Source organism: Pelophylax lessonae, assembly GCF_965119305.1.
Source record: "Pelophylax lessonae genome assembly, chromosome: 7".
In the NCBI taxonomy this organism is placed as follows: domain Eukaryota; kingdom Metazoa; phylum Chordata; class Amphibia; order Anura; family Ranidae; genus Pelophylax; species Pelophylax lessonae.
Window position 1 is genome coordinate 34,992,160 of NC_138774.1, and position 72,089 is coordinate 35,064,248.

The window sequence follows — 72,089 nt, forward strand, 5'->3', positions numbered from 1 at the left end:
GACGTCACTTCCGGGTCGCGCGCGTCATCCCTCCACAGCTTCTGGGCATGCCCAGAAGCTGTTTAGAAGGGGATGACGCGCGCGACCCGGAACTGACGTCGGGGCCGGTGCAGGCGCAATGATTCCTGGGAGCTATGACGTCCAGCTCCCAGGAATCATTGCAGAGCCAGGAAGTGACGACGGGCCGCGGCCGAGGAAGGAGGAAGAAGGAAGTAAGGTAAGTATTTTTTCTTCGCTACGAGGTAAGTAAAAAAAAAAAAAATATGCGATTATCCATTTCTTTTTCAGGTGACCCGGAGCGAGAAGATGGAGGTAAGTATAAAAATAGGGTGGAACTCCACTTTAATGTCACTGGTCCCCAAAAAGTGCCACTTAGTGTCAGATTTGTCCACTGCAATGTCGCAGTCCCACTAAAAATCGCTGATCACCGCCCTTACTAATAAAAACAAAACAAAAAAACCTAAAAAGTTCAAAAATCTATTCCATAGTTTGTAAATGCTATAACTTTTGCACCTTCTGTGATTTTTATTTACCAAAAATATGTAGCAGAATACAAATTGGCCTAAACTGATAAAAAATATTTGATTTTTTTACATTTTTTTTTATTGGAAAGGTTTTATAGCAGAAAGTAAAAAATATTGTGTTTTTTTTTTCAAAATTGTCGCTCTTTTTTTGTTTATAGTGCAAAATCTAAAAACCGCAGAGGTGATCAAATACCACCAAAAGAAAGCTCTATTTGTGGGAAAAAAGGACATCAATTGTATTTGGGTACAGTATTATTATTATACAGGATTTATATAGCGCCAACAGTTTGCACAGCACTTTACAATGTGAGGGAAGACAATACAGTTACAATACAATTCAATACAGGAGGAATTAGAGGGCCCTGCTCATTAGAGCTTACAATCTAGAAGTATTGCACGATCGCGCAATTGTTAAAGTAACGCAATGGCGAATCGCAAAAAATGGCCTGGTCATTAAGGGGGGTAAAACCTTCAGGAGCTGAAGTGGTTAAAGCTGTTTGAGTAGCTCACACAAGGGCTAGACAAGTGCGTTTCGTTTTGTAACAAATCAATTTGTGGACGCAAAATTAATTTTCGGAGATTCGGATGTATACGAATCTCAGAACGGACATAGTAACGAATGTCAATGAATCCGGAAAAAAAAAAAAAAACTTATAACGAAATTAATAAATGCATTGGTTTTATTTGGATGACATCACATGATGCAATAGTATTTGGGCCCACGGAGAAAATTATTCAACTTTCAAATTAGTTTGATAATTCAGATTCATGTAAATTTGTGATTTAAAGTGGAATTCCGGCCTATTTTGCAACTTTAGTGATTCCTGGAGTGCGCGCTATGCTGATCAACAATCGGGCATTTTCAATTTTTTTCGGGGGTCCCTTACCTTATTTTCAGGGCATTTTTGATTGTACTTCCTCCTTCTCCCCCCTCTGTGGCCACGGCCACCGGCATCACTTCCGCCTTTGCATTGCATCCTGGGAGCTGTTTGTCATCACTCCCAGGAGGCTGGAATCAGGAAGAACTCCCAGAACACTTCCTGGAATCAGGAAGAAGGACACAGCAGATTACACTGCGGCTTCAGATGCCCACATCCAAGATGGCCGCACCCAGACAGCGTTTTTAAAAGTAAGATTTTGACTAAAATCCAATACTGTACACCTTGTAAGTATGAGAATAGCGGTTCTGTAAAGGGCGATGGATTAGTATCATAGGGGTATTTTTAGTTAAAAAAGGTATTTGAGGCTGGAACTCTGCGTTAAATTTAATTTGTAAATTGTCACAGTCATTCAGTTCCACAGTCTAACACAATTCTTAGGTTTGGAAAAATGTTGGGGTGCCGAATTTCGCGTTATATTTATTCCGTTGCTTCCGAAACCATTGACTAATTTCAATATATGAATAACGAATCTGCCCAAAATATCGAAAACCAAAAACTGATAATGTTCGTCAACATAACGAATATGGGGGAAACAAAATTCTTTCATGAACGAATGTACCTAAAAAGCTTAACTCAAAAGGGGTACCCAGAATATCACAGCATAAAAGAACAGCGCCAAGTCAAAATGGTAAACATCCAAATCACTTTAACCTCTTCAGCCCCAGAAGGTTTACCCCTCTTCATGACCAGGCCATTTTTTGTGATACGGCACTGCGTTACTTTAACTGACAATTGCGCAGTCGTGCGACGCTGTACCCAAATAAAATTGATGTCCCTTTTTCCTCCTCAAATAGTTTTCTTTTGGTGGCATTTGATCACCTCTGCGGTATTTATTTTTTGCGCTATAAACAAAAAGATGGCTGACCATTTTGAAAACAAAAACCAATATTTTTTACTTTATGCTATAAAACATATTAACCGGTTGCCGACCGCCGCAATTACATATACTGCGGCGGTCAGCCCCGGCCAGGCAAAGTGACGTACCGGTACGTCACTCGCCTGCGTGCCAATAGGGGGCGAGCGCGCTTCGCCGGAGGCGCGCTCCCGACCCCGCTCGCTCACTCTGATCCCCGCGTGTGACCGGAGGACTCGATGTCCGCCGGTCACTCGCGATCGTCAGTTACAGAGGGAGAAAGGCAGGTGGCTAGTGTAAACAAAGTGTCATTCTCCCCTGTGTAACAGCAGAGATCATACGGTCCTGCTATGTAGGACCGTAGATCTGTGCTGTTACACACACAGCCACATCCCTGCACAGTTAAAAGCACGCCCCTAGGGACACGCTTAACCCCTCCTTCTCCAATAAAGTTAACCCCTTCCCTGCCAGTGTCATTTTTACAGTAACAGTGCATATGTATAGCACTGATTACTGTAGTAATGTCACTGGTACCCCCAAAAGTGTCAAAAATTTCAGTCAAGGGTCCGATCTGTCCGCCGCAATGTCGCAGTCCCGCAAAAAAAAAAACGCAGATCACCGCCATTACTCGTTAAAAAAAAAACAACAAAAATGACAGAAATCTTTCCCTTAGTTAGTAAACGCAATAACTTTTGCGCAAACCAATCAAAATACGCTTTTTGCGATTTTTTTTTACCAAACATATGTAGCACTAAACAAATTGGCCTAAAATGTTAAAAAATTTTGATTTTTACATTTTTTTTTGGGGAATTTCATATAAAAAAAATGTGAAAAAATATTGTTATTCTTGTAAAAATTGTCGCTCTTTTTTTGTTGATAGCGCATGATCAAAAAAATTGCACAGGTGGTCAAATACCACCAAAAGAAAGCTCTGTTTGTGGGAAAAAAAGGACGTAAATTTCATTTGGGTACAGCGTCGCACGACCGCGCAATTGTCCGTTAAAGTCACGCAGTGCCGAATCGCAAAATACCCCCTGGTCAGGAAGGGGGTAAAATCTTCCGGGGCTTAAGTGGTTAAAAAAAAAAAAAAAGGAAAAAATCTAATTTCTTCATCAGTTTAGGCCAATTTGTATTCTGTTACATGTTTTTGGTAAAAAAAAAAAAATCTCAATAAGTAAATAAAGTTTTAAATAAAGTTATAGCATCTACAAACTATGGGATAGATTTATGGAATTTTTTTTTTCTACTAGTAATGACGGCGATCAGCGAATTTTTAGCAGGACTGTGACATTGTGGCGAACAGATCTGACACTAAGGGGTTTATTTACTAAAGCTAGAGAGGGCAAAATTAGTCACAATTCTGCAGGGAAACCAATCAGCTTCTAACCTCAGCTTGTTTAATTAGGCTTTAGCAACAAAACCTGGAAGCTGATTGGTTTCTCTGCAGAATTGTGATTAATTTTGCCTTCTCTAGCTTTAGTATATAAACCCCTAAGTGACATTTTTTGGGGACCAGTGACACTAATACAGTGATCAGTGCAAATAAAAAGGACTGTCACTGTACTACTGACAGAGAAGGGGTTAACATCAGGAGCGATCAAAGGGTTAAATGTGTTCCCTGGGAGTCCTTTTTTAACTATTTGGGGAGAGGGGGGTGCTTTGACTTTTGGAAGACAGAGATCTGTGTTCCTGCTTAGCAGAAAAACAAGATCTCCACCTCCCCCTCCCACAGAAGGGTGCTCTGACTTGAAATATGCAGATCGCCATTCTGCCTCTCTCTGGAACGATCGTGGGGTGACGGTGAACATCGGACCTGATAATTGGCTTCCCGCTGTGTCCAATCACAGCGGGAGCGGTTCACCGGTGGCGTACGTGTCCCGGACCCAGAAGTAAAAATCACATACAGGTACGTGATTTCGCCCAGGAGGGACACCCTGCCTCAGTATAAATATGTGTGGCAGTCAGGAAGAGGTTAAAGCAGAACTCTGGGAATCTTTTTTGTCCTGCGGCTCACAGAAAGGCTATACTTACCCGATCCTTCGATTCTCCAGAAAACAGCGTTCCCCCATGTCCAGTGGTGGACTGTTCCTGCGGTCCTCATGTCCACAGCTGGTCTATGGGTGTGATCACGTCTAGAACAGTCCATGCACAAGACCGCTAGCCTGCGGGCGGAGGGTTGGCAGGAGCAGCAGGGACAGGTCCTGTGCTCAGAGGATCAGTGGAATGGTAAGCATATCTCTGCCCCTCTAATCCCAAGATCATTTTCAGCGCAATCCCCCCCCCTGTCAGGAGAGCGGCTGATCGGCTCTCCTCTACCCGCGCACTGTCAGTGCGAAAGGAGGAAAGCCGATAAAACGGCACTTCCAGTTTACAATGTGATCAGCTGTAATTGGACACAGCTGATCACGTGGTAAAGAGCCTACGTCATAGGCTCTTTACCTAGATCGGAGATGCGGTGTGTCAGACCGACACACCGCACCACGATCGCAGCGCTGCGCGCCCCGCACGAGCGGCTTATCCTGCTGCACGTCACATGACACCCAGTCAGGATAATGGAACCTCTGCCCAGCCATCATTTTGCTATAAGCCGGGCGGAAAGTGGTTAAATGTAGATTGAATAACCCTGCATCTTACCACAACTGTTCAACTGTAAACTCAATGGCGGAGTCCGCCCCGTGTGAAATACTGCACATAGATTCACTCTAAGAAGAGGAAATGGTCAATGGCTGTCCTGTAGGTCGATAATGTTGCCTGTCCCCCAGGGATCTTTGAATGTTTCCCATCTGGGCACATGCCCAGTGGTGTATTCAGGTTTTGTGCTGCCCTAGGCCTGACTAAACTTGTGCATCCCCTAATTTAAATATGACGCACCCCTTCCTGTAAAGGCCACACCTCTTCCTGTTTATGACCCGCCCTGTCATCTGTAAACCACAGACCACAACCACAGTCTATCAGTGCCCATCAGTGTAGCCTCATCAGTTCCCAGAAGGTCAGCCTCAGCAGTGCCCATCATCATACCATACCCTATCATACCAGGAGATAGCAGTGTGACCGCTTTATGGGGGTGCCAGACTGATTTGCCTCCTGGACCCTGCCCTCCAGCCCAATTCGCCCTATAAGACTGGCACTATACTAAAAGTGTGTAGCGCAATCCGTCAGGGACTCTTTTTAGTGGGGGAGGCGGGAGGAGACTGTTTTTTTCTTGTGCGTGGTGCAGCTTTTTTTCTGCCCCCCTGCAAAGTGCTGCCCTAGGCCTGGGCCTTGTTGGCCTAGGCCAAGATACAGCACTGCACATGCCCATACAGCAGGAAGATATGTATGACTGCTACCAGTATTATTATTATGATACAGGATTTATACAGCACCTACTGTTTGTGCAGCGCTTTACAATATAAAGTACAATTACAACACAGTTGAATAAAACACAGAAAGGAATAAAAGGGCTCTGCTTTTGCAGCTTACAATGTAAGTTAACACACCTAGATCTGCTCAATCATACCATGCAAAGCTCAGCAAAGATTAACCGGCCCTCAACTGGCATAAGCAGATCTGCCTAGTGCACTTCATTGTGAGCTCCGTTCTGCAGAGAATGGCCTGGCAAAGCAAACGAGAGCCTACAGGGAATGCTGAACGGATTACAAGGGGGTATATTTTACCTGAAACGCGGGTTTAAGGTTCTGAGAATGGAAGGTGATCGCTATTTTGTTGGTTGTAAGTGCCTCAAGGTTTTTCACCTTAATGCATTCAATACATTAACCACTTCAATACTGGGCACTTTCACCCCCTTCCTGCCCAGGCCAATTTTCAGCTTTTAGCGCTGTTGCATTTTGAATGACAATTGCGCGGTCATGCAACACTGTACCTAAACCAAATTGACGTCATTCTTTCCCCACAAATAGAGATTTCTTTTGGTGGTATTTGATCACTGCAAGGTTTTTTCTTTTTTGCTACAAATAAAAAAAAAGATCGAAAAGTTTGAAAAAAAAAAAACGTTTTTTTGTTTAGGTTATAAAATTTTGTAAATAGATAAATTTTTTCCTACACTGATGAGGCCGCACTGACAGGCACTGATGAAGAGGCACTGATATGCAGCATTGGTGGGCACTGATAGGCGGCACAGATGGGCACTGATAGGTGGCACTGGTGGGCAATAATGGGCACTGGATGATAGATTGCAATTGTGGGCACAGTTGGGCGGCACTGATAGATGGCAATCATGGGCAGCTCTGATGGGGAGGTCACTGAAAGGGCACTGATAGGTGGCACTGATGGGCACTGATAGGCACTGGTGGGCAATAATGGGCACTGGATTATAGATTGCAATTGTGGGCACGGTTGGGCGGCACTGATAAATGGCAATCATGGGCAGCTCTGATGGGGAGGTCACTGAAAGGGCAGTGATAGGTGGCACTGATGGGCACTGATAGGCACTGGTGGGCGGCACTGGTGGGCAATAATGGGCACTGGATTATAGATTGCAATTGTGGGCACGGTTGGGCGGCACTGATAAATGGCAATCATGGGCAGCTCTGATGGGGAGGTCACTGAAAGGGCAGTGATAGGTGGCACTGATAGGTGGCACTGATAGGCACTGGTGGGCGGCACTGTTGGGCAATAATGGGCACTGGATGATAGATTGCAATTGTGGGCATGGTTGGGCGGCACTGATAGATGGCAATCATGGGCAGCTCTGATGGGGAGGTCACTGAAAGGACACTGATAGGTGGCACTGATGGGCACTGATAGGCACTGGTGGGCGGCACTGGTGGGCAATAATGGGCACTGGATGATAGATTGCAATTGTGGGCACGGTTGGGCGGCACTGATAGATGGCAATCATGGGCAGCTCTGATGGGGAGGTCACTGAAAGGGTCCCTGGGCCCTGATTGCCATCCCTGGTGGCCATGGCTGGGCATCCCCTGTTGGCTCTAGTGGCACCCCCCCAAGGGTCTGCACTGGTAATCAATGCTCATTACCAGCACAGACCCCCCTGTCAGGAGAGCCGCAGATCGGCTCTCCTCTACTCGTGCCTGTCAGGCACGAACTGAGGAAAGCCGATCAACGGCTCTTCCTATTTACTATGTGACCAGCTGTGATTGGACACAGCTGGTCACATGGTAAAGAGCCTACGTCATTAGGCTCTTTACCAAGATCGGAGATGCAGTGTGTCAGAGTGACACACCGCAGCACCGATCGCAGCTCTGCGTGCCCCCCCCCCCCCCCCGGGGGGCGTGGAGCAAGTAAGTATAATATGTTTGTTATTTTTATTTTTAAAAAGAAATCAGGGTTTACAACCACTTTAAATATAAACTCAACAGCAATCCTAATTTTTTGAAACCTTTGTGACCTCAGTGCATCAGTCATTCATTTCACATCCTCTGCATGCTTCCATCTGCACCGCAGGGACTTAAGCCCCGTACACACGCACCGATTGTTGGCCGACCGATCGGCCGTCTTTTGTCCAGTGTTGTAGTGTTGGTTGAAATGTGCTCTAGACTGCACACGAATTTTGTCGGCCAACAACAACCAACTGCTGAAGTGATGTCATGTGCTGGTTTACTTTTCGTGTATTTTTTCTTCTCTGAGCATGCCCAGTCTTGCTCATCTGACTTTTGTCGGCCGAAATCTGTACTGACTGACGAACAATCGGCCGTTCTGGTGACGGCCAACAAAAATTTTATAGCATGCACACCAGATTTTGTTCGGCCGAAAAGTCGCAGTCGGTTGTTGGAAGCATCATACTAACAAGCCGACAATCGGCCGATCGGACGTTGGCCGAAAATTTACGGTCAACAATCGGTGCGTGTGTACGAGGCTTTACTAAGAACAGCAGATAATGAACTGAGCTCAGAGTATTGCTTTGCAAGAAGTAGATGGAAGAACCCGATTATTTCCTGCCGTAGGTGTGCGCACCCTTATGCAATATGGTGTGCTCCCCGAAGCTCAAACACATATGCCTTTCTCTGCAGGTTAGGGCTGCACAATGAATGAATGGGAAGTGCTCTGTACTGAGCGACTTCCTGTTTATTCACAAACTGAAGTAAAGTAAACAGTTTACTATGCTTCAGTTATGAATGGACACAGTGAGCGAGTGTATTCACTGTGTTCATTTAGAAAAAGAAGGGGTTGGTAAATTACCCCGCTTTCCATCCTAAAAACATCCCCCACAGCAGTCAGGGGGAGGGGAGAGGAGGGAAGCCAGCAGCACTGCGGAGCGGGCATAGTGATTAGGGTGTGCCCAGGCACACCTGGCACACCCCCTGCGCACGCCTGGGTTTCCTGCTCTGTTATAACAAAATGTCAGCTATAATTTTCATAATATATACAACATTTGTATTGCATTTTAAAGAAATGAAATTAAAAAAATATATATAATTTGGCTGTCCTATACTCTTTGGAGAGTGTACATAAAAGATTCACAGGCACAGAAACACAGAGGCAGCAGTTCTTCTCTCTTTACAAGAAGCTTGTAAGGTTCTTTCTGCTGCTCCATGGAGACTGCAGGTACCAGAGAGGATCATAAATAAAGTCCACCTGGAGAAAACAGGATGAAAAGAACAATCGTCACTACAGTCATCCTGATTTATACTGTAGCATTAATATTACATTTTCTAGAACTACTAAAATCATACATAGAGAACTAAATTTAAAAGAAGTTGCAAACCTCAGACGTGAAATATGAACAAAGCATATCCCTTCATAATGTGTACTTTTCACAATCCAGAGCACTAAGTGTCATTTCTGTCCACTGCCTCCTTCCTCTGCTATCAGCATCAGTCATTTCTGACAAGTTTTACTGACACCAAGAGAAAAAAGGTGACAGGGGAGAGAGCTCCAGCACACAGTGTATGATTGAAAGCCTCAGGTCTGTTCTTGTGTGCTGTGTGGAGTGGAGGGGGGGTCTCTTCCCTCCAATCAGGGCTCAGAGGTCCCTCACTGAGCTCTGCAGAGTGTAACTTCAGATCCTCGCCCCCCCCCCCCCCCGCTTTTCAAAGCTGAGAGATCCTGTGCAAATTCTGGACTTTGGTTGTAGAGAAGAGAGGGCTGCAGACACACAGGTACAACTGATGTAGGAGGATTTGCTTCATCTCTATGTATCACGTGAGACCAGTCACTTCATTGGGTATATTTATGGGGTTTCCAACCACTTTAAAGGACAACTGTACCTTTCACACAATTGTCCTTTAATCGGTTCCCTTCATCTTCCTGACTGCAACCCACCTGCTCAGATATTTACCTTCCTCCTCAGACCAGCCATCTTTGCAGTGTGGCCCTGCCCAGCAAGAATGTCCCTATTGGGTCTTCCTCTTAGTGCGCATAGATGGTGCAGCGCCAGGGCCGCTGATAGGGAGGGGGACCACCAGTCCTCCAGTAGGGGGCCCGGGCACACAGGGGGGCCCCAACAGCACAGGGAATCGGTGTGGTCGGGCAGAAGGGCAATTACAGAAGGAAGCCCTGTGCGGCCCTCTGCGGGCAGCAGCTGAAAGACAGTTTCTCCCCCCTCCTGCCAGCTTTCAGCTGCTGCAGGGAGAGACACAGACACAGGGCACCGTTCTTGTAATTGCTTCTCTGACACCGATCCCCCTTCCTTATTCTGCCTGCTTCTGATCCCTCCCTCCCCGTGTGTGCCCCTTTCACTGTGCCACCCCCCTTACCACAGCGCTGCTGGCTTCCCTGTCCTGTAAAAAAAATAACATATTGTAAATATATATATATATATATATATATATATATAAATATAATAATTTTGGTGTATTTTTAGTGGAAATATTGTCTTGATATAGTATAGGAGCCGCAACTTCCTCTCTCGCGGTATGTACCCGGAACGCCATGCGTTCCACCCGCCGGATATGCGTCCCAAGCTGACAGACCAAAAGGCGGAAGTGATGTGGTTACGCTCTCGACGCGTTTCGTCACACTGACGTCATCGGGAGTACCATGTTTTTGATGTAAAGGCGGTGTGCTGCACAGTGAAGAATGCCGCATGGAGGAGGAAGGAATGCTGGCGCTTGGAGTGGCACTTTTAATTTGCTCTGAGGCATCCTGTGGTACGGGCACTTTGGCATGACTAATTCTAACAGTTTAAAGTGGCTGAACAGTTTACTTGAATCACAAGCTAGAGCAAACACAAAGAAGATGCATGAAATGACCCCACCTGATTGGTTATTACCTGTCACTTCAATACTTGCTCCCGTTATATATCTACTGTCATTTGAAGCCAGGAATGCACAGACATCTGCGATATCTAGAACAGCAGAGGACAACTTTAACACTGTGACATACACTATATTACCAAAAGTATTGGGACGCCTTTTTTTTTTTTTGTTTCAATATTTTTATTAAAAGTTTTTCATTTTACAACATAACAAGTAAGCAATATTAAATTAGCAAACAAGCATATGAACCTTTCTGAAAGCGGACAGCCTCCGGTAATACCGAAGGAGCATATATGAGTGGGGTGGGCTAGAACCAAGATAAAATCAGTAAACAATACGAATTAGCCCCTATATGATGCCCAGCTCTCCTACTTTAGGGTTCTGCCTTGTATGGGGTCCATAAGAATGAAAGGGACACCAAGGGAACCTCAGAGAAGTTGGGTTGGGGAAGACCACCCTAGAAAAGGAAGAGAGGAAAGGAAACACAGAGAACAGAGCAACAAAGATGGAGAGTATTGGATAAAGGAGAAGTTCTTCAGGTTTGTGAAAAGTCGGGCACTTGGTGCTGAATACACGGCAATTGCTATACGACGTATGTAGGCTCGTCTATGCGGTCTACAATTATCCAGCTCGGGGGTCCCCCTCCAAATACCGAAGCCACGGGCTCCAGGCGTTTTCAAAAAGTTGCACTTTATCAGCGAGTATGGCGGGACGCCTGCCTTTAACCGCACATGAACTTTAATGGCATCCCAGTCTTAGTTCGTAGGGTTCAATATTGAGTTGGCCCACCCTTTGAAGCTATAACAGCTTCAAATCTTCTGGGAAGGCTTTCCACAAGGTTTAGGAGCTTTGTGCACTGGTCCAAATCATTTGGTGGAGGGGGGATTATGGTGTGGGGGTTGTTTTTCAGGGATTGGGCTTGACCTCTTAGTTCCAGTGAAGGGAACTCCTAAAGAGGAACTGCAGTCTACTCAAATAATTTATAAAGAAAACATCTTTGCCATTCTGAAGCTTTTCTTCAACCACTTTGCATATTATTTTATATATACTTTGATTTTGTACTTGCCAAATATATTGCAGAAATCTCCCTCCACTAAGTCTGGCTAAAGCTAGGGATGCACCGAAATTTCGGCCACCGAAATTATCGGCCGAAAATGAGCCTATCCCATTTCGGCCGATAATGGGTTAACAATGCCGAAATTAATGGCTGCCGTGAGGAAGGAGGAGGGCGCAGCGCAGGTTTGAAATGTCCCGCCTCTGGCAGGCCGGCCGCCCGCCTCTCAATGATATCCCTACTACTACGATCTGTGTATGAATGAAGTGACATACCGGGCGGGAGGGTGGGCGAGCGGCCGCTAATAGCTGTAACTATGTGAGCCTTCACTTCCCTGTCAGCGGGACTGTGTGTATGAATGAACTGACCTGACACCGGGTAGGGGGGGCGGGCGAGCGGCCGCTAATAGCTGTAACTATGTGAGCCTTCACTTCCCTGTCAGCGGGACTGTGTGTATGAATGAACTGACCTGACACCGGGTAGGGGGGGCGGGCGAGCGGCCGCTAATAGCTATAACTATGTGAGCCTTCACTTCCCTGTCATGCGGGTATCTCCTCTGACAGGGAAGTGAAGTGAAGCTCACATAGTTATAGCTATTAGCGGCCGCTCGCCCAGGGTGTGTCAGTTCATTCATACACAGATCGTAGTAGTGACATCACCGGGAGGTGGGCCGCCGGCCAGAGGCGCGTCTTTTGAATGAAGGACACCGGAGGAGCACTCAGCAGAGTGAGAGTAAGGAGATTTAATCGTTGGGATGGGGAGGGACGCTGAGGCAGAGGGGGGGGGAGGCAGTGGCGGCCCGTGCATAGGGGGCGCCAGGGCGCCGCCCCCCTACCCCTAAAAAAAAAAGAAAAAAGAAAAAGAAAAAAAACGAACAAATAAAGTTGTTCAAAAAAAAAAATTGGGTTCGCCGGCCTTGCCTGAAGGAACTGGTGGCTGGGGGGGGGGGTGGGGTTACGTCCCAGAAGAGGCACCGATTGGCTGCCTTCTGGGGGGTAGGGGGGTATCCTGGGCGCAAGTCTTTGCGGTTGGACACCCCCACTTTCTGATATCCTGGCTGTGATTGGTCCAGTCTACAGCCTGGACCAATCATCATCCAGGATATCGCTGACGTCGCAATGGGGGCGGTGCCGGTGCGTGCGTCAGTCACTCACCGTCACCGCCGCTCAGAGAAGAGGAGAGGCCGCCCGCCGGTTCCCGCCGCCGAGACGAGGGAGAAGGACCCGCCACAGAAGAGGAGGAAGAAGCTGAGCCGCGCCGCCGCCAGGTAAGTTTGAAGGGAGCAGGCTGCCCGCCGCCGAGACGAGGGAGAAGGACCCGCCGCAGAAGAGGAAGAAGCTGAGCCGCCCCGCCGCCAGGTAGGTTTGAAGGGAGCACGCACGCTGGCACTCTGCAATCATTGGGGGACAATGCTGGCGCTCTGCAATCATTGGGGGACAATGCTGGCACTCTGCAATCATTGGGGGACAATGCTGGCACTCTGCAATCATTGGGGGACAATGCTGGCGCTCTGCAATCATTGGGGGACAATGCTGTGGCGCTCTGCAATCATTGGGGACAATGCTGGCGCTTTGCAATCATTGGGGGACAATGCTGGCGCTCTGCAATCATTGGGGGACAATGCTGTGGCGCTCTGCAATCATTGGGGGACAATGCTGTGGCGCTCTGCAATCATTGGGGGACAATGCTGTGGCGCTCTGCAATTATTGGGGGACAATGCTGTGGCGCTCTGCAATCATTGGGGGACAATGCTGTGGCGCTCTGCAATCACTGGGGTACAATGCTGTGGCACTCTGCAATCATTAGGGACAATGCTGTGGCACTCTGCAATCATTGGGGACAATGCTGTGGCACTCTGCAATCATTGGGGACAATGCTGTGGCGCTCTGCAATCATTGGGGGACAACGCTGTGGTGCTCTGCAATCATTGGGGGACAATGCTGTGGCGCTCTGCAATCATTGGGGGACAATGCTGTGGCGCTCTGCAATCATTGGGGGACAATGCTGTGGCGCTCTGCAATCATTGGGGGACAATGCTGTGGCGCTCTGCAATCATTGGGGGACAATGCTGTGGCGCTCTGCAATCATTGGGGGACAATGCTGTGGCGCTCTGCAATCATTGGGGGACAATGCTGTGGCCACTCTGCAATCATTGGGGGACAATGCTGTGGCCACTCTGCAATCATTGGGGGACAATGCTGTGGCACTCTGCAATCATTGGGGTACAATGCTGTGGGCACTCTGCAAACATTGGGGGACAATGCTGTGGGCACTCTGCAATCATTGGGGGAACAATGCTGTGGGCACTCTGCAATCATTGGGGGAACAATGCTGTGGGCACTCTGCAATCATTGGGGGAACAATGCTGTGGGCACTCTGCAATCATTGGGGGACAATGCTGGCACTCTGCAATCATTGGGGGACAATGCTGTGGCGCTCTGCAATCATTGGGGGACAATGCTGTGGCGCTCTGCAATCATTGGGGGACAATGCTGTGGCGCTCTGCAATCATTGGGGGACAATGCTGTGGCGCTCTGCAATCATTGGGGGACAATGCTGTGGCGCTCTGCAATCATTGGGGTACAATGCTGTGGCACTCTGCAATCATTGGGGTACAATGCTGTGGCGCACTCTGCAATCATTGGGGACAATGCTGTGGCGCTCTGCAGTGATTGGGGACAATGCTGTGGCGCTCTGCATTGAAAGGGGCTCGCACGCTGAACTCTGCATTGATGGGGGCACGGAACAGTTGCATTGAAGGGGGCACACACGCTGAACTCTGCACAGTGTTTATTGCATTGAAGGGGGCACAGCACAGTTGCATTGAAGGGGGCATGCACGCTGAACTCTGCATTGTGGGGGCACAGCACAGAGTTCATTGCATTGAAGGGGGCACAGTGTTTATTGCATTGAAGGGGCACAGCACAGTGTTTATTGCATTGAAGGGGGCACAACACAGTGTTCATTGCATTGAAGGGGGCATAGCACAGTGTTTATTGCATTGAAGGGGGCACAGCACAGTGTTTATTGCATTGAAGGGGGCACAGCACATTGTTCATTGCATTGAAGGGGGCACAGCACAGTTGCATTGAAGGGGGCATGCACGCTGAACTCTGCATTGTGGGGGCACAGCACAGTGTTTATTGCATTGAAGGGGGCATAGCACAGTGTTTATTGCATTGAAGGGGGCACAGCACAATGTTCATTGCATTGAAGGGGGCACGCACGCTGAACTCTGCATTGAAGGGGGCATGTACACTGGTCTCTGCATTGAAAGGGGGCATGTACGCTGGTCACTGCATTGAAAGGGGGCATATACCATCTCCTGTACCATGACCTGTGACATGCCTATACCATCACCTGTGCCATGCCTGTACCATCACCTATGCCATGCCTATACCATCACCTGTGCCATGCCTGTACCATCACCTGTGCCATGCCTGTACCATCACCTATGCCATGTCTATACCATCACCTGTGCCATGACCTGTGACATGCCTATACCATCACCTGTGCCATGCCTGTACCATCACCTATGCCATGCCTATACCATCACCTGTGCCATGCCTGTACCATCACCTGTGCCATGCCTGTACCATCACCTGTGCCATGCCTGTACCATCACCTATGCCATGCCTATACCATCACCTGTGCCATGCCTGTACCATGACTTCAAAGTCACGCAATTTTTTACTGCGTTTTTTGACGCGAAGCAATACCTATTACATTTTTCTTTTTGCGCCTCCCCCCCAAAAATTTTGAGCACCAGCCGCCACTGGGGGGAGGGTGTACTGCCGAGGGGGACGCTGAGGCAGTGGGGGGGGGGGGGTAGCTGAGGCAGCTTACCAATGGTATTAGTATTATGCAGCATGAGGGGGTTAATGTATTGCCACTGCTGGTCACTGATGCATTAGTGACCGACAAGTGGCAGTTAATTAACCCCTTTGTGCTGCATTAGTGCAACCAGTGTTAATTAACACTGATACTGGTTGCACTAATGCAGCACAAAGGGGTAAATTAACTGCCACTGGTCGGTCACTAATAGATGAGTGACCAGCAGTGGCAATACATTAACCCCCTCATGCTGCATAATACAAATACCATTGGTAATTAAATTAACCTCTTGCCAACCCATCACAGTACATATACTGTGACAGGGTGGCACCGACAGGTGTACGTCGCTACCTGTTTTTGGTGTATGCCCCTGTTCTATCCATTTTAAATTTTTTTGGGGGAAAAAGTAATTTCCGGTTTCGGTTTTCCTCCAAAGGCATCCTGCATTTTCGGTTTCGGCACAGAATTTTCATTTCGGTGCATCCCTAGCTAAAGCCATTTTAACTCTGGGCAGCTGAAGCTGCTGCCTGTTCACTTCCTGGATTTTCACGCTATAAACAAAAAAAGAGCGTTTATTTTGAAAAAATAACAATATTTTTAAATTTTTTTTATATGAAATTCCCCCCCAAAAAAATGTAAAAATCAAAATTGTTTTAAATTTTTGGCCAATTTGTTTTCTGCTACATATGTTTGGTAAAAAAAATCACAAGCAGCGTATTTTGATTGGTTTGCGCAAAAGTTATTGCGTTTACTAACTAAGGGAAAGATTTCTGTCATTTTTGTTGTTTTTTTTTTTTTAACGCGTAATGGCGGCTATCTGCGATTTTTTTTGCGGGACTGCGACATTGCGGCGGACAGATCGGACCCTTGACTGACATTTTTGACACTTTTGGGGGTACCAGTGACATTTCTATAGTAATCAGTGCTATACATATGCACTGTTACTGTAAAAATGACACTGGCAGGGAAGGGGTTAATTTTATTGGAGAAGGAGGGGTTAATGTATGCCTGGTGCTTACTAACGTGTGTGGGGGGGAGGTGACTGAGTGACACAGGGACAGATCGCATGGTCAGCTATGCTGAACCCTGCAATCTGTCACTCCTTGTCACTTAGGAGATCCGCCCGCTCTGTTTACACAAGCGGGCGGATCTCCAAACTCGATTCCCCGACGATCGGGGAAGAGCCAGCGGCGATCGCCGCCACTCCTCCCCTGGCCCAACTCTCGCTGTGACTGAGAACAGCGGGAGCGCACCTCCGGCGGCTCTCGAGCGCCGCCTACAGGTGAGGAGTCCAGCGACGTAGGTCTACGTCGCTGGACGGAATCGAGCCACTTTGCCGCAGTACGGTCAACGTGACCGGTCGGGATGTGCTTAAATAACCTTAGACTTCCATTATGGTTCTTTGAAATTCCTTGCTGGACAAGGCTATATCTCTTTTTTTTTTGTTTCAAGTCATGACCTGTATTTTATAACACTTCAATAAAAATTAATTGAAAGTGAAAACTGAAAGCAAAAGGAGGGAAAAACAGAAATGAAAATAAAAACTTAGCATGAAAGTTTGTCATTTACCTTCTGGCTGACCAAGTCTTCCCATTGGAATCAGACCAGCTAACTGCGGGCAAAGATCCGAAACAAAGTCAGAAACCCGAAAAACACACAGAAACACACATACAGACAGAGTTCACATCATCTCACTTTGTCCAGGACTTTCTGTGGGACTTTGTCAGTCATCGGTGTGGCGATAAATCCAGGCAATACGGTATTACATCTGATATCGAACCTGGTGAGGTGACAACAGAAGATAAGACAGGAAGCGCTAACCCCTATATGAGGCAGTCTACTGATAGGTGTGATAAGTCATTTAGATTATTGATAATATCATACAAAAGGAACAGTGATGTGCCACGTCCCATAATCCTCATCAACCATTCAGATTTCAGGATTTCAAAGTTGTAAGATCAGAAAAAAAAATTTCCCTGCACAGTCAAAGCCCAAATTCACTTTAACCACTTGCCTACTGGGCACTTAAACCCCCGTTCCGGCCCAGGTCAATTCTCATCTTTCAGCGCTGTCGCACTTTGAATGTTTGAAAGGCAATTGCGCGGTTATGCAATGCTGTACTCAAATGACATTTTTATCATTAAATAATTGTGGGTAATGTGATTGCTGCGGGCTGCACTGTGGGGGGGGGGCACTGTAATCATTGTGGTGCCCCTTTGCAGTGCAGTCCTCTTTGTGTCGCAGTGCTCCTTTGCATTGCAATGCGGGGGACCGGCTCTGTGGATGTCTCATCGCCGGTCGCCCCTGAGGTCGACCGCCCCAACCCCCACCCCCTGTCCCTGAAGGAATTGGTCTGGAATTCCTGAGCCTGTTTTTTTGTCCCAGTGAGGGCCTGTTTCCCACTGACACCAATAATGGGCCATTATTCCTCTCACTGACACCAATGACGGGGCACTATTTCTCCCACTGACACCAATGATGGGGCACTGTTCCTCCAAATGACCCCAATGATGGGGCACTATTCCTCCCACCGACATGAAGGATAGCGCACTATTCCTCCCACTAACACCAGTGATGGGGCACTGTTCCTCCCACTGACACCAATGATGGGACACTATTCCTCCCACTGAAACCAATGATGGGGCACTATTCCTCCCACTGACACCAATGATGGGACACTATTCCTCCCACCGACACCAATGATGGGACACTATTCCTCCCACTGAAACCAATGATGGGGCACTATTCCTCTCACTGACATCAATGATGGGGCATTAATCCTCCCGCCGACACCAATGGTGGGGCACTGTTCCTCCAACTGACACCAATGATGGGGCACTATTCCTCCAACTGACACCAATGATGGGGCACTATTTCCTCCACCGACACCAACGATGGGGCACTATTGCTCCCACTGACACCAATGATGGGACACTATTCCTCCCACTGACACCAATGATGGGACACTATTCCTCCCACTGACACCAATGACGGGACACTATTTCTCCCACTGACACCAATGATTGGGCACTAATCCTCTCACTGACATCAATGATGGGGCACTATTCCTCCCACCGACACCAATGATGGGGCATTATTCCTCCCACTGACACCAATGATGGGCACTATTCCTCCCACTGACACCAATGATGGGACAATATTCCTCCCAATGACACCAATGATGGGACACGATTCTTCCTATTGACACCAATGATGGGGCACTTTTTCTCCTACCGACACCAATGATGGGGCACTATTCCTCTCACTGACAATAGTGATGGGGCACTAATCTTCCCACCAACACCAATGATGGGGCACTATTCTTCCAACCGACACCAATGATGGGGCACTTTTCCTCCAACCGACACCAATGATGGGGCACTATTCCTCCAACCGACACCAGTGATGGGGTACTATTCCTCCCACTGACACCAATGATGGTGCACTTTTCCTCCAACCGACACCAACAATGGGGCACTATTCCTCCCACTGACACCAGTGATGGGGCACTATTCCTCCCACCGACACCAATGATGGGGCACTATTCCTCCCACTGACACCAATGATGGGACACTATTCCTCCCACTGAAACCAATGATGGGATACTATTCCTCCCACTGACACCAGTGAAGGGGCACTATTCCTCCCACTGACACCAGTGAAGGGGCACTATTCCTCCCACTGACACCAATGATGGGACACTATTCTTCCCACTGACACCAATGATTGGGCACTAATCCTCTCACTGACACCAATGATGGGGCACTATTCCTCCCACTGATACCAATGATGGGGCACTATTCCTCCCACTGACACCAATGATGGGGCATTATTCCTCCCACTGACACCAATGATGATGGGGCACTATTCCTCCCACTGACACCAATGATGATGGGGCATTATTTACTCCCATTGATGCCAAGCATATTCTATTAACACATTGGCCCCCTCAATGTGTGAAGGACAGTAAACCAACCCTTGTTTTAGAAAGTTTGGAGACCCCCTGCTAATAAATATAAGTTCTTAAAGTTCTTTAGGCCATTGAGATCTGAGGAAATATTAATTCTGTACAGATTGCTTAACAGATAAAAAGAGTTTTCTCACTTGGCCAGTTCTTTAGCAGCGGTCTTAGTTAAACCTTCTACTCCAGCCTTAGATGCAGCATAGTTGGCCTGACCAAGATTGCCCACCTGTGAGAGACCAAAATAATTGTTTGAGATGTAATGATATCTACTGACTGTCCCAATATGACGATATTCAGCCATCACTGGATGTAGACTGGAAGTGGCTGCAGGAAAAAGCTGATAAACAACAAAGGAAGGAAAAATCCAAAAACAGAATTTGAAAAAATGACACTTGTTTATAATACAAAGTGCTTTAGCAAGCTAAGGGGATTAATGTATGTATAGTGGACATACCATCAGATAGGCTGGGGAAGGGTGGGGGAGGGGGTCCAGCAGGACAACCTGGGCTCCATAGAAGTGGGTTAAATGATGCTGGCCATCAGACTAAGGACATCTTCTGGCAGAGAAAAAGTATTACGGGGGAAATCTCTGGACTGAAGCTGAAGCTTGCAGCAAAAGCTGGTTTTGCTTTTTTATCTTTTAACCACTTTACCACCGGAGGATTTTGCTGTCTTACGTCCAGGCCACTTTTTGCGATTCGGCACTGAGCGACTTTAACTGACAATTCCGCAGTCATGCAACGCCGTGCCCAAACTAAATTTACGTCCTTTTTTTCCCACAAACAGAGCTTTCTTTTGGTGGTATTTGATCACCTGTGCGATTTTTACTTTTTGCGCTATAAACAAAAAAAAGAGCGTAAATTTTGAAAAAAATAACAATATTTTTCACATTTTTTTATATGAAATTCCCCCCCAAAAAAATGTAAAAATCAAAATTTTTCTTAAATTTTAGGCCAATTTGTTTTCTGCTACATATGTTTGGTAAAAAAAAATCACAATAAGCCGATTTTGATTGGTTTGCGCTAAATATATTGCGTTTACTAACTAAGGGAAAGATTTCTGTCATTTTTGGTGTTTTTTTTTTTATCGAGTAATGGCGGCGATCTGCGATTTTTTTTGCGGGACTGCGACATTGCGGCGGACAGATCGGACCCCTAACTGACATTTTTGACACTTTTGGGGTTACCAGTGACATTACTACAGTAATGAGTGCTATACATATGCATTGTTACTGTAAAAATGACACTGGCAGGGAAGGGGTTAATTTTATTGGAGAGGGAGGGGTTAATGTATGCCTGGTGCTTACTGACATGTGTGGGGGGAGGCGACAGTGACACAGGGACAGATCGCAGGTTCAGCTATGCTGAATCCTGCAATCTGTCACTGTTTGTCACTTAGGAGATCCGCCCGCTTTGTTTACACAAGCAGGCGGATCTCCAGACTCGATTCCCCCAACGATCGGGGAAGAGCAGCGGTGATCACCGCCACTCCTCCCCTGGCCCGACTCCCGCTGTGACTGAAAACAGCAGGAGCGAGCCTCCGGCGGCGCGCAAGCGCCACCCAGAAGGGGAGGAGTCCAGCGACGTAGGACTACGTTGCTGGACGGGAACGAGCCACTTTGCCGCAGTACAGTCCCAGTGACTGGTCGGCAAGTGGTTAATTGGATATTCATTTTTATGTGAGTTCTGCTTTAAACGCTTGCCAGATATACTGCGGCAGGCTGGCTCGGCTGCACGAATTCACGTATGGGTATGTCAGTTTGCGGGAGCTGTCAGCAGCACGCACCTGCCGCCACTAGGCCGCGCGGGTGCTGATCCACGGAGCCAACGGCCGCAATTGCCACCGGCCACCCGCGATCACTTCACGCTGAGAGAGAATGACGGTCTGCTGTTGTAAACACAGCTGACCGTTGTTTTCTCTGAAATGATCACAGAGCGCCTGTGATCCTTCTATACAGGACCACAGGTCTCTATGGTCATTTCACAAGCCCATCCCCCATACAGTTAGAAAATACTCCCCTAGGCTCACACTTAACCCTTTGGTCACCACTGGGTTAACCCCTTCCCTGCCAGTGTCATTATTACAGTAACAGTGCATATTTTTAGCACTGATTACTGTAGAAATGTCACTGGTCCCCCCAAAAGTGTAAAAAATGTCAGTTAAGTGTCCGATCTGTCTGCCGCAGCGTCGCAGTCCCGCTAAAAATCGCAGATTGGCGCCATTACTAGTAAAGAAAATAAAAATAAATAAAAATTACATAAATCTTTCCCCTAGTTTGTAGACGCGATAACTTTTGCACATACCAATCAAAATACGCTTATTGTGATTTTATTTTTACCATAGATATGTAGCAGAGTACAAATAGGCCTAAAATGATGAAAAAATTCGATTTTTTAATTTTTTTTTATTTGGGAATGTTATGTAGCAGAAAGTGAAAAATATTGTTTGTTTTTTCAGAATTGTCGCTCTTTATTTGTTTATAGCGCAAAAGATAAAAATCGCACAGGTGATCAAATACCACCAAAAGAAATTTCTATTTGTGGGGAAAAAAGGACATCAATTTTATTTAGGTACAGCGTTGCTCGAGCGCGCAATTGTCCGTTAAAGTAACGCAGTGCCGAATCGAAAAAATGGCCTGGTCATTAAAGGGGCAAATCCTTTTGGTCCAGATGTGGTTAAAGCAGAGATGGGGCCATGATGTGGACCAATTAATATTATTCAGTCAGAGTTTACATCTGCTTAATTAAGGAATGGCCTCACCAGAGTTATAACAACTAAAATGTTTTCTCTTATCACTCTCCATCTCTGGGACAAAACTTGATACTTCGAGGGCTCACCTTTCCCACAATACTGCCAATGTTGACGATGGAACCTCCATTTTGTCCCGTGGCTATGATAGCTCGGGCCACGGCTTGTGTGATCAGAAATGGACCCTACAGGAAACAAAGAGAATTAACCCTTCACCTTACTCTTAACAAACTTTCTACTATTACTACAAAAAAATCGAACGATCATGGTGACCCACCAACCTCCCGACAAACTGTTGATGATAGGTTGCCCAAAAGCGTATGTGAACCCCAAGCCAAAATTTTATATATTGTAGCTTGACATTAGTTTTCTCTTTAACCACTTGCCTACTGGGCACTTTTACCCCCTTCCAGCCATCTTTCAGAGCTGTCACACTTTGAATGAAAATTGGGGTCATGCAATGCTGTACCCAAACTTTATTATTTTTCCCCTGGTTTTATTTTTCGTTTTCTTGCTAAATAAATTATCTTGTCGGATCGGATGCCAGGTGGGTGTCAGCGGACATCCACCTCCCCATAGAGGTCGATAGGTGGCCCAATCGGGTCTGCCTGAAAAACAGGCAGGCAGACCCGATGTAACGCTCTGGGGTTTGATTTAGTGAACTGGATTTGCAGCTGTAGAATTTCCACTCAGTAGTCTTGTAGAGATGTGTTGAATCACCTTATCCAACTCTCCTGACTCATCATAGTGGCTCAGCCCGCTTCAGTATGCACATACACAAACACTCAGATAAGATGTTGCTGGAGTGATAGATATCTATGCAATAGTATTGAGGTGATATACTGAAGGAATAGGCTTGAGTAGTGATAGCAATTAATGATAGGCACTCAGGTAGTAATGTTGCAGGAGCGATAGCAGATGGTGATAGATAGTATGCAGGAGGGTTAGCAATCATGTACAAGTAACAGGTGGTAGGGGATAGCAGATGAAGTGTACAGGAGATGCTAAGTTAATGCAAGGATATAAGTTACAGGTGGTAGTAGGCTCAAGAGCTAGCAATCTAGGTAACGATGCAGGTGATAGATATTGTAGTGCATATATCCTAGAGTTTAGCAACAGTTCTTAATATGCAAGAATAGATAGCATGTGATTTGATAGGAAGGGATCCCCTGCGGGGTACTTATCACTAGCGGGTAAGCGAGGTAAAGGATCAGGTAGAGAGGTAAAGGATCAGGTAGCGAGGGTCCGGTCAATCCAGGTATAGGAAGATAGCTGGAGGATTCGACAGCGTCAGACAGGGATGTATAACGAGCGGTTGCACGAACACCTTGTGAGTGCACAGCGTCGGTTGAAATAGCCGCTCAGAGCGGCGCCTAGTGATGACGTCATCAGATGTTAAAGAGACATGCAGCTATATGTGTTCCACCTACCTGAATGGTGGAACGCAATGCGGAAGTAAGAGGCTAGAAAGGTACTGAAAGTACCAGGATCTTACAGTACCCCCCCCCCATAAGGCCGGCTTCAGAAGGCCTATAGCACTGGTCTCTCAGGGTATTTTGAGAGGAACCTTTTTATAAGCCTGGATGCGTGAACGTCAGAAGCATCCAACCAGGTCTCCTCTTGGGGTCCATAGTTTTTCCATCTGATGAGATATTGGAGTTTTCCTCTGTGGATACGAGAATCCAAAATCTCCCTAATCTCAAATTCTTCTCCCCCTTCAACTTGTACTGGAGGTGGAGGCAAGATGGTAGGTCTAATTCCTTGGTTGGGTATATGTGGCTTTAGTAGAGATACGTGGAAAATGGGGTGTATCTTAAGATCTGCCGGTAAAGTAAGTCGAACTGCAGATGTCCCAATGAGTTTCTCGATTGGGAAAGGTCCCAAAAACAGAGGTCCAAGCTTTTTACTGGGGATTTTCAACCTCAAGTTTTTTGTAGATAGCCAAACAAGATCCCCAATAGTATATTGAGGAGAAGGTCTTCTACGAAGGTCGTAGTACCTTTTTTGTTGGCTATGAGCATGTGAGATGGTGGTGTTAAGTAAACCCAGAGATTCTTTTATTTGGGTAAGATAGTCAGAGGCTACTGGATTACTTGATGGTAGGATGCGTGGTGGAAGAAGTGTGGGATGAAACCCATAGTTTAGGTAGAACGGACTTTGCTTAGTAGTACTGTGGGTTGCATTATTATAAGCAAATTCCGCCAAAGGGAGGAGGTCCACCCAATCATCCTGTAGGTATGAGGTGTAGCAACGCAAATATTGTTCAATACACTGGTTGACTCTTTCAGTTTGTCCATTGGTCTGTGGGTGATAAGGGGAAGTAAGTTTTCGCTCAATACGTAGTATATGACATAGAGCTTGCCAAAACTTAGAGATGAACTGTGAACCCCGGTCAGATAGAAGAGTCTTTGGAATTCCATGTAGTTTGAACACATGTTTTACTAGTAATTCCGCTGTTTCCTTAGATGAAGGTAGTCTGCGAATAGGAATGAAATGTGCCATCTTTGTCAGATGGTCCACTGACACTAGGATGGTAGTAAATCCTTTGCAAGGTGGTAATTCTACTATGAAGTCTAGAGACACAACTTCCCATGGAACTTTGGTATTGGTAGACTGCAAAGTAGACCAGATGGTTTTGTAGTGTCAATTTTGGACCTTGCACAGATGTCACATGAGGAAACAAATTTCTGTACAGACGTCTTCATTCCAGGCCACCAAAATTGCCTGGTGAGCAAATTAAATGTCTTAGTCATACCCATATGTCCTGCCATAGGTACGTCATGTGATAGTTCCAAGATGTTAGTACGCATACCAGGAGGTATGTAGAGTTTGTTGTCAAAGTAGAGGAAGCCTTCTGCATCAGCACTTAGTTGTGGTGGTGGTGAATCCAGTCCTAGACTGTGCAGAATCTCTTCCTTTAAGGAACGAACAACACCAATAATACGGTCATGGGGTATTCTAGGAAGTGAAGGGAATTCAGCACAGTTATCTTCGGTTAACCGTGATAAGGCATCCGCCTTCTTGTTCTTATCTGCAGGTGTGTAGGTCACTAAGAAATTGAATCTTAGGAAGAATAATGACCAACGTACCTGCCGATGGGAAAGGGTCTTGTTGGTCTGAAGGTATTGGAGATTCTTATGATCTGTATATATGAGTATTGGCAACCGGGTACCTTCAAGTAAATGTCGCCAATTTTCAAGTGCCAGTTTTATGGCAAGCAACTCTTTTTCACCCACTGGGTAGTTCACCTCTGGGCTACTTAGTGCTTTAGAGAAGAAAGCAACTGGGTGGAGTGGTGAAGTATTCGTTGGTCATTGGGAAAGAACTGCTCCTACAGCCATATTTGACGCATCCACCTCTAGGATGTATTGGAGGGATGGGTCTGGATGGCGTAGTATGGGAGCAGAAGTGAAGCTTGATTTTAACAAGCGGAAAGCTTTATTTGCTTCTTCAGACCATTTGTATGTTTTTTTTTACACTTGTAAGTTGTGTGAGCGGTCTTACAATAGAAGAGAAGTTCTTGATGAACTTCCTATAAAAGTTTGAGAACCCAAGGAATCGTTGTAATGCCTTACGAGTTGTTGGTACAGGCCAATCCAGAATACACGATATCTTGCTCATATCCATCTTGATGCCATTCTTTGATATGATGTATCCTAGGAATAATACTTCTTCCTTATGAAATAGGCATTTCTTCAGCTTTACATATAAATTGTGTGCGAGTAATCTGGACAACACAAGTCTTACATGTCTTACATGTTCAGACAAGGATTGAGAGTAAATGAGTATATCATCCAGATATACTACAACACAAACATCGAGTAGGTCTCTGAAGATGTCATTTATAAACCGCTGGAATGCTGCGGGAGCATTACACAATCCAAAGGGCATCACTAGATATTCGAATAGTCCGTATCTAGTTCTGAATGCCGTCTTCCACTCATCCCCATTACGGATACGGATGAGATTGTATGCCCCTTTTAGGTCCAACTTCGAAAAGTAGGTGGCTCCACGCACTTTTTCAATGAGTTCCGGAATGAGAGGTAAAGGATAGCGATCCTTTATTGTGATAGTATTTAACTGCCTATAGTCAATGATAGGCCTGAGACTTAGATCCTTATTGCGGACAAAGAAAAGCCCTGCAGCTGTGGAAGAAGTAGAGGGTCTAATAAACCCTTTCGCTAAATTCTCATCCAAGTATTCCTTAAGATGAGAAAGTTCATCCTGAGATAGAGGATAAACATGTCCGAAAGGTAGTTTACTATTAGGGAGTAGATCAATAGAACAATCATAGTCCCTATGGGGAGGCAATACTTGAGCATTTTTCTCAAGGAAGACTTCAGATAGATCCTGATAGCATGGTGGTGGTGTGATTTCATCTGACACCATGGACAGGATTTTTTTATAAGATTGGAGGTTACACGTGGTCTCGCAATAGTGAGAGGGGAAGGTTAGTGTCCGCGTTTTCCAATCAATGTTTGGTTGATGTATGTGTAACCAGGGAAGCCCCAAAATAATGGGAAAATGTGGTGAAGGTAATACATCAAAGGAGGTGGTCTCAACATGAGACTCGTTAGTAGTAACAAGAAGTGCTTGTGTCTGATTGGTAATTGGACCAGAAGATAACGGAATACCGTTAATTAAACTAACAGAGACAGGAATAGGTTTTGAAATAATAGGTATTTTATTCAAAGCAACAAAACTAGTATCAATGTAGTTCCCACAAGATCCTGTGTCGATCATAGCCTTGGTAGTGATTCTATTTTGGTCCCACTGTAAGATCAAATGAATGAAAAGATAAGGATTAGAAAAAGAAGTTGTTAATCCCGCCAGTAATACATGTGAACACTCACCCTCTTTTTTGCGGACAAGGGGACAGACGCTTATCAGATGATCAGCGGAAGCGCAATACATGCAGAGATTTTGAGATTTTCTCCTGGCTCGTTCAACAGACGATAATGGTTGGCGTATGATTCCTACCTCCATAGGAGTAGGGTCAAAGGACAAAAACCGAGAAGGATTGGGTAATGGTACTCCCATTTTCTCAGCCTTCCTTTCTCGTAAACGTCTGTCAATATTGATACTGAGTTGTATTAAGGCATCCAAAGTGCCAGGTAAATCCGCTCGGGCGAGCTCGTCTTTAACGGCTTCGGATAACCCGAGCCTGAACTGGGTTCGCAGAGATGCATCATTCCACACTGAATCAAGGGTCCATCTCTTGAACTCTGCTACGAAGTCTTCAACAGGTCTCCTTCCCTGTTTTAAAGCCCTCAATTGGCTGTCAGCAGTACTCTGCCTATTTGGGTCTTCATACAGGCTAGAGAGTTCTGCTAGGAACGCAGGATAGGAGTTGAGAAGAGGGTCATTTTTCTCAAAGAGAGAGTCTGCCCAAGCCCGTGGATCACCTGACATATATGAGATAGTGGTGCAGACTTTAATTTGGTCTGTATTGTAAGTACGAGGTTTTAAATTAAAAAGCAATTGACATGCGTTTTTAAATTCACTAAATTTTTTTCCGATCACCTGTAAACACTTGTGGAGGGTTTATTTTGGGCTCACGGGGTTGAGCAGCAGTGAGCTGTGATACACGGGCTATCTGCTGTCTTAAAGTCTGATTTTCTTTTTGCACTTCGGTAAGAGAAACAATTAATGCATCTACCTTTTGTGTTAGGTGCATCACACGAGTGGCTAATTCTGCTGAATCCATTTTTTCTGGGGTTTGTGCAATCTGTAACGCTCTGGGGTTTGATTTAGTGAACTGGATTTGCAGCTGCAAAATTTCCACTCAGTAGTCTTGTAGAGATGTGTTGAATCACCTTATCCAACTCTCCTGACTCATCATAGTGGCTCAGCCCGCTTCAGTATGCACATACACAAACACTCAGATAAGATGTTGCTGGAGTGATAGATATCTATGCAATAGTATTGAGGTGATATACTGAAGGAATAGGCTTGAGTAGTGATAGCAATTAATGATAGGCACTCAGGTAGTAATGTTGCAGGAGCGATAGCAGATGGTGATAAATAGTATGCAGGAGGGTTAGCAATCATGTACAAGTAACAGGTGGCAGGGGATAGCAGATGAAGTGTACAGGAGATGCTAAGTTAATGCAAGGATATAAGTTACAGGTGGTAGTAGGCTCAAGAGCTAGCAATCTAGGTAACGATGCAGGTGATAGATATTGTAGTGCATATATCCTAGAGTTTAGCAACAGTTCTTAATATGCAAGAATAGATAGCATGTGACTTGATAGGAAGGGATCCCCTGCGGGGTACTTATCACTAGCGGGTAAGCGAAGTAAAGGATCAGGTAGCGAGGTAAAGGATCAGGTAGCGAGGCTCCGGTCAATCCAGGTATAGGAAGATAGCTGGAGGATTCGGCAGCGTCAGACAGGGATGTATAACGAGCGGTTGCACGAACACCTTGTGAGTGCACAGCATCGGTTGAAATAGCCGCTCAGAGCGGCGCCTAGTGATGACGTCATGAGATGTTAAAGAGACATGCAGCTATATGCGTTCCACTTACCTGAATGGTGGAACGCAATGCGGAAGTAAGAGGCTAGAAAGGTACTGAAAGTACCAGGATCTTACACCCGATCAGTCCAATCATGTGAAAGGGGCCTTGAGACCGAAAACTTTGAAAAAAAACAAAACCACTTTTCATAGGTTGTTATAAAATTTTGTAAACAGGCAATTTTTCTCCATCACTGATGGGCACTGATGAGGCTGCACTGATGGGCACTGATGGGCACTGCATTGCAGCACTGGTAGTTACTGATTGGCAGCACTGGTGGGCACTGTTGGGCCTGCACTGATAATGAATGCCCTGATTATGAGTGTACACGTCCCTTTTACACAAGCCGGTTATCGGCATTCTTCCCCTCCCCTTAGGCTGTCAGCCTGAGGAAAGGAGTGCTGATAACCGGTTTCTGTTTACATCCATGAACAGCTGCGATTGGACACAGCTGATCACGTGGTAAAGAGCACGGGTGATTGGTTCGCTGTGCCGCTGCTCACGGCGCAGGCACACGTGATTGGTTCACTGTGCCGCTGATCAAGGCGCTCACCGCTCAGTCAGGAGAACTATCTCCAGGGCAGACTGAACATGTCAGGGGACGGATATCAGGCTGTGTTCTTCTACTCACTGTGAGTCCTGACTTCTCTGCCTTCCACCACACTGTCTTCTTAACCTGCTGTGATACTTCCCTTCCTACATTAACATTAACCCTGGCCTGTATGGTACAATCAGAAGGCTGCACTACTTCCCTACATTAACCCTGTATGGTACAATCAGAAGGCTGCAGTACTGCCCTACATTAACATGGCTCTCAATATCGCAATATATATCGTTGGGAAAAAAAATATCGCAATATACTTTTTTTTTTCAATATTGTGCAGCCCTAATGTTTAGGTCACTATCACTCAACAAAAATATATCATATGGCAGACAAATCTTCTAAATGTCATCTTATACCTAAAGCATAGTGAGCCAAAGGCGGATGTTGAGAAATGCGAGTTGTCGCACATGACATCTTATCTTGGTGCAGCGCTTGTCAAATAAATGATTTTGATGCAGAGGAATTAATATATTTGCCGCAACCAAACTGATAAGAGGCATGGAGGAGCTCAGCTATGAGGAAAGATTAGAGCAGGGGTATCAAACTCAATTTCATCGTGCTTGCCCTCAAAGGGCCAGTTGTATCTGGGGCACACTATGAACAGAGTGCAGAGTTCAGGATTACGTTACATACAGAGAGCAGGGTTCAGGGGTGCACTATGTACAGAGTGCAGGGAGTCGGGGTGAGCTACATATAGAGAGCAGGGTTGAGGAGTGCGCTACATACAGAGAACAGGGTTCAGGGGTGCGCTATGTACAGAGTGCAGGGAGTCGGGGTGTGCTACATATAGAGGGCAGGGTTCAGGAGTCCGCTACATATAGAGAGCAGGGTTTAGAGGTGTGCTGCGTACAAAGAGCAGGATTCACGGGTGCTCTACATATGGAGTGCAGGAAGTAAAGGGTGCACTATGTATAGAGTGCAGGGAGTCGGGGTGCGTTACGTATAGAGTGCAGGGTTTAGAGGTGCGCTACATACAGAGGGCAGGGATTCAGGGTGCCCTATGTACTCAGGGCAGGGATTCAGGGGTGCCCTATGTACTCAGGGCAGGGATTCAGGGGTGCGCTACATACAGAGGGCAGGGATTCAGGGTTGCCCTATGTACTCAGGGCAGGGATTCAGGGGTGCCCTATGTACTCAGGGTAGGGATTCAGGGGTGCGCTGTACATAATGGGCAACCTCTTATTTCCACCCCTCTTCCTGGGTTCTGATCCCTGCACTCAGCTCTCTGCCCCAATCTCTCCGCCTTCAAACACATCTTTCTACACACCTTCAAAAAGCAAACCTCACATCTGTAATCTTTGTACCTGAGGTAAGATGGCATGTACAAGAATGCTTTCATGGCCACTACTGCTACAAGTTCTTTAAAAGCCCGCCCTCAAGATGCAGCTGCTGGATGTCGATTAGAACACATGCTGGCAGATGTACCTGACGGCTCCTGGGCTGACAGGCTATACCGGAACAGCGCATGCGTTCAGCTACTCACGCAGCCGGCGCCGCTGGGGAGACTGAAGAGGAGGGAGCAGGAAGTGTTTACTGCGGTTGGCAAGGAGACTTGTTCCGTATCAGCGGAAAACAGCTGGTGAGAACAGGAGGTGACGGCCGCTGCACGGGCCACACGACAATGCCTGGCGGGCTGGATTCGGCCCGGGGGCCTTGTGTTTGCCACCTGTGGATTAGAGGAACTAAATTTATTCTGCCTTGAGAAGAGGAGAATAAGGGGAATATGATCAACATGTATAAATACATAAGGGATCCATATAGTGAACTTGGTGTTGAGTTGTTCACTTTAAGGTCAACTCTTTACGTGTGGAGAAAAAAAAGATTTAATCTCCAAATATGGAAAGGTTTCTTCACCGTAAGAGCTGTGAAAATGTGGAGTAGACTCCCTCCAGAGGTGGTTCTGGCCAGCTCAGTAGATTGGTTTAAAAAAGGCTCCAGCTGGACTGTCATGTCCCCCAGGTGAGGTTACTGAGGGGGGAGTCTCCCCACTGGCTCTGTGAGAGGATTCTCATAGGGCAGTGGAGGAAACCCAATCAGTGGCTCAGTCAGGCTTGTATCTACCCCAGAAGGCAGATTCTGCCGCAGAGGATTCTGGGAGTGGGTATAAGTTTGAAGGGAACGCATGACGCAGCGTCTTTGGCGGGAAGCAGAGTCCCAGGAGGGAGAGTACGGCTGTCTCTCCTCCTGTCAGAGGAAGCGGGTGTCCCGGGTGGCGGCCTGGGAATCCAAAGAGTGTGAAGCTGAGCTGCAGAGGGGATCCGGTGTGCCGAGAACCAGTGGAGAGAGAGAGTGGTCCAGTTCCAGGAAAGCCTACAAAGGTCTTGAGTACTGTGGACTGCCCCTGGGGGTCTGCCTAGTGTCAGAGGGGACTGCTCCGGAGAAGGTTCTAGGATCCAGTGTCAGCTAGTTGTAAAGGGGGTACCTAGCGAGAGGACCCTGAAGTGTTAGAGGGGGTACCTAGGGCGAGGACCCTGAAGTGTAAAAGGGGGCGCCAGCAGTTTGGGCCCTGAAGAGTCAGTGTACAGTGTGAAGTGTACAATGTTAAGAGTTGCAGCAGCACAAGTATCTACACAGAGCTACCTCAGCCAGTGCAGGGCTGGAGGGAGATGTTCAGTGACTTTTGAGCTAAAGCCGTGTCAGGAGTCAAGTGTTCTACAGTCCTGGATCTTCTGAGTTAAAGTCGAGGTTCCAGCACAGTTTCAGTACTACAGTATCTTTGTCTAACATCTAAGTGTCAGGAAGCACTGGTGGGCATTCAGCTGGCGTCAATACAGCGCCCAACAGGCATTTTTCTTCAAGTGTACCTAGTTGAGCCAGAGGAGTATCCCACTCATTCCCTTCTCCCATCCCCTAAATACAATAAAACAAACAAACCAAAGATGCCGGAATGGTCATTGTCTCAGCTCTCACCCCTGGGGTCACAACTCAAATGTGTTGAAGGTGTTACCGGTAACAATGGCAGACCCACATCAGGCACCAGACCTGGAAATACTGCTACACTCAATAGGGTTTAGGTCTGGAGACATGCTTGGCCAGTCACCTTTACCCTCAGCTTCTTTAGCAAGGCAGTGGTTGTCTTGGAGGTGTGTTTGGGGTCGTTATGTTGGAATACTGCCCTGCAGCCCAGTCTCTGAAGGGAGAGGATCATCCTCTGCTTCAGTATGTCACAGTACATGTTGGCATTCATGGTTCCATAAATGAACTATAGCTCCTCAGTGCCAGCAGCACTCATGCAGCCCCAGACCATGACACTCCCACCACCATGCTTGACTGTAGGCAAGACACACTTGTCTTTGTACTCCTCACCTGGTTGCCACCACACACGCTTGACACCATTTGAACCAAATGAGTTTACCTTGGTCTCATCAGACCACAGGACATGGTTCCAGTAATCCATGTCCTTAGTCTGCTTGTCTTTAGCAAACTGTTTGAGGGCTTTCTTGTGCATCATCTTTAGAAGAGGCTTCCTTACGGGACGACAGCCATGCAGACCAATTTGATGCAGTTTGCGGGGTATGGTCTGAGCACTGACAGGCTGACCCCCCCCACCCCTTCAACCTCTGCAGCAAAGCTGGCAGCACTCATACGTCTATTTCCCAAAGACAACCTCTGGATATGACGCTGAGCACGTGTACTCAACTTCTTTGGTCGACCATGGCGAGGCCTGTTCTGAGTAGAACCTGTCCTGTTAAACTGCTGTATGGTCTTGGCCACCGTGCTGCAGCTCAGTTTCAGGGTCTGGGCAATCTTCTTATAGCCTAGGCCATCTTTATGTATAGCAACAATTCTTTTTTTCAGATCCTCAGAGAGTTCTTTGCCATGAGGTGCCATGTTGAACTTTCAGTGACCAGTATGAGAGAGCGAGAGTGAGAGCGATAGCACCAAATTTAACACACCTGCTCCCCATTCACACCAACGAGTCACATGACCCTGGGGAGTGAAAATGGTTAATTGGGCCCAATTTAGACACTTTCACTTTGGGGTGTACTCACTTTTGTTGCCAGCGGTTTAGACATTAATGGCTGTGTGTTGAGTTATTTTGAGGGGACAGCAAATTTACACTGTTATACAAGCTGTACACTCACTACTTTACGTTGTAGCAAAGTGTCATTTCTTCAGTGTTGTCACATGAAAAGATAGAATAAAATATTTCCAAAAATGTAAAGGGGTGTACTCACTTTTGTGAGATACTGTAAATATACACCCTCTGGCCACTTTATTAGATACACATGGCTAGTGCCAGGTTGGACCCCTTTTTGCCTTCAGAACTGCCTTCATTCTTCGTGGCATAGATTCAGCAAGGTGTTGGAAACATGCCTCAGAGATTTTGGTCCATAGTGACATGATCGCATCATGCAGTTGCTGCAGATTTGTCAGCTGCACATCCATGATGCAAATCTCTAGTTCCACCACATCCCAAAGGTGCTCTATTGGATGAGATGTAGTGAGTGTGGAGGTCATCGGAGCACAGTGACCTCATTGTCATGGTGAAGAAACCAGTGGTGAGATGATTTGAGCTTTTGTATTTCTGCATTATCCTGCTGGAAGGAGCCATCAGAAGATGGGGACACTGTAGTCATAAAGGGATGGACATGGTCAGCAAGAATACTCAGGTCGTACTGGCACGGATTAAGAAAGATCTCGATGACTGGCACGGTGGCAGGTTTTCGTGGTTCGGGCGTTGCAATATCATAAAAATGAATGTGATGCCCTGCTTACTATATGTGTTCCAGGCTTTGCCGGTGGCCGTCCCGTCTTCCTTCCTTCGGAAGGTGAACAGACTATTCTGGGAGTTTCTGTGGCATAGGGGTCCCCCAAGGCTGGCCTTACGCATCCTGTGCATGCCTAAATTGAGCGGCGGCATGGCTCTACCGGATGCCGTGGCCTATTATGAGGCGTGCCACCTGTCCCGTATCCTTGACTGGTACCGCCATGGCCCCCTGAAGCAGTGGGTGCGGTTGGAGAGGCACTCGGTGGGGACCCCCCCTGAGTCCTCTTTGTGGACTCCTTCCCCCTTTCCTAGGGAACTGTCTGACCACCCGACCATTGGCCCTACTTTGCGGGTCGGTAGGCGGTTGTGTCACGGAGGCCAACTGGCTACTCTGCCGTCCCCACTTCTCCCGGTGGTTGACAGCCCTGATTTTCCGCCGGGGATATTCCATCCGGGATTTCGGTCCCTGAGGGAGGCCAGATTTGGCCAGGCCCGTCATTTTGTGGTGCCGGGGCATGGGTCCCTAGGTCTCTCATTCACTCGGACGCCGCCTTCTCTACGTTGACCTTCTGGCAGCAGGTCCAACTTTCTCGTTTTTTGCAGTCTCTGCCTGCGGCTCCTCTGTTTACCAAACGTCTCACCTATTTTGAAGATCTTTGCTCTGTCCCGTCTCCTTTACGACACACTATTTCCCTGCTGTACAGGGCTCTGGTCACTCCCGAGGCACCATTTCGACCCCCCTACATTGCACGCTGGGAGCGGGATCTCGGCCTGACCTTCACCGATCAACATGTCGAACGCCTACTGTTTTTCGCGTATAAGACTTCGCTCTGCTCACGTTACCAGGAAGTGGGGTACAAATGCCTGACTCGGTGGCATTACACCCCGATAAGGCTGAGTCTGATGTTCCCGACCTGTGCTGACACTTGCTGGCGATGTGGGAAGGAGGAGGGGACGTACCTTCATATTTTCTGGTCATGTGAGCTGCTGCGGCCTTTCTGGGCATCGGTACGCACCATCGCCGAGAAATTCACGGACCATTCTTTAACGCTGGACCCTGCTCTTTTCCTTCTCCACCATCATGAGTTCCCAAGGGCGTCCTATCGGAAATCCATCCTGCCGTTGTTGCTCACGGCAGCGAAAAGTTGCATCCCCCCCCTCTGGAAGCAGGCTCAGCCCCCAACTGTAGCCATGTGGCTCCGTAAAGTTAAATGCATCAATGAAATGGAAGACCTGATGGCAATGGAGCGGGGAACCAGAGAGAAATTTTCGAAGCGCTGGTACTACTGGCACGAATTTACATTTACTGCGGAATACCGTGACTTGCTGCTCTGATGATGTGGGTGGCCCGGGGGCCGCGCGGTCCCCCCCCCCCTTCTTTTCTCTTTTTTTTTCCTCCTTCGCTGTTTCCTCTATTTTTGGTTTGTTCTACCAGGCATAATTCCCTAGTTGTCTGTTTGATCCATGTTCTGCTCCCAGTCGGACATACTGACACCAGTTCCCCCTGTGCCTGAGGAGCGATTTGGTGGCTGTCGAGGCGGGGCCCCCCGTGCACCTGGTGCCGGCCATATGTTAGATGCCGGTGGATTGCCCCAACATGGTCATTGGGCTCCTTGGTACACACTGGGTTCCATATCTCTTTCTGTGCTATGTTCACAGGGGTAGCTGTAATTATACTGGGTTGTCGTGTTATATCCGTCCTCACGTTCCAATATGTTGTTATTCTGTTATTTCATGCTGGATATGTAGACTGAGAGTTGTGTACCTTGTTTTATATTGGACCTGATCACTGTATTTCTCATGTGACTTGTCTTATGCCTTTTTCTGTTTCAATAAACGAATTTACAAAAAAGAATACTCAGGTCGGTTGTGGTGTTTAAACGATGCTCAGTTGGTACTAAGGGGCCCAAAGTGTGCCAAGAAAATATCCCCCACGCCATTACACCACCACCACCAGCCTGAACCATTGATACAAGGCAAGATGGATCCATGCTTTCATGTTGTTTACACCAAATTCTGCCCCAACCATCTGAATGTCGCAGCTGAAATCGAGAGTCATCAGACCATGAATTGTTTTTCCAATCTTCTATTGTCCAATTTTGGTGATCCTGTGCAAATTGTAGCCTCAGTTTCTTGTTCTTAGCTGACAGGAGTGGCACCCGGTGTGGTCTTCTGCTTCTGTAGCCCATCTGCTTTAAAGGTTTGATGCTTTGTGCATTCAGAGATGGTATTCTGCATATCTTGGCTGTAACGAGTGGTTATTTGAGTTACTGTTGCCTTTCTATCACCTGGAACAAGTCTGCCCATTCTCCTCTGACATCAACAAGGCATTTTCCTCCACACAACTGCCACTCACTGGATATTTTCTCCTTTTCAGACCATTCATTGTAAACCCTAGAGATGGTTGTGTGTGAAAATCCCAGTAGATCAGCAGTTTTTGAAATACTCAGACCAGTTCGTTTGGCACCAACAACCATGCCACCTTCAAAGTCACTTCAATCCTCTTTCCTTGTCATTCTGATGCTCAGTTTGAACTTCAGCAAGTCATCATTACGATGTCTAGATGCATAAATGCACTGAGTTGCTGCCATGTGATTGGCTGATTAGCAATTTGTGTTACCAAGTAATTGAACAGTTGTACCTAATAAAGTGGCCGGTGAGTGTAGTTTACCAGCGTTTGCAAGAAGGACTGTCTGTGTTGCTTCAAAGCCACCAAACATGCATTGGAAAATTACTTAGAACATAACCCTGAATTGGACTATTTGCAGACAATTCTCATTTGATAAATGAGGCTGTCAGAAGTGTAATGGAGCCTGTCAGATTACCTTGAGGTTGACGCTGAGCACAGAATCGAAGGCTTCCTCTGACAAGCGAAGCAGAAACTCGTCCCGGGTGATTCCAGCGCTGCTGACAGCAACACGAGGAGGGGCAGAGAAGCGAGACTGAGGAGACAAGACAGAAAGGTTATCAGGAGAATTGGCCGGGCTCATCGGAATCATACGACGCCGCTTCCCGCCTACCTGTATCTGCTCCAATAGCGCACTGACGCTGTCGCCTTGGGAGACGTCGGCGGTGAACGCCGCATGCTCTTGTCCGGGGAGGTTAGACGATAACGTCTGTACAGTGTCATTGGCAGAGTTGATGTTCACATCAACCACAGCAACCGAAGCCCCCTCCTGGGAAAGTCTCTGACACACCGCTCGTCCGATGCCGCTGCCCCCACCTGTGATATAAAAGAAAAACAGGATATTCGAATTACATTCTGAAAAGTGACTCGCAGCCAAAAGGGCCTGGAAAAGAGTCTTAACCACTTTAGCCCCGGAGGATTTGGCTGCTCAATGACCAGGCCCTATTTTGCGATTCGGCACTGCGTGAGTTTAACGGACAATTGCGCGGTCGTGCGACGCTGTACCCAAATGAAATTGATGTCTTTTTTTCCCACAAATAGAGCTTTCTTTTGGTGGTATTTGATCACCTGTGCGATTTTTATTTTTTGTGCTTTAAACCACTTTGCCGCTGCTCACTAGAGCTCTACTGCGGCAAAGTGGCTCGATAACGTCTGGCGACATAGACCTACGTCACCAGACATTCCCCTTCCCCTCCGGATGCTCGCCCACGCTGTATTCAGTCACAGCGGGAGTCGGGCCAGGGGAGGAGCGGCGGCGATCGCCGCTGCTCTTCCCCGATCGTCGGGGAATCGAGTGTGGAGATCCGCCTGCTTGTGTAAACAAAGCGGGTGGATCTCCTAAGTGACAGGCAGGGTCAGATTGCAGGGTTCATCATAGCTGAACCTGCGATCTGTCCCTGTGTCACATAGTCCCCTCCCCCCACACACGTCAGTAAGCACCAGGCATACATTAACCCCTTGATCACCAATAAAAATTAACCCCTTCACTGCCAGTGTCATTTTTATAGTAACAGTGCATATTTATAGCACTGATTACTGTAGTAATGTCACTGGTAGCCCCAAAAGTGTCAAAAATGTGAGTCAAAGGTCCGATCTGTCCACCGCAATGTCGCAGTCCCGCAAAAAAAAAAAAAAAAAAATCGCAGATAGCCGCCATTACTCGTTAAAAAAAAAAAACACCAAAAACAGAAATCTTTCCCTTAGTTAGTAAACGCAATAACTTTTGCGCAAACCAATCAAAATAGGCTTATTGCGATTTTTTTTACCAAAAATATGTAGCAGAAAACAAATTGGCCTAAAATGATAAAAAATTTTGATTTTTACATTTTTGGGGGGGGGGGGGGGTAATTTCATATAGTAAAATGTGAAAAATATTATTTTTTCAAAATTGTCGCTCTTTTTTTGTTTATAGCGCAAAAAGTAAAAGTCGCACAGGTGATCAAATACCACCAAAAGAAAGCTCTGTTTGTGGGAAAAAAAGGACGTAAATTTAGTTTGGGTACGGCGTTGCATGACCACGCAATTGTCAGTTAAAGTTGCACAGTGCCGAATCTCAAAAAGTGGCCTGGACGTAAGACAGCGAAATCCTCCGGTGGTAAAGTGGTTAAACAAAAAAAGAGCGACAATTTTGAAAAAATAACAATATTTTTCACATTTTTTTTATATGAAATTCTCAAAAAAAATGTCAAAATCAAAATTTTTTAACATTTTAGGCCAAGTTGTTTTCTGCTACATATTTTTGGTAAAAAAAAACAAATCGCAATAACCGTATTTTGATTGGTTTGCGCAAAAGTTATTGCGTTTACTAACTACAGGAAAGATTTATGTAATTTTTATAGTTTTTTTTTTTTATCTAGTAATGGCGGCGATCTGCGATTTTTTTTTTTTTTTTGCGGGACTGCGACATTGCGGCAGACAGATCGCACCCCTAACTGACATTTTTGACACTTTTGGGGGTACCAGTGACATTACTACAGTAATCAGTGCTATAAATATGCACTGTTACTGTAATAATGACACTGGCAGGGAAGGGGTTAACTTTACTGGTGATCAAGGGGTTAAGTGTGTCCCTAGGGGCGTGAGTCTAACTGTTAGGGGGCGTGGCTAGTGAAGTAACCACAGAGACATGCGATCCTACATAGCAGGATCGCATAGCCTCTGTGCTTACTTCAGGGAGAATGACATGTTTACATCAGCGTCTGTCTTTCTCCCTCTGCTGCGGGAGATCGCAAGTGACCGGCGGCCATTGGAGCTGCTGGTCACACGCGCTGGCTGCCAGTGGTGCGCGCTCGCCCTCTACAGTCTCGTGGATGAGCGACGTAGGTCTACGTTGCTTTGCCTGTAAGTGGCAGAGTGCCACAGTAAATGTACGGTGGGCGGGGCGGAAGTGGTTAAAGGGCAAATTTACTTTCAAAGAAGATGGTCCCTACACCGTACTAGCAACCCTGGAGCTTGTTAACATCGCAATGGTCAATAATGGTAATAATTGATGAGCACAGCCACGTGACCACGCTAACCAATGGGAATCTCTTCTTCTGGAATGCCTTCCCAGAAGGAGGAAGAGTATGTCATTGGTCAGGGCAGCCATGTGACCATGCTGACCAATGAGAATCTCTTCTGAGCCTTCTTTCCTGAAGAAGGAAGAAATTCTCATTGGTCAGTGTTGCAATGTGTCCATGCTGCCCAATGTGAATCTTTTCTGCAAAGGCTTCATGGAAGAAGGAAGATATTCTTGCTGGTCAGTTTGGCCAGGCGATCACGCCGAACAATGAGAATCTCTTCTGTGTCTTCTTCCTAAAAAGGCTTCCGGGAAGAAAGAAGAGATCTGCATTGGTCAGAGTTGCCACATGACCACGCTGACCAACGAGAACCTCTTCTAAGTTTTCTTCTTGGAAAGGCTTCCCAGAAGAAAAAAAGAACTGAAACAGCTTCCTGGAAGAAAGAAGAGATCTGCATTGGTCAGTGCGGTCACGCTGACCAAGGTGAATCACTTATGAACCTTCTTCTAGCACAGCTTCAGGAACAGGAAGGAAGATATTCTCATTGGTCAGTTTTGGCCAGGTGACCAATGAGAACGTCTTCTGAGTCGTCTTCTTGAAAGGCTTCCCGGAAGAAAGAAGAGATCTATTCTGCAGTGGTCAAAGTTGCCACATGACCATGCTGACCAACAAGAATCTCTTCTTGGAAAGGCTTCCCAGAAGAAAAAAGAGATGTGCATTGGTCAGCGCGGTCATGTGGCCACGCTTACCAAGGTGAATCACTTATGAACCTTCTTGCAGCACAGCTTCCTGGTAGAAGGAAGAGATTATCATTCATCAGTTTGGCTTCATGACCATGCTGACCAACGAGAATTTTTTCTGAGCTTTCATCTTCCAGAACGTCTTCCCAGAAGAAGTAAGAGATTCTTATTTGTCAGTGCAGCCATGTGACCCCACTGACCAATGCCTTCTGAGCTTTCTTCCGGAACAGGAAGGAAGATATTCTCATCGCTCAGTTTGACCAGGTGACCACGCTGACCAATGAGAATCTCTTTTGAGTCTTCTTCTTGGAAAGGCTTCCCAGAAGAAAGAAGAGATCCACATTGGTCAGAGTGGCCACGTGACCACGCTGACCAAAAAGAATCTCTTCTGAGTATTCTTCTTGAAAAGGCTTCCCAGAAGAAAGAAGAGATTGCATTGGTCAGCACGGTCATGTGGCCACGCTGACCAAGGTGAATCACTTATGAACCTTCTTCAAGCACAACTTCCTGAAGAAAGAAGATATTCTCATTCATCAGTTTGGCTTCATGACCATGCTGACCAATGACATTTTTTTCTGAGCCTTTATCTTCCAGAACGGCTTCCCAGAAGAAGGAAGAGATTCTCATTGGTCAGTGCAGCCATGTGACCACACTGACCAATGTGAATCTCTTCTGAGCCTTCTTCAAGAATGGGAAGGAAGATATTCTCATTGGTTAGTTAGGCCAGGTGACCATGCTGACCAATGAGAATCTCCTCTGAGTCTTCTTCTTGGAAAGGCTTCTCCGAAGAAAGAAGAGATCTGTATTGGTCAGAGCGGCTATGTGACCATGCTGATTAACCAGTTCTGGATGGGAAGGATTTGCCCCCTTAATGACCAGGCCATTTATTGGCGATTCGGCACTGCGTTACTTCAACGGGAAAATTGCGCGGTCGTGCAACACTGTACCAATATAAAATTGATGTCCTTTTTTTCCCCCACAAATAGAGCTTTCTTTTGGTGGTATTTGATCACTTCTGCTAATTTTATTTTTCTATTTTTTGCGCTATGAACAAACAAATGAGGGACATTTCTGAAAAAAAAATATTTTTCACATTCTGCTATATAACATTCCCAAAAAAAAAAAAAATTAAAAATCAAAATTTTTCATAGGCAAATTTGTATTCTGCTGCATATTTTTGGTTAAACAAAACCTGCAATAAGCGTATTTTGATTGGATTACGCAAAAGTTATCGTGTCTACAAACTAGGGGAAAGACTTTTCGTTTTTATTTTTTACTTGTAATGGCAGCGATCTGCGTTGCGGCGGACCGAACGGACCCGACATTTTTGACACTTTTGGGGGGGACCAGCGACATTACTACAGTAATCAGTGCTATAAATATGCAATGTTACTGTAATAATAGCACTGGCAGGGAAGGGGTTAAGACCATGGGTGATCAAAGGGTCAACTGTATGCCTAGGGGGTGTTTTCTAGCTGTATGGGGGATGGACTTGTGAAATGATCAGAGAGACCTGTGATCCTTAATAGAAGGATCACAGGCGCTCTGTGATCGTTCCAGAGAGAACGGTCAGCTGTGTTTACAATAGCTGACCGTCCTTCTTTCTCAACGGGGAGCGATTGTGGCTGCTCGCCCCGTGGATCGGCATCCCCCTGCTGCCTAGTGGGGGCAGGAGAGCACTGCTCGTGGCGCGTGCTCGCCCCCCAGCACCACGTGCGCGGCCCGACATAGGGATACGTCGTTTTGCGCGGCCGTGCTGGCCCCGTGGTTCGGCAATCGCTGCTGCCTAGGGGGGTCGGGAGAGCGATGCTGGCGGCGCGCGCTCGTCCCCCAGCACCACGTGTGCGGCTGACGTAGGGCTTTCGTTGTTTTGCGCGGCTGAGCCAGCCCCGTGAATCAGCATCCCTGCTGCCTAGTTGGGGCGGGAGCGCGCCGCTGGCGGTGCGTGCTCACCCCCCAACACCACGTGCGCGACTGACGTAGGGCTGCAGCAGGCAGTCGGCAAGTGGTTAATCTCTTCTGAGTCTTCTTCCAGAAAAGCTTCCCAGAAAAAGGAAGAAATTCTCTTTGGTCAACCACTCGCCATTATGAGCACAATGATGTTTACATGCGGTGCTGCTAGTACAGTGTATGGATCGTCTTCTGTTAAAGTAAACCTACCCCTTAATGTGAAGGTAAACCCTAACATCTAACACTTGCTAAAAAAACATGGGGGGAGATTTACTAAAAGTGGAGCACTCAAAATCTGGTGCAGCTGTACATAGTAACCAATCAACTTCTAACTTAAAGCGGAGTTCCACCCTGGGAATAGTTTTTTTAATAAAAATACCTCCGGGACAGTCAGGGCTAGTGCATTCCACAATGGATAGCCTCTGATCTGTCCCGGGTCGCACTTACCTTTTAGAAGAAATACTTACCTTGAAAATGTATTGTCCAGCGCTGCCATCTCAGGTGTGGGCAGCTTGAAGCCAGCGCGATCCTCTTCTGTGTCCTCTTCCATCTTCTTCGGTCCCACGATGCACTGCACCGGCCCCGCCGTCACTTCCGGTGCCGCAGCGTCATCCCTGCACAGTTTCTGGGCATGCCCAGAAGCTGTTTAGCAAGGTATGACGACGCCTGCAACAGAACTGAAGTCGGGGCCGGTGCAGGCGCATTGATTCCTGGGAGCGATGACGTTCAGCTCCCAGGAATCATTGCAAGCCAGGAAGTGACGAATCGCCGTGGCCGCCGAGGGGAGGAAGAGGAAGTAAGGTAAGTATATTTTCTTCTAAACAAGGTAAGTAAAAAAAAAAATAAAAAAATTGCGATTATCCATTTGTTTTTCAGGTGACCCGGAGCAAGAAGATGGAGGTAAGTATAATTTTAGGGTGGAACTCCACTTTAAAGCGGAGTTCCAGCCTAAACACACACTCACCTGTCCCACGGTCCAGCGATGCGGCCGCCCGAAGCTTTGCTGTTTTCCTTTTCTGCTCTGCGGCGCCGGCATCACTGGTGTGGGCACCCGGCTGTGACAGTTTGCGGCTTCACAGCCGGGTACGCACTGCGCATGCGCAAGTTGCGCTACGCGTCGTGATTGGCCGGCAGTCTTCTGGGACCTTTGACATGTCCCAGAAGATTGCAGGGAGGGAGGGGGAGAGGAGAACTTCCGCTCAGGGCACCGCGGCGCTCCAAGCGAAAGTGGGAGCGGGTACCTGTCAAAACTAGGTACCCACTCCCCCCCAAAAAAATGACATGCCAAATGTGGCATGTCGGGGGTTAGAGCTACCTAAAGCGGAAATTCCACTTTTGGGTGGAACTCCGCTTTTAGGTCGTTCATTTAAGCTTTGACAGTTAGGCCCCTTTCACACAGGCGGATCTTTTTTTTGGCGGATCTGAACGGATGCCCACAGCATCTCTATGGGGCATCGGATGTCAGCGGAGACATGTCCACTGACATCCGATCCGTCAAATCTGGAAGGATGAAAACCCTATTTTCCATCCGTCCAGCGGATCGGATCGGATGAGAATGGACAGGCGGTCCGTTCCCATCCGATTCCCCCATAGAGAACAGCGGGGACCTGACAGCTGTGGTCTCTGCACACAGCGCGGAGACACAGCTACCATCCGCCTGCTCAGCGGGGATCGGCGGATCGATCCCACGCTGAGAAAAACGGAGTCCGCCGAGGGACTCCCCTGTGTGAAAGGGGCCTAAAACCTAAAAACTAATCAGTTACTATGTACAGCTGCGCAAAAATTTTGCACGCTCCAGTTTTAGTAAATACATCCGCCCCAGTGTATCTTAAACAGTTACCATTTTTACACAGTACAACATTCCATTGCACTCCAGCTATAGTTGTGTGAATTTCCACAGACCGTTTCTTAGAGATGTGCAATGTGCACTTTCATGGCCACCTATAATCTTCACCAGGGAAGCAGATGAGGGTGACAAAGCAGAAGAGCAGTTTGGAAACAAGGACAGAGCATTGTCATCCTGTAACAGGAAGTGCCTGAACACAGACCTTCATGGCAGGATCACCAATGAATACTGAAACCTGCAGACGTATTGGAAATAACTTTGGTAATAAAATTATTATGTGAAAGCCTCTATTAGATTTTAGTGACTGGGTTAGGATCTACATGAAAAAATCTCTTGAATTTCATACAAAAATCTGTGACATTCCTTTTCAAGCTTTGGATATTTAACCGCTTCTGGACCGCCCCACGTACATTTACTGCATCGGGGCAGCCTCTCTGCGTGAAATCACGTACCTGTATGAAGTGGCGGGACAAGGCCATCCAGTTCCAGGGCAAAGTTGCCAAGCTGCGCCCCCCCTTCCCTTAGGGTTAGGGTCAGGGCGCCCACATCCCTGCAATAAACCATTGCCCCTAGGGCAGCCGCCTCTCCTGCCCACCCCTTGTCCCGGCCCTGCCTGTATGTGACTTCACCTTTGTTGGTCTGGGGTGCGCACGCACGTCGCTGGCGACCAGCTCCCGCTGTGATTGGACACAGCCAGAGCCAATTAGCGGGTTTGGCAGACCCAATGTCTGCCGGGACCCACCAATTGTTCCCAAGGAAGACAGAACGTGGACTGCCTATGTAAACAAAGCAGATCACATTCTGTGACAGAAGAAAGAGATCTTGTGTTTCTGCTAAGGAGGAACACGGATCTCTATCTTCTTACAGTACACACACCTCCCCCACAGTTAGAAAGCACTCCCTAGGGACACATTTAATGCTTTGATTACCCCTTCCCTGCCAGTGTCATTAGTACAGTGACAGTGCATATTATTTAGCACTGATCACTGAATTGGTGTCACTGGTCCCCAAAAAAGCATCAAAAGTGCCACTGTCCGATTTGTCCGCTGCAATATTGCAGTCCCGCTATAAGTTGCTGATTGCAGTTATTACTAGTAAAAAATAAATAAATAAAAATTACATAAAAATATCTCATAGTTTGTAGACGTGATAACTTTTGCGCAAACCATTCATTATACACTTATTGGGATTTTTTTTTTTTTCACTATGTAGCAGAATACATAGTGGCCTAAATTGATGAAGAAATTGTATTTTATTTTTACATTTTTATTGGATATGTTTTATAGTAGAAAGTAAAAAATATATATTTTTTTCTAAATATGTGTTTTTTTTTTTTTTTTATAGCGCAAAAAAATAAAAACCGCAGAAGGAGATCGGTGAAGACAGGCATTGCAGTTTTCCAACTAAAGATTTTTTTTTATAAAGGAAAAAGTTATAAAGTCTGCCAAAAAAATATAAAAGAAAGCAGAAGAGCTGTGCTTTGGAACCTCATTCTTGAATGGACGGGGTCCCAAATGCCGGTGCCACCTGGTACAGCATTCAACCCTGGGCAGTCGCACGGCCCCCAGATGCAGGGTCCTAAAGGTGAATCAGGTAAAAAGGCAGGAAGAGATCAGAGAGCTGTGTAAAGCAGGTAAGAGGCAGTGTCATATATATATATACATATACACACACACATATATAGAATATATATATACACACACATATAGCATATATATATACACACACACACACATATAGTGTGTATATATATATATATATATATACACATACACACACGCATATTATATATATATATATATATATATATATATACACATATATATATATATATATATATATATATATATATATATATATATAAATAATAGTATATACATATATAGTATAGTGTGTATATATATATATATATATATATATATATATATATATATAAATAATAGTATATACATATATAGTATAGTGTGTATATGTGTGTATATATATATATATATATATATATATATATATATATATATATTAGTACAAAATATAGACAGTAAAATTGTATCTCGGAACAGCAATGAGAATATAATTCAATGACCTGTCACCAGAGCCAATGTGGACTTCAGCCTGCTGGAGGCAGCCATGATTCCCTGCCACTGACCTCCACCATAGAGGAGGGGGAATAGACTGTCTGACACCATAGAGGAGGGAGAATAGACTGTCTCACACCATAGAGGAGAGAGGATAAACCGTCTGACACCTTAGAGAGGAAAGAAAGATAGATTGTCTTGCAGTTTGCAGCATAGCAATGTGCCACAATTTACAAGCTGGTTGCAGCTCTGAGATGAACAGCAAGCAATTGTAAAACACTAAGGCTCCATGTACACGGGACGCTGGAAATGGTCGTTTAGGAGCAGTTGGGCGTTTTTTTCCGAAGCCCCTGAACCCATCTACATTTTATCTTATCTGTCCATGTACACCAGGTCGTTTACAGTCATTTGCAGGCAGTTGCGTTCAGGGACTTTTTTTAGAACGCAATTATTTGCGTTTGAACGTGTGTTTCCCGGCGTTTCAAACGCACAAACGCGTCCGAACGCGATGACCCGCGTTTAGCGTTCGTGTTTTTCCATTTTGAAGGGGAATAATTTTTTTGACCTCTAGGAACGCTTCTAAACGCAAACGCCCGCAAGCGCCGCTAAACGCCCGCTAAACGCGGGTACAAACGCGACCGAACGGACGTTTCAAACGTCCTAAAAATTCCAGCATTCAAAGGGACTTTTAACAACGTCCCGTGTATATGGAGCCTAAACAAGGAGAGAAATGTCCCTCCTGCCTTCATTCCAGCACAGCTGTCTTCAATCATTTGCCTACCGGGGCAATTTCTTTTCATATTCTGCTCACATGTTAAAACATAGCTCCCCCACTGTCCCTGATTTGGAGGGACTGTCCCTGATTTGAAACAAAGTCCCTCTGTCCCTTTTTCCTCCTCATTTGTCCCTCAATTTGGTCTGATCTATATTAAGGTGACCATATTTTTAAAATTAAATCCGGGGACATATATTTTTTTTTTTTTTTGCAAATTGTAAACTATTTTATAAGCATATTTTCTTGAAATGATATATGCAGTGTATGTGGTATGTGTTTATGGAATGATTGTATGATATATAGCACCCTACCAGGTAGGTGCTAGGTAAAGTGTAGTGGGCTTTGGCTGCCTAACTGCAGGGCCATGATTTTCATCATGGCTGTCATATCTCCAAGGTGTCTCTGCTGAGAGGGGAGTCTCCCCACTGGCTCCATGAGTGGATTCTCATTGGGCAGTGGAGGAAACCCAATCAGTGACCCATTCAGGCCTGTATCTACCCCAGGAGGCAGATTCTGCCGCAGAGGATTCTGGGAGTGGGTATAGGTTTGAGGGGAATGCAGCGTCTGGCGTGAAGCAGAGTCCCAGGAGGGGGAGTATGGCTGTCTCCCCTCCTGTCAGAAGGATCGGGTTTCTCGGGTGGCTGCCTGAGAATCCGAGAGCTGAGCTGCGGAGAGGATCCAGTGTGCCAGGGACCAGCGGAGGAAGAAGGGTTCAGTTCCAGGAAAGCCTTCCAAGGTCGTGAGTACTGTGAACTGCCCCTGGGGTCTGCCTAGTGTAGAGGGGACCACTCCAGGGAAGGTCCCAGGGATCCTGGAGCCTGCAAGTGTAAAGGGGGTTGCCTAGTGAGAGGATCCGGAAGTAGGGTTGCCACCTCATCCCTTTAAACCAGGACACATATGAATTACACAGGTTCTGAGGCTGATATAATGCACATAAGGCACCAAGTGAGTTTAATTCCCACCTTAATCAGACACAGAACCTGTGTAATTAATGGGTGCCCTGGTTTAAAGGGATGAGATGGCAGCCCTACCCGGAAGTGTAGAGGGGGCGCCTAGTTAGAGGATCCTGGAAGTGTAGAGGGGGCGCTTAGTTAGAGGACCCTGGAAGTGTAGAGGGGATGCCAGTGGTTAGGCCCTGAAGAGTCAAGAGTGCAGTGTTAGGAGTTGCAGCAGTACAAGCAGTTACAAGGAGCTACCTCAGTCAGTGAAGGGCTGGAGGGAGTCATACACAGGACTTTTGAGCTAGACAGAGTGTCAAGAGTCAAGGATTATTGCAGTCCTGGATCTTCTGAGTTAACTAAGGAGTTAAAGTCGAAGTTTCAGCAGAACAGTATTTTCAAGCGTCAGGGAGCGTTGGTTGGCATCCAGCTGGCGTCAAGACAGCGCTAACAGGCATTTTTCTGTACAGTATCCCAGTTGTACCTAGTTGAGCCAGAGGAGTATCCCACTCATCCCCTTCTCCCATCCCCACCATAAAATAAACAAAACAAACCAAAGATGCCGGAATGGTCATTGTCTCCAATCTCACACTTGGGTTTTCAAATTCAATGTGTTGGAAGTTTTCCCGGTAACAATGGCAGACCCACATCAGTCCCAATGCCTGGAAATATTGCTACAGATCTATACATTATTTCTCACATTTCCTTCATGAGATAGAAAAAAAAAAAATGTTAGGAAGATAAGATAGAGGAAAAACTTGGAGGGAGTGATGGGGCGGATAAATTCAAATCCAACCCGAGCAGGGGTGATGGTGTCACCTTTTCTGCAAAAGGTAAGAAATACTGCAGAGCTGCAATTTGCAAATAGTGGTGGAACCCCCTATATATAATCATAATAAAATGTAAAATATGCACATCAGTTGTACATTTTATTATGATTATATATTGGGGGGGGGGGGGGGGGTTCACCGCTATCTGCATATTGCAGCCCTGCAATATTTCTTACCTTTTGCAGAGATGGTGACACCATCACTACTATTTTCTAATACACTGGCTGATTAGCATCTCTGTTATTGTTTTTATTATTGTATATGGGGGGTTTCACCATTATTTGCTCATTGAAGCTCTGCAATTTCTCAAAATATTTTTGTAGAGAGGGTGACACCATCACTACTATATTGTAATACATTGGTTGATTTGCACTGGATATTCATTTATAGGTTTGACCATTGCACTTATGAGTCCATTTGTACAATTTTATAGATGAAGTGTAGGGCAGTGCTGCATTTTTTGTTTTTTATTGTTGCACGTTAGATGCTAACACGATTCTCTTATTGCTTTTGAGATTTTTTTTAGCTGCATGGTAGTTGTTTTACTTGATTTGTTATGTCCCCTGTGGACTGGTAACCACTGGCCCTGCATATTGGTGGTCAATGTGCCCCTTTATGCTGGTGGTCAGTGTGCCCCCTGTGTGCTTGTGGTCAGTGTGCCCCCTGTATGCTGGTGGTCAGTGTGCCCCCTGTATGCTGGTAGACATACTACGGGAGATGGTCAGAGACTGCAGACATATTACAGGAGATGATCAGAGACTGCAGACATATTACAGGAGATGGCCACAGACAGCAGACATATTACAGGAGATGGCCACAGACTGCAGACATGGTACAGGAGATGGTCAGAGACTGCAGACATGGTATAGGAGATGGTCAGAGACTGCAGACATGATACAGGAGATGGTCAGAGACTGCAGACATATTACAGGAGATGGCCACAGACAGCAGACATATTACAGGAGATGGCCACAGACTGCAGACATGGTACAGGAGATGGTCAGAGACTGCAGACAATGATACAGGAGATGGTCGGAAACTGCTGATATGATACAGGAGATGGTCAGAGACTGCAGACATGATACAGGAGATGGTCAGAGACTGCAGACATGATACAGGAGATGGTCAGAGACTGCAGATATGATACAGGAGATGGTCAGAGACTGCAGATATGATACAGGAGATGGTCAGAGACTGCAGACATGATTGATTCAAGAGATGGTCAGGGACTTAGTTTACAGCTGAACCCGGTGTAAAAGTGTATAGTATTGCAGGGCTGATCCACTCTATTTAAACCAGCTCTGCAAGATCAAGTCAGTAATCGTCCATTCCCATACATTCTGACGGGGACACTGATGTAAAGGAGGACTCTGACATGGACACTGATGTAAAGGGGGACTCTGATGGGGACACTAATGTAAAGGGAGACTCTGATGGGGACACTGATGTAAAGGGAAACTCTGATGGGGGACACTGATATAAAGGGGAACTCTGACGGGGATACCGATGTAAAGGAGGACTCTGACATGGACACTGATGTAAAGGGGGACTCTGATGGGGACACTGATGTAAAGGGAGACTCTGATGGGGACACTGATGTAAAGGGAAACTCTGATGGGGGACACTGATATAAAGGGGAACTCTGATGGGGATACTGATGTAAAGGAGGAATCTGACATGGACACTGATGTAAAGGAGGATTCTGACAGGGACACTGATGTAAGGGGGGATTCTGATGGGGACACTGGATGTTAAGGACTCTGACGGGGACACCCTGGATGTAAAGGGGCACTCTGAGGGGGGGGGACACTGGATATAAAGGGGCACTCTGATGGGGACACGTATGTAAAGTAGGACTCTGACAGGGACACACTCGATGTAAAGGAGGACTCTGACAGGGACACACTCGATGTAAAGGAGGACTCTGACGGGGACACGGACACAGGCTAAATGACGGTGGGAACACAGGCTAAATGATGGCGGGGGACACAGGCTGAATTAACGACGGGGACAAAGGCTGAATGATGGGGGGATACAGGCTGGATGAGGGGGGGACACAGTCAGTGCTTATTCCTGGGGATTTCACAGTGGCTTAAACATGAAGATGGGGGATCTGTCAGTGGTGAGAACGAATATGCGGTTAGAGGAGTGGGGGCCCATCATGTTACTATAGGTGAAGTCACAGTAGGCGAACTTTGAGGGGCTAGGGTCCCAAATTTGGCACAGAGATAGGGGAGGTCTATCTCTGGGGGCCTCTAGTATCCCTGTGCCAAATTTGGTGCCCCTAGACCCCGTGGGTTTGGTCAGCTTTGTGCAGTATGGCAAGCTTGGAGTTGGCACATTTGCAAGGCCAAAGCTCGGGCCCTGAACATGTCCAGGGGTCCAAATTTGTCAGGGAGGTAGGGGAGGTTTACCATTACCATACCAAAAATGTTGGAGTCATTAGCCCAAAATATCTTTGTCAAATTTTTATGGGGTTACTTAGGAGCATATGGCTGTCAGTCAATACCACAAAGCGGGGAGTGCTGGGTACCATATTAATCCCCATAGACTTAACTATCCATGAAGTGGGGCTTTGCATTACCTATGTTCTGCTGGATTTGGCCAAAGTCGATCCCCATGCCAGCCCATGTAAAGATGAAGCATTGGCCACAAAAAATTTGTGTGGCTCCTAGAAGTCCTCTAGTATTTGTTTGCCAAGTATGGTGCCCTTAACCCCCGTGGTTAAGCGCCCTAAATTTATAGTAGCTTGCCCGCTATGTTAAACTTTGGCACGATCGTAGTCTGGACATTTGGGGGACTGCAGCTCAGGCCCTGAATGAGTATGGGGGGCCATATTTGGCATGGAGGTAGGGGAGGTCTCCCTTTACTAAACATTTTGGAGTCGCTAGCCCATAATTTTCTGGTCAACTATTTCCAAATATTCTGGTCAACTTTTTCAGGGGCTTCTTGGGAGTGTGTGGCCCTTAGGCAGTACCGTGGAGCAGGGACTGCTGGGTACTATATTAATCTCCATATTCTTAGCTATCCAATGGTACCTGCAGAGCAGGGCTGACTGGTACCTATGTTCCACAGTATTTGTGCAAATTGACTCCCATGCCAGTCCTTGTGAAAATTAGGCATCGGCCACAACAAAATATGTGTGTCTCCTGGGGGAGATCTAATATCCCTGTACCAAGTTTGGTGCCCGTAACCCCCGTGATTCGGATACAACAGGGCCCTAAATTTATGGTAGATTGGCCCACCATGTTAATTTATTGCTCGGTCGTGGTTGGGAATTTGAGGGTCCACAGCTTGGGCCCAGAAAGAGTTCAGGCTCCCACAGCTTGAGCCCCTGGATATGTTTGGGGCCAAAGCTGTGGCCCCTCAAAATTCCCTACTGTGCCATATATTAACATAGGCTAGGCCAAGGTAGCCTAAATGTAGTGCCCCGTAGTAGCAGAACGATGCTCAGGGGCACCGAACTTGGTACAGGGTTACTAGAGGACCCCCAGGGGCCACAAACATTTTTTGGGGCCAATGCTTTATTTTCATGGGGACCTGCATAGGGCAGGAATTTGCCTGACCACCGCAGGATGCAGGAACTGCAAAGCCCCGCTCTGCAAATACTGTTAAATAGCTAAGAGTCCAGAGATTCCTGCAGCACTCACTAATTCCAGCTCCGCAGTAGCGCCCGAGGGCCACACACTCCCAAGGGGCCCCCTAAAAAGTTGACCATAAAATTTCAGGCTAGTGACTTCAAAATTGTAGGGGTGGTATAGGAAGACCTTCCCTACCTCTGTGCCAAATTTGGGCCTCTGGACTAATTCAGGGCCCGATCTGTGGCCCATCAAATTCCCGATTGCGGCTGCACCATAGATTAACATAGCGGGGCCAGGCTAGCCTAAATGCAGGGCCCTGTGGTAGCTGAACCACGGTGCCCAGGGGCACCAGGTTTTTGGACAGGGATACTATATGATCCCCAGGGGACACATACATTTTTTTGGGGCCAATGCTTAATTTTCACAGGGACCTGCATTGGGGTAGACTTTAGCTGACCACCACAGAATAGTCAAGGGATTCCTGAGGTATCCAGCAATCCCTGCTGTGCCGTACGGCCCAGGGGCCACATACTCTCAAGGGGCCCTATAAAAAGTTGACCAGGGAATTTTTGGGCTAACAAACCCCAAATTGTTTGGGGTGGTAAAGGAAGCCCCCCCCCCCTACCTCTGTGCCAAATTTGGGTCCCCCAGACTCATTTGGGGTCCAAGCTGAAGCCCCTCAAATTTTCAGACTAAGACCCTGCCCTTAACATAGCTACTATAAATGTAGGGCCCAAACTACAGGGGGTTAAGGGCACCATACTTGGCAAACTTATACTAGAGGACCTCCTGTAGCAACACAATTTTTTTGGGGGGCAATGCCTAATTTTCACAGGGAATGGCATGGTAATCGTCTTTGGCCAAATCCTGCGGAACATAGGTAATGCAAAGCCCCGCTTCATGGGTCCTATCGGATAGCTAAGACTATGGGGATTAATTACTTGCCCAGTGACGGCTACAGCGCGGTCAGCTTATTCTGGGAGGGCGTACAGGAACCTCCTCCCAGAACTGTGCTTCCCGCGGATTGTGGTAAAGGGCCAACGACAGGGGCCCTTTACCACGTGAGCACTTCATCCAATGACGGCCCGATCATTTGTCAACAAACCGCTGCATGCCCAGTTCAGCTCTCTCCTCACACACCGATCGGCACCACCCCTGCCTCATCCATGCCCATCTGTGCCTCATCCATGCCCATCTGTGCCTCATCAGTGCTCATTGTGCCTCATCTGTGCAACATCAGTGTGTCCCTCATCATCATCAAGCCTGTGTCCATGTCCCCATCAGTGTCATCGAGTGTGTGCCCGTCAGAGTCCTCCTTTACATCCAGTGTGTACCTGTCAGAGTCCTCCTTTACATCCAGTGTGTCCCTGTCAGAGTCCTCCTTTACATCCAGTGTGTCCCTGTCAGAGTCCTACTTTACATCCGTGTCCCCATCAGAGTGCCCCTTTACATCAGTGTCCCCATCAGAGTCCCCCCTTACATCTGCGTCCCCGTCAGAGTACTCCTTTTTACATCAGTGTCCCCGTCAGAGTACTCCTTTTTACATCAGTGTCCCCGTCAGAGTACTCCTTTTTACATCAGTGTCCCCGTCAGAGTTCCCCCTTACATCAGTGTCCCCGTCAGAGTCCTCCTTTACATCAGTGTCCCCGTCAGAGTTCCCCCCTTACATCAATGTCCCCGTCAGAGTTCCCCCTTTACACCAGTGTCCCGTCAGAGTTCCCCTTTACATCAGTGTCCCCGTCAGAGTTCCCCTTTACATCAGTGTCCCCGCCAGAGTCCCCCTTGACTTCAGTGTCCCCGTCAGAGTCCTCCTTTACATCAGTGTCCCGTCAGAGTTGCCCTTTACATCACTGTCCCCGTCAGAGTCTACCTTGACTTCAGTGTCCCTGTCAGAGTCCTCCTTTACATCAGTGTCCCCGTCAGAGCAACTCCTTTACATCAGTGTCCCCGTCAGAGTCCTCCTTTACACCATCAGAGTGCCCCTTTAATGTGTCCCGGTCAGAGCTGTGTGTTCTGTAATCACGACAATATTCCCACCATTTGCCAATATGAATCTAAAATGAGAATAATCCGTCCAATAAGAATAGATTTCCATTGGGCGCATGCGCAGATAGTGCAGAGAGCGAGGCAGAATCTGACATTAGATTCTCGTCCCGCCGCTCTCGGTCTCTGGTCGGATAATGCATCCGACAAACTGCGCATGCCAGTGTCGTCACCGCCAGCTGATCGACAGATCAGCTGGAGTGACGTCACTTACTGAGCATGCGCAGGCCGTCAGATGAATTTTTCGACGGGAGGCATTATTCGACAGATCACCGGCATTTTCACGATTCTTGTAACAGTATAGACTAGAGCTCTTCTCTGCTCACAGCTGTCAAAGAAGAAAAAAAAAAAAAAGCAGCTACAAATGTTTATCACAACATTGCTCAGCACTGAGAAATACAGAGAAACATTGTATCGTTTTGTTCTTTTTGATCAAAGGGATGAACTTCAGTCTGTTAATGAGGTCAGTTTAACCACTTAAAGACTAAAGCAGTTTTCTGACACTTGTTGCTTACAAGTTAAAATCAGTATTTTTTGCTAGAAAATTACTTAGAACCCCCAAACATTATATATATATTTTTAGTAGAGACACTAGAGAATAAAATGGCGGTCGTTGCAATATTTTATGTCACATTGTATCTGCGCAGTGGTCTTCAAATGCAATTTTTTGGGAAAAAATACACTTTAGTTTTTTTTTTTAATTCATTAAACTGTAAAGTTAGCCCAATTTTTCTGTATAATGCAAACAGAGAATCGTGATCTTTATTCTAAGCAAAAAAATTGTGACTCTAATTTTATCCAGAATCGCGCACGCGCAGCTATACTTAGACGAGCAATTAACCTTTGCAGTACAGGCGCAGCACACCTACAAGGGATCATTTTCAAGTTTCCTGGAGATGAGCTTTAAACATTCCATTCCAAAACCATGAATATTTGTAATCTCCCCCCCCCCCTTTTGTGGCTTACCATAGCCTCCATTCTTCCTAGGAAGACTTTCCATATGAAGGAGTGTGTCTGAGAGAATTTCCATTCAGCCATTAGTGAGATCAGGTAGGAGAAGACCTGGCACAAAATCCCCTATGCGATATTCCTGTGTTTGTGACAGGTTCTCTTTAATGAAACATCAGGGGTCTTTTAGACCTCTGTTGTCTCACCTGCTTTCCTTTAAAGCTAATGGAGCATTGATCACCCTCCATTAACTTCAATCTCTGGCTGCAAGAGTTAGAGAAAAGTGACACCAGAAACCCTATGTGATGTTTTAGACTTCGCTTCCAGGGTCATCCTGTCTAGGGAAGATCAGTGAATAGACGTTTGCTGGTCCCCCATCTCTCCATCTGGAGACACCCCTCCCATGCAGAGCACTGGGGTCGCGTTGGGGAGGGGGCACAATTTGGGTGTCACAGAAAGCAATTGTGCGGCTGGATCACTTTCATTAAACAGTTGACTCTTGTGGGATGCACACACAGTCCTGATGGCTGCAGCTGCCAAGAGTATGTGCAGGACCCCTGGATGCAGTAAAAAGAGTTAAAGTAGAACTAAAGGCAAGAGAAGCGTGGACTTGTTTTTCCCCAAATCATACTTGCCTAGGAGGATGCAGCATCCGTCCAATGCTGCATCTGTCTCCAGCTGGCTCTAAGACTGAGAACTGAGCAATCAAACCCTGCTGATCGCTCGGTTCTCACAGTTTCCTGAGGAAAGAGCTGCTGTCAGTCACCGGCTCGCTGCTCTGCTGCCCCATCCATGCTCGCTGCTCTGCCGGGCTGTGGAGAGGGTGGGAGCAGCTTGGTGCAGGTCCAGGCATGTGGGCCAATCCTGACTTCATCACAATCTTGCCCGAGCCTGGACCGCCTCTGTGACATCAGCTGATGGTGGGGTTTAGCCTGCCGAGTACAGAACGAACTGCACTCCTGCGATCCACAGGAGTAGTACAGCCTTTAAAGCAATTGTATAACGCTGGCCTTTTTTTTTATTTTCTTGCAAGGTAAAGTCATAATATGCTAGTATGCACAAAGGTAAAACAAAGGTGTTCTAGTGCCACTGTTCCATCTTCACTTGTCTTGCTGTCGGGCTCTGGCTCTGTGACTGGCTGGAGTTGCGATGACGTCACTCCCACATGCATGCATAGGGCTTGGAAGGAACAGCACGGGTGACCGTTCCTTCAGAGCGTGTGCACCAGTGATGTCACTGGCTGCATGTAATGTAAATATCTCCTACAGTCAGGTCCATAAATATTGGGACATTGACACAATTCTAATCTTTTTGGCTCTATACACCACCACAATGGATTTAAAATAAAACAAACAAGATGTGCTTTAAGTGCAGACTTTCAGCTTTAATTTGAGGGTATTTACATCCAAATCAGGTGAACGGTGTAGGAATTACAGCAGTTTGTAAATGTGCCTCCCACTTTTTAAGGGACCAAAAGTAATGGGACAGATTAACAATCATAAATCAAACTTTCACTTTTTAATACTTGGTTGCAAATCCTTTGCAGTCAATAACAGCCTGAAGTCTGGAACGCATAGACATCACCAGGCGCTGGGTTTCATCCCTGGTGATGCTCTGCCAGGCCTCTACTGCAACTGTCTTCAGTTTCTGCTTGTTCTTGGGGCATTTTCCCTTCAGTTTTATATTCAGCAAGTGAAATGCATGCTCAATCGGATTCAGGTCAGGTGATTGACTTGGCCATTGCATAGCATTCCACTTCTTTCCCTTAAAAAACTCTTTGGTTGCTTTCGCAGTATGCTTCGGGTCATTGCTTATCTGCACTGTGAAGCGCCGTCCAATGAGTTCTGAAGCATTTGGCTGAATATGAGCAGATAATATTGCCCGAAACACTTCAGAATTCATCCTGCTGCTTTTGTCAGCAGTCACATCATTAATAAATACAAGAGAACCAGTTCCATTGGCAGCCATACATGCCCATGCCATGACACTACCACCACCATGCTTCACTCATGAGGTGGTATGCTTTGGATGATGAGCAGTTCCTTTCCTTCTCCATACTCTTCTCTTCCCATCACTCTGGTACAAGTTGATCTTGGTCTCATCTGTCCATAGGATGTTGTTCCAGAACTGTGAAGGCTTTTTTAGATGTTTGGCAAACTCTAATCTGGCCTTCCTGTTTTTGAGGTTCACCAATGGTTTACATCTTGTGGTGAACCCTCTGTATTCACTCTGGTGAAGTCTTCTCTTGATTGTTGACTTTGACACACATACACCTACCTCCTGGAGAGTGATCTTGATCTGCCCACTGTTGTGAAGGGTGTTTTCTTCACCAGGGAAAGAATTCTTCGGTCATCCACCACAGTTTTTTACCGTGATTTTCCAAGTCTTTTGGTGTTGCTGAGCTCACCGGTGCGTTCTTTCTTTTTTAGGATGTTCCAAACAGTTGATTCGGCCACACCTAATGTTTTTGCTATCTCTCCGATGGGTTTGTTTTGTTTTTTCAGCCTAATGATGGCTTGCTTCATTGATAGTGACAGCTCTTTGGATCTCATATTGAGAGTTGACAGTAACAGATTCCAAATGAAAATAGCACATTTGAAATGAACTCTGGACCTTTTATCTGCTCCTTGTAAATGGGATAATGAGGGAATAACACACACCTGGCCATGGAACAGCTGAGTAGCCAATTGTCCCATTACTTTTGGTCCCTTAAAAAGTGGGAGGCACATATACAAACTGTTGTAATTCCTACACCTTTCACCTGATTTGGATGTAAATACCCTCAAATTAAAGCTGAAAGTCTGCAGTTAAAGCACTTCTTGTTTGTTTCATTTCAAATCCATTGTGGTGGTGTATTATTATACACCACCACAATGGATTATAATTGTGACATAAAAAGATAATAATTATAAAAAGATTATAATTGTGTTGATGTCCCAATATTTATGGACCTGACTGTAAAGCAGAGTTTTCCCATGATTAAGCTTTGAGAGGCGGAGTGAAATGCATTGGGGGGTGTGGCCTGGCAGGAACCCAGGCCGAGGTTGGCACACACCATCACGAGCGGGCTTGCTTTGATGTGCTACTTAAGGGATATCTATAATCCTACACATTGATGTTTGGAGCTGGGACAGACTCCCTCCCCCGCCAGCACTCACAGCAGTGTACCGGCACTGGCACCCTATCCAGGCCTTAGTGGCTCACACACAAGGTTTCCAGCTCTGTGACGTCAGCCGATGGTGAGCTTCAGCCCGCTGTCTGCTGAAAATGAGTCACAGGAGTGCAGAATTAACTGCACTCCTGCGATCCACAGAAGTACAACCAAACGAGCTTTGGCTGTACTTTCACTTTAAGGGAAGGTTATAACCAAGACAGGAAAGTGTGGGGAAATGTCTTGCTGTCACCAGGGTCTCAAGAACTGGTGTCACCATTAGAGGATTTCCTCTAAAAAAAGAAAGTTCTATTTTAAAGCTGAACTCCGGATTGAGCAAATATAGTCTAATACAGTGGTCTCCAACCTGTGGCCCTATGCTTTCCTTTATCTGGCCCTTGGGGCAGTGTAACTATTACTGATACAAGACACTATTCCTCCCACTGACACCAACTATGGGGCACTATTCCTCCCACTGACACCAACTGTGGGGCACTATTCCTCCCACTGACACCAACAGTGGGGCACTATTCCTCCCACTGACACCAACAGTGGGGCACTATTCCTCACACTGACACCAACAATGGGGCACTATTCCTCCCACTGACACCAATGATGGGGCACTATTCCTCCCACTGACACCAATGATGGGGCACTATTCCTCCCACTGACACCAACTATGGGGCACTATTCCTCCCACTGACTAACGATGGGGCACTATTCTTCCCACTGACACCAACGATGGGGCACTATTCCTCACACTAACACCAACAGTGGGGCACTATTCCTCCAACTGACACCAACAGTGTGGCACTATTCCTCCAACTGCCACCAACTATGGGGCACTATACCCCCCACTGAAGCCAACGCCAGCCCCCCTAAAGTCTCAATGACAGTAAACTGACCCTTTGTTTAGAAAGTCATGTGTATTCTTACTTGCATCTTAGTGTGCTTTGTGTATTTCTTCAGTATCAGTGCAGTAATCCAGTGTAAGACTTCCAAAGACCAGTCACTGCTGCTCTCTCTCCTTGTGCAGGGTGACTGGTCTGGTCTCCACCCCTCTTGTAGTTTTCTGTAGGCAGACTGTAGTAGGTGGAGCCTGCTGGGTCCCTCCCACAGCTCTGTTCTATTCACAGGGTATGTACAGAACATTGATGATGTCACTGCTACTTTTTACAAGGAAATATCTAAATTTGCAAAGGCATTTGTTGCAAGCAACAAATTTAGATCCTTTTTGGCTACTGAGGAATATTTTTGAGGTTTTTGTTTTGATTAGAGTGGAGAGGGATTATAACCCCTGTCAGTTTTTATTGCTGTCTGTGCCCCCATTAACCACTTGCCCGACTGCCCAACGACTATTTACGTCGGCAGTCAGCCCCTCACAGGCAAAGCGTCGGTAGCCTGTGAGGCTCTACGGAGCGAGCGCACGCCGCCGGAGGCACGCTCCTGCTCGCTCACGGATCCACCAGCGCGTGTACCCGGCGGACCCGATGTCCGCCGGGCAGGTTTTTTTATGCTGAAAAAGCCCCGCTCGGCTTATACTTTAGTCACGGTCTCACTTACCTTTTAAAGATGGCACTGCCCGGCGCCAACATGTCACCGCGCATGCGCCATCTGCCCGGGAATAGCCAAACATATACGGGCTTTCCCGAGCATCGGCAGCGCATGCGCGGTGACGTGTTGGCGCCATTTTTTAAATGTAAGGCGCCTCTCCGACAGGTAAGTGAGACTCTTCCCCAGCCCCTGTATTCTCCTGTACTATGCCCACAGCACTGCATCCCCTGTGCCATGCCTGTACCATCTGTGCCATGCCTGTTCTATCACCTGTGCCGTGCCTGTATTGTCACCTGTGCCGTGCCCGAACCGTCTCCTGTACCATGCCCGCAGCCCTTGTTTTGTATCTCGTGGTTATCCAGTAGCCGCTTCATTTCCCACACTAGGCTTATACTCGAGTCGTTTTGCCCTCCTTAGAATGCCGGCTACCTCCAGAGCCGCCGGGATACTTCTGGTGCCCCCCTCGTGATTGACATAAGCCACGGCCGTGGCATTGTCCGATTGAATGCGCACTGGACATCCCAGAAGACGATCCGTCCAATAGTTCAGGCACATTCTGATTGCTCAGAGTTCCTAAGACATTGATCGGTAGTCTGGGCTCTTCCAGTGTCCAAAGCCCCTGAGCAGAATTTTTGCAGAGGAGGACGCCTCTCGAGCCTGACAGGCTGGCATTCGTGGTGACCACTGTCCATTACAAGGGGAAGGAAGGATTAGCCCAGCCAAAGTGCCAGAGAATAAAGCCACCATATCAAGGACTCCTTCGTTCCCCTTCTCAGCCAGATTGGATTGGCCAGAATCTCCCTTTGCAAGGACCTCATATGGAACTGTGAAAACGGAAACGCCTCGAAGGTAGACACCATCAGGCCCAGCACCCGCATGCAAATCCGGAGGAATGACCATCTGCTGGACAGCAGGAGACAAATTGCAGCCTGCAATTTCTGGAGTTTGTCCAGAGGAAGAAGCACTTTGGCTAAGGCCGAGTCCACGGTCAAACCCAGATAGTCTAGCTTTGCGGAGAAGGAGGGCCCAAGTCTGCGACGAGGGTCCTTGCCCTTAGTAGCCTGCGGAGGAAAGGTAAGCTTTCCCCCTGTGAGACCTGGCCGAACCAGCCAGAGTGTACATATTGCGGGCCAGAGCCTCTGCCTTCCTGTCAGTTGGATCCTTAAAGACGGGGGACTCTTCAACCGGAATCATGGTTGCCTTGTTCAATCTGGAAACTGGAGGGTCCACCACCGGTAGAACAGTCCACTTCTTAATAAGGGACTCCTCATAGGGGTATCGCCTAGCAAATCGCTTAGGAACCCAAGGGGACGCTTTGGTCGTCCCCACTCTTTATCAACAATTCTGTCAAAATAGGCAGGGACAGGAAACACCTTTGTCGCTCTGGATGGCTTGTGAGTGCCAAAGGGAACCTGCGCCTCCTTCACAGCTTCGTCTTCCTTCTTTAAGGTCTCACGCACAAATACAATCAGTGCTTCCACCAGCGCCTTTTCGTGCGCGGTTGCAGATGTGGAGAAATCATCCTCAATATCTGAGGATTCCATGGCGCATGGTCGCAGACCCAGCAGGGAAACCCACATCCGTGGCAGCTGAATCAGATTCAGGATCTGGTGAGACAGATGAGGCAGGGGAAGGCGGGAGCGCTTTGCTAGCCCATCGCCCTAAAGCCACCTCCACCTGGGACACAAAGGTCTCCAGGATCGCCGTCAATGCATCAATGGCTGGTTGGGACCCAGAGGGCCCCGAAGCCTCAGAGAGGGGATCAGGCGGAGAGATGTGTCCAAAGACTCCATGAGTCACATATACAGTTAGCTGTGCTTGACTCCATAGGAGAAGGAAACTGAACAGGTGGGGGGGGGGGTGTAACTGTCAGTATAGCTGGAAGTGCTCTGGGGTCTCAGCTCACAGTCTAAAATGATCATAGTACAGACAACCAAACAGTCTACATTTCCACTAGTGCGACTTGTCATGCATTTTTGGATACACAAAGTCACATGACAAGTCACAGCCCATTGATTTTAATGTCACCTGTTACCATCTATGCCACTTTGAAAATCAGCGACTTTGAAAAAGGTACCTGCACTACTTTGATGCAACTGATCCAGAGCGTAAAGTTGGATTAAAGTTGCACTCTAAATTGCAATAATGGAAATGTAGACTTTAAAACTCAGTTTCCACTAGTGACTCGTCATGCGACTGTGTCCAAAGTAGCATGACAAGTCACAGCCCATTGATTTCAATGGCACCCGTTCCCATCTACATGACTTTGAGAATCAGCGACCTTGAAAAAGGTACCTGCACTACTTTGATGCAACTTTGATCCAGAGAGTGTAAAGTTGGATCAAAGCTGCACTCAAAGTCTCACTTGAAATCAATGGGCTGTGACTTGTCATGCGACTATGTCCAAAGTCGCATGACAAGTTGCACTAGTAGAAACAGGGCCTAAAACTCATTACTCACATGTAATGAGCAACAGAAATTGATCGGTATGATTCTAAAAACTTTCACAAATGTTCCTTTGAACCTTCTTTCAAATATTGCGCCGGTCGAGGCTATGAAGACAGGAGAAGATGATGTTCTGTGAAAAATAGGTGGGATGGGGGCAGGGCTGGGCAGGTCTAGGCATCCCGGTCTAATGCCCCGTACACACGTGCAGATTATCTGAAGACTTTTGTCTTCAGATTTACCTTTTCTATGTAGTGCAAGGGCCTGCCGGATTGCATACAAATTGAAAGTGTTTAGGTTTGACCTCATATTATATGGTTTTGGTAAGTCTACAGACAAAAGTCTTCAGATAATCTGCACGTGTGTAGGGGGCATAAGAAAGACTGACAACCTTTTCAGGAAGTAAAAGACAGCTTGGCAAATTCAGATAAAGGGAGATAGCGCTGTCAGGGAAGAACAGGAAGAAGCGAACTGTCTAGTTTAGATAAAATTTTCTAAGCTACACAAGCAGCTAACCAGAAAATGAATATCAAAGATAAAAGATATTTAACTATTAATAATTCTCTGCACCTTAGAAGAGGTGGTACAATCGTCTGTGGTCCTGACGAAGCATACTGCGAAACACGTCGACCCTTTCCAGACTAGTACTGTATCTGCACCTTCAAACAATTAAATGTTGTGTAATGATAATGCAAACACCATATCTAGGAATCCATATTGAGGGATTGCACCCCTCTTTATGTTCTTTTAATATGTTATTGTATGTACTCACATATAGGTTTGTTTAAAAAGTAAACCTATTTATTGATTTATTTAAAACAATCACTGCCTATCCATTCATTTGCCTTTAAAGTCCGCTTTTCTCTGGTCTAGCTACTGCTATACCATTCCCCCCTTTTTTTCTGATTTCTTTGGATTATGGCAAACCAGGGCTAGCTCTCCTTTTGGTTTCTATTAATAGGAAACATTTCATTTTTGACTGGAGTTTCCCTTTAAGTGGTTAAAGACAGACCACATTTAACACCTCTCCATCACTGCAACATCATATGGATCACCAACAGCACCCAGAGTAAACAAAAAAAAAAAAAAAAAAGATACACAGAGACTGATGCCATTTTCATTCTTTTTATTCCATTTTCTGTCTAAATTACTTAAAAAACAAAAAAACAAAAAGGAGAAAACCCTTCAAGAACCAAACATTAAAAGCTTCCAGCATCCCATGGAAAGCACTTGGATACAAAGAGATAGCTTGTGCATAGAGCAGTCAGCTGCAATGCCACTGCCTGTGAGCCAGGAGGCGCCACCTCTTATATGACATGTAAGTTCTGTTACCTTTCAGAACAAACAACATTTGAAAAAATAAAAAATAAAAAAAACACAGAAAGAAAACCGGTTACACTGTAACGGGTGTTCAGACACTAGCTTCTAGTGCATTCTCTTACTGTTTACAACAGTAGCACATTTCCCTTCAGCTGTTGCTGAACTACAAGTCTCAGCAAGCTGTGACTTAACAGTTCCTCTACAGCTGGATGAGCATAAAGGTTTCCATGTCTGGTAGAGACTCATTACATATATACATTATATCACCCCTCCCCATCACCTCTAATCCTATACAGAGCAGAGCGGTTGTGTAACAATGATTCAGTTTGGTGTACTAAGGCTGTCTGACCCTTCGAAACAATGAACATTTTCTACCCTCTATCACTTTTGTAAACTATATAAAAAAAAAAAAGGAAGATACACTGATGAGATATTTTATTAATGCCCAACTGAACTTACTTTCAGTTTAAGGCCCCATGCACACAGGGCGTTTTTGCAGCTGCTGTTAGGAGCGTCAGACTTTTTTTTTTTTTGCAACCTAAAAACGCCCCTCCATGTTATTCTTTGGCCTCATGCACACACGGGCTTTAAGGAGCTCCAAGTGGCGTAGGCATTTTTAAGCTGCAAAAAAAAAACCCAGGGCCAGTGCATTCAGGAGCAGCAGCGTTAAGCTGTAAAAACGCCTGACGCTGCTAAACGCGCCTTAACGCTGTATATCGGCTTTTAGCAGCGTCAGGAGTTTTTTAAAATGTGATTGGTCACAAATAGAAGAGGGTTGGGTTTATTTAAAAAAAAAACGCTGCCAAGCGCCGACCAGTGTTAATTTTGGCAGCAAATTTCAATTTAGTTTTAGTTTTAGTCCCATTTTAGTCTTCTGCAAGTGTTTTAGTCGTATTTAGTCGGCTAAAACTCCAGTACATTTTAGTCGGCTAAAACTCCAGTACATTTTAGTCGGCTAAAACTCCAGTACATTTTAGTCGGCTAAAACTCCAGTACAGTTTAGTTGACTAAAACTCATTTTAGTCATCTATAATCGAATGGGTGTAGTTCAATTGTAATTTGTAATGCATTATTTAAGCATTTCTCTACAATTTCCAAACTCATTATATACTACTGCTGGTCCTGGAGTGAAAAATCTAATATGTTATTATTTATGGTATTAAGCTTTGAGCATGCACCAGTGTTAATTTTGGCAGCAAATTTCAATTTAGTTTTAGTTATAGTCTTTTGACTAAAATGCCATTTTAGTTTTAGTCGTATTTTAGTCATCTGAATTGTTTTAGTTTTAGTCGTATTTTAGTAGACTAAAATTGTGTTTGTGTTGATTTAGTCGACGAAAACGTTTTAGTCGGTTTTAGTCGACGAAATTAACACTGGCGCCGACGCACCTAGACACGCATTGACGGTAATGCGAAATGCTGCTAAAGGCACGTTTTTGATGGCGCTTTTTCCTGGCGTCAGAATAGCTTTGCAGCAGGTGCAAAATAGCAAAAAAGGTGTGCATTGTCTTACACTTCGTTTTCTTTAGAAAGCAGCCACAGTGCGAGTAGAAAAGCCTCTGCAACATGCTGGCAGGGGACAGAAGGACCCTTGTTCTCTGTGGGGAAGAAGAACTCTCTATGCAGCAGGGAGAGTCAGTTTTATTGCAGAGCTATAGGGCTGACTCAGCAGGGAATGTGCCAGACGTCCGCAGAGAGACCACTGCTTCCACACAGAGCTGCTCTACAGCATGCTGGTAAAGGACAGGATTTTATGCTCAGGCTGTGGCTGCTTTACACACACACAAAAAAAAGGGACGATTTCACACAACTTTTGTTTTGATGCACCTGGAATATATTTACCAGATTTAAACTGAAAGTTCAATTGAGCTTTAAAAGGAAACATGTATTGAGTACGGACGGGGCTGCAATGTTGACTGCTTCTTAAAAAATACAATTTGCCTGGCTGTCTCTGGCTTGAATAAGTTGTTGCCTTCGCCAGGACATGAAAGGGCTCAGGAGTGTTAAAGGATCACAACCAATAAAATGGTGTATTTTTTAACATTTTCTTGTTTAGTAAAATCACATTTTTCCCTATAGCACAAATCTCTATCTTAGTCCTTATACTGGCAACAGATCTCCTACAACACAGGTGTCAAACACAAGGCCCCCGGGCTGAATGCGGCCTCCCAGGCCATTTCATGTGGCCCTCGCATCTCTCCTGCAGCAGTGGCACCCCCCTTGTCCCTGTCCCCACCTTGTCTCTGTAGTCGGCAGCAGAGGGGACAGAACTCCTTTGCCAGATCCTGCACTCCTGTGCAGCTGCAGAAAGGCTCGTCTTTGCCCACTACCCCCCCTTTTCTTTGCAGTCCGCAGCAGAGAGGAGTGCAGAACTCCTCCTACAGATCCTGCACCTCTCCAAGCAGCCACAACACTACCTTGTCTCTGCCTCCCCTGGTCTCAGCATTCAGCAGACTCTGGAAGCTGACTCCATCCCTCCTCCAGACCCTGCACTTCTTCCCAGATCCACCCGCATTTTCTTCCTGGCAGTAGCACAGGGTAAGGGTGTGCGTTGTGATGTAAGGAATGGTGGGTGACTCTTGACTTCTGATGGTGGGGGGGGGGCTCTTGACATCTCATGTAAGGGGGCATGGGGTGCTCTGGACCTCTAGTCTTACAGATATAACCGGCCCTTTGAGGGCAACCATAATGCTGATGCGGCCCGTGATGAAATGGAGTTGGACACCCCTGTCCTACAACATACTGGTATTTTCCATCTTTTACAGATATATATATATATATATATATATATATATATATATATATATATATATATATATACACACACCCAAAGCAGACATTCCACCATTAAAGTAAGATCTGCTTTATCATTCTCATCCCCCCCCCCCCTTTGCCTTGCAAAACCGCTGCAAAAAAATAAATGCCTCTAACAGCAAGACTTGGGAATGGAGAGTTCCCCAAAAGGCCAAGAAGACACTCCCAGCACTGTGCTGGAAGATTTGGAGTAGCATTTACTTGGGCCTTGTTGAATCTTGGAGTAGCATTCCCTAAGATCTCATCTGAACTTGGCGTAGTATTCCCTTGGACCCTCTCAGTCTGTGCAATAGCATTCCCTGGGGCCTCTTCAGACCTAGGAGTAGCATTCCCTGGAACCTAATCGGACCTTGGAGTAACATTTCTTAGGGCTTTGTAGTAGCATTCCCTTGGACCCTCTTGGACAATGCAGCTGCATTCCCTGGGGCCTCACCAGACCTTGGAGAAGAATTCCCTATTACCTTGTGGTAGCATTCTCTTGGACCAGAAAGTTGCTTTCCCTTGGACCTCATCAGACCTTGAAGAAGCATTCCCTTGGACCTTATAGTAGCAAACCTAGGAGCTCCTCAGACTATAAAGTAGAATTCCCAAGGACTTTGTAGTAGTAGATCTTTGACAGACCTTGGAGTAGCATTTCCTGGGACCTCGTTGGACCTTGTAGTAGCACTCCTCCCTATGACAATGAAGTGGTGTTCTCTAGAACCTCATCAGCCCTTGGAGCAGCATTCCCCCGGGACCTTAGCAGACCTAGGAGAAGCATACCCTGGGGAGGATGATGCCACCTAATGCACCACGAAAGATGGAGGAAAGAAGAGTACAATGTATTTTTTTTTTTCTGCACATTAACCGTTTGCCGACCAGCCGCCATAGTTTTACAGCAGCAGGTTGGCTTTGCCCAGCGAAACAACGCATTTGTACGTCGCATCGCAGGACCACTAGCAGGGTTGAGCACGCACCCATTCACAGCCGGGCACTCGCAGTCACGGTCGGGCACACATGATCGCTCCCCATGGAGACAGAACGGCGGTCTGCGGCTGTAAACACGGCAGACCGCTGTTCTGTCAGTTATGAACACAGGGATCCTGTGTTCCTCTTATTTTAGGAACACAGGTCTCTGTTCATTCCATAAGCCCCCCCCCCTCACAGTTAGAAAGCACTCCCTAGGGACACATTCAACCCTTTGATCGCCCCTGGTGTTAACCCCTCCACCCCCCAGTGTCATTAGTACAGAAACCGTGCATATTTTTAGCACCGATTACTGTTCGGTGTCAGATCTGTCCACCACAATCCCGCTAAAAATCGCTAATCACCGCCATTACTAGCAAAGAAATAAACAAGGACAAATCTTTCTCCTAGTTTGTAGACGAGATAACTTTTGGGCAAACCAATCAATATGTGTAAAATAGGGGTGCGCTGATATAAATGATAGCTGCAACCTGAACTGTGCCTTAGTGAAAATTGTGTATAAAATAGGTGCGCTAACAATGAATGAGTAAATAAATAAATCAACACAGTGATAAATAACAATCTTAAATATGGTGATATTCCAAGTGAGTAAATGAAATAAATCAAATGTCCAAAAGAACTCAAAAGTGACAAGTGATGGGACGTTGTGATCCTTGACTTATTAAATACAATGACTCATATGGTGATGTGAATTCAAAAGTCCACAAAAACTCTTCACCAAAATGTTGAAAAGGTAAAGTAAGTTGCCAGTGCTCTGTGATTGAAGATCCCGCCACCACCACACTATCCTCCTTACCAGATGAATAAATTAGGAAGGCAGAGAAAACTCTGATGATAGTGTTGGGGAGAAGAAAGTAATCAAATAATCCACCCTGTGATATGGTGCAGGATTAGCCTCTTACCAAATGGCAGATGGAATCAGCACAGAGAATATGGAGCAGACAATGCCTCTTCACTGTATCTGTAACTGGCAGCTGTGTTTCACTTTCACTAGGGATCCGTCCTCCTATTAGCTCTCCAAGATGAGCATTATGGTGATAGAAAATAAACGGACCATAGTGTAGTATCCCCGAGGTAAATTTATTCAAAATAAAGTGTTACACTTACATTAGGGATGGAAACATTTGCGGCAGTACAGAAACGATACACCTGACTCGGCTGCAGACCGAGCGGTGTTGGACGTTCGTGGCGGCGCGACACGCCTCCTCTCTAACGACGTTTCTTCCAAACAGGCTTCTGCTGAGATAGGAGGGACGTGCGCGCCGCCACCTCCGTCCTCTTGAAGCTCAGGAGTATGACCACTTCCGGTGTCCGCAGTGTATGTGCGGAAGTGCTCACTCATAACGATAATTAGCTGATTATCCATTAATACCCAATCATTTCTTTCCTTCGGTACTCGATATTTATTGGAACGATAATCATAGTGTATATCTATATGTAGGCTTTTATTATGCACATGCAATACAAAGGGACACCGGAAATGTACAATCCTCCCACTTCCTGTGCCACCATAAACCTATGCATGAGACACTTCCGAATTTGTCTCATGCATAGGTTTATGGTGGCACAGGAAGTGGGAGGATTGTACATTTCCGGTGTCCCTTTGTATTGCATGTGCATAATAAAAGCCTACATATAGATATACACTATGATTATCGTTCCAATAAATATCGAGTACCGAAGGAAAGAAATGATTGGGTATTAATGGATAATCAGCTAATTATCGTTATGAGTGAGCACTTCCGCACATACACTGCGGACACCGGAAGTGGTCATACTCCTGAGCTTCAAGAGGACGGAGGTGGCGGCGCGCACGTCCCTCCTATCTCAGCAGAAGCCTGTTTGGAAGAAACGTCGTTAGAGAGGAGGCGTGTCGCGCCGCCACGAACGTCCAACACCGCTCGGTCTGCAGCCGAGTCAGGTGTATCGTTTCTGTACTGCCGCAAATGTTTCCATCCCTAATGTAAGTGTAACACTTTATTTTGAATAAATTTACCTCGGGGATACTACACTATGGTCCGTTTATTTTCTATCACCATAATGCTCATCTTGGAGAGCTAATAGGAGGACGGATCCCTAGTGAAAGTGAAACACAGCTGCCAGTTACAGATACAGTGAAGAGGCATTGTCTGCTCCATATTCTCTGTGCTGATTCCATCTGCCATTTGGTAAGAGGCTAATCCTGCACCATATCACAGGGTGGATTATTTGATTACTTTCTTCTCCCCAACACTATCATCAGAGTTTTCTCTGCCTTCCTAATTTATTCATCTGGTAAGGAGGATAGTGTGGTGGTGGCGGGATCTTCAATCACAGAGCACTGGCAACTTACTTTACCTTTTCAACATTTTGGTGAAGAGTTTTTGTGGACTTTTGAATTCACATCACCATATGAGTCATTGTATTTAATAAGTCAAGGATCACAACGTCCCATCACTTGTCACTTTTGAGTTCTTTTGGACATTTGATTTATTTCATTTACTCACTTGGAATATCACCATATTTAAGATTGTTATTTATCACTGTGTTGATTTATTTATTTACTCATTCATTGTTAGCGCACCTATTTTATACACAATTTAAACCAATCAATATACATTTATTGGGATTTTTTTTTTACCAAAAATATGTAGCAGAATACAATTTGGCCTAAAATGTTAAAAAAAAAATGTGATTTGTACATTTGTTTTTATTGGGAATGTTTTATAGCAGAAAGTTAAAAATGTTTTTTTTTCCAGAAATGTCGCTCTTTTTGTTTTTAGCGCAAAAAAAAAAAAAAAAATAATAATCGCAGAAGTGATCAAATACAGTAAACCCCTCTCCATTGCGGGGGTTACGTTGAGGACCCAGCCGCGAAAAGTGAAAATCCGCGAAATAGAAAAACCCTATTAAAATGCATTGTAGGCATGATTTTTTTACTGTCACTGTACGTGTAAAAGCATTTTAAGGTCTTTAAACACACTTTTAAAACAATAGAAACTCATTTAAAACACATAAAAGATACTGAGAGACATAGCAAGAGCTATGGAAAACACAAAAATATTTCATTTTTAATGATTTATATAGTAAAATAACATTACAAAAAAAAAAAAAAAACGCAATATACCGGGACCGCAAAAACTGAACCGCGATGGAGCGGGGGTTTACTGTACCACCAAACGACAGCTCTATTTGTGGAAAAAAAAAAAAAAGAACATCAATTTAATTTGGGTACAGCGTCGCACGACTGCGCAATTGTCAGTTAAAGTAACGTAGTGCCGTTTCGCAAAAAAAAAAAAACGGCCTGGTCATTGAGGGTGTAAATCCTTCCAGTCCAGAAGTGGTTAAAAAAAAAAAAAAAAAATTATAAATATATTTTTTTTCTTTTAACTTTATTTAACCGCTTGCCGACCGCCGCAAGTAGATATACTGCGGCGGTCAGCCCCTCACAGGCAAAGTGACGTATATATACGTCACTAGCCTTTGAGGCTCTGGGAAACGAGCGCGTGCCGCGGTCACGGACCCCCCCCCCCCCGCGCGTGTGACCGGCAGACCCGATGTCCGCCGCTCACTCTGCGATCGTCGGGGGAGAGGTTCTACTATGTTGGACCGTTGATCATTGTTCCTACAGCTCAAGCCACAGCCAATCACAGTTAGAATCACGCCCCTAGGGACACACACAGCCCCTCCCTCTCAAATAAAGTTAACCCCTTCACTGCCAGTGTAATTTTACAGTAACAGTGCATATGTATAGCACTGATTACTGTAGAAATGTCACTGGTAACCCCAAAAGTGTCAAAAATGTCAGTCAAGGGTCCGATCTGTCCACCCCAATGTCGCAGTACCGCAAAAAAAAAAAAAAAAAAAAAAAAACGCAGATCGCCGCCATTATGCGTTAAAAAAAAAAAAAAACACCAAAAATGACAAAAATCTTTCCCTTTGTTAGAAAACGCGATAACTTTTCCGCAAACCAATCAAAATACGCTTTTTGCAATTTTTTTTTACCAAACATATGTAGCATAAAACAAATTGGCCAAAAATATTAAAAATTTTTGATTTTTACTTTTTTTGGGGGGAATTTCATATAAAAAAAATGTGAAAAATATTGTTATTTTTGCAAAATTGACGCTCTTTTTTTGTTTATAGCGCATGATCAAAAAATCGCACAGGTGATCAAATACCACCAAAAGAAAGCTCTGTTTGTGGGAAAAAAAGGATGTCAAATTTGTTTAGGTACAGCGCCACACGACCGCGCAATTGTCCGTTAAAGTCACGCAGTGCCGAATCGCAAAATACCCCCTGGTCTTTTAGCAGCCAAATCCTCCGGGGCTTAAGTGGTTAAAGTGTTTCAGCAAGGGGGTTGTAGCAGCAAGAGTAAACCGCAGACCTTCCATATAGCCCAGGGATCCTCAAACTATGGACCTCCAGCTGTTTGCGGAACTACACATCCCATGAGGCATTGTAAAACTCTGGCATTCAGACAGGACTAGGCATGATGGGAATTGTAGTTCATGAACTGGAGGGCCATAGTTTGAAGACTTCTGATCTAGTGCAAGGTCCATATAAAGCAAGTCCACTTCAAGGCGTTCTGTCACATCCACACTACCATTTATTTATCATTCTGTGCCCTTGGCCTGATGTCCTCTTCATTTTCAGGCAGTTCAATGGGTATAACAACCATGCCTCCCAACCAATCGGATCTGTCAAAAGCAAACTGCCATCACCAGGTTTATATCTCTTATGTCTCTTTTACAGAAAAGGGTTTTAATGGCCATTTATGATGCAATCTAGGTGCAGTGTACTTCTTTAACACTCCTGATCCTTTA

At 46.2% G+C, this 72,089-nt stretch overlaps 1 protein-coding gene across 1 annotated transcript; it reads right to left on the minus strand.

Moving 5' to 3' along the window:
* Window positions 1-8,618: 8,618 nt before the first annotated feature.
* Window positions 8,619-46,031, minus strand: LOC309560034 ((3R)-3-hydroxyacyl-CoA dehydrogenase-like; the record flags this gene model as incomplete). The annotated part of the gene is made up of 9 exons (XM_082263537.1): window positions 8,619-8,852; window positions 10,489-10,563; window positions 16,932-16,974; window positions 17,058-17,142; window positions 19,467-19,552; window positions 22,164-22,259; window positions 36,729-36,845; window positions 36,924-37,126; window positions 45,929-46,031. The coding sequence occupies 9 exons, from the start codon at window positions 46,029-46,031 to the stop codon at window positions 8,836-8,838; spliced, it is 825 nt and encodes a 274-aa protein (XP_082119663.1). The 3' UTR covers window positions 8,619-8,835.
* Window positions 46,032-72,089: the final 26,058 nt, after the last annotated feature.